At 46.5% G+C, this 60,948-nt stretch overlaps 1 protein-coding gene across 1 annotated transcript; it reads left to right on the top strand.

Annotated features, from left to right (window-relative positions):
* The first annotated feature begins 6,198 nt into the window (after nt 1-6,198).
* LOC147428173 (putative inactive ATP-dependent zinc metalloprotease FTSHI 3, chloroplastic) lies at nt 6,199-47,935 on the top strand. Its single transcript, XM_086496494.1, has 4 exons — nt 6,199-7,583; nt 46,511-46,834; nt 46,944-47,244; nt 47,336-47,935. Exons 1-4 carry the CDS (start codon nt 6,267-6,269, stop codon nt 47,506-47,508), a joined length of 2,115 nt encoding a protein of 704 aa, XP_086352620.1. The 5' UTR covers nt 6,199-6,266; the 3' UTR covers nt 47,509-47,935.
* The last annotated feature ends 13,013 nt before the right edge of the window (nt 47,936-60,948 follow it).

Here is a 60,948-nt window from a genome sequence, read left to right as displayed (position 1 = left end):
ATATACCATGCATTTAGAAACATACTCTTGTATGTTTACTTTTCATGGTAGACCAACAAAAATACATTTCTACTCCTCGAAGAGTAGAGAAGTATGGGATTCATACATGACTTTTGTATTGTATGGGTGATTAACACATAGCCTATTGCCGTTTGGAAGATAACCATCCTTCAAGGTGAATGGTTCTTGTTTCTTCCCTATTGCAAAGGCTGTAATTACATACTTAAAGTCTTGGTCAGTAGCATACTCATCTATCATAAAAGATAGATCATTGTGAGTTGCTATAGACACCACATTTACCCTTGGTCGTTGTGAAAGCGCATCGACCACTTGATTGTGCTTGCCAACAATGTGAGCGATATGAAATTTAAATTGCAAAAGAAAATTTTCCCACCTCATTTGTTTGTTGGAGAGCTTGGTTTGCGTCATGAAGTTCTTGAGGCTTTGTGATCCATTCGTAGGATGAAAGGAGTCCCCAAAAGACAGTGTTTCCACGTGTTTAGGGCATATAGTATAGCTAGTAGCTCTTTTTCGTATTTGCCCAATACTCACTTATCGAAGTTGAGTCTTTGACTCTCATATACTATGGCATGCCCTTCTTGAAGAAAAATAGCTCCAAGGCAATTACCACAAGCATTACATTGGACCTCAAATTGCTTTGAGAGATCTAATAGTGTGATCATACATTGAGAGATAAGATTCTCCTTAAGCTTCTTCATAGGCTTCTTGCACTTTTGCAGCATGAATACTTAACGTTCTTTTTTGTTAAGTCATGTAATGGGCACACATACCTACAAAGCTTCGTACCTCTTGTAGATTCCTTGGATTAGGCCATCTTTTTATTACCTCTAACTTTGTTGCATCCATACGGGTGCCATCTTTAGAGATAATGTGACCTAAGTATTGAATCTCTTGTAGAAAAAAATTCACTTTTCTTTGATTAAGGAAAAGCTTTATCTCTCTCACAACTTGAAAGGTTACGTGGAGATGTCGCTTGCACTCTTCAAGAGAATTTGGATGGCCTGAAGATTTTTGTCCATCATGAGTTTGAATGCGTCTGGAGCATTTGTCTGGCCAAAACTTGTAAATTTTCAAATAGATTTTCTACCCGAGGCACAGGAAATCTATTTTTGATTGTGATCTTATTTAGTGCTCTATAGTCGACACACATGTGATATGTGTCATCTTTCTTTTGCACTAAAAGCAATGGTGAACAAAATGGAGAGGAGCTAGACTTCACCATGCCCTTTTTTTTAACGAATTCATGCACTTGCCTCATGATCTCCTCTTGTTGAGCTTGTGAAACTCGATAAGGAGGCTTGTTAGGCGGTGAGTTTCTTGATAGGAGCTCAATTGCATGGTCATCATCCCTCATTTTAGAGATAGCTCACTAGGGATGTCATCAACGAAAACATCTTGGAATCCATTTAGAAAATTAGACAACTCTAATTCCTCTTGATTCCCTTTATTGCAGGGATATGGTGTTCCCCAACTCATTAGCATCTATGTACATGCTCTTTTCCCTGTAGGTGAAGTAGATTCTCCTTTCAAGAACTTCATGTTGGAAGCCATGTGGTTAAACCATGGTGCCCCAACAATAACATTCTCATGTTTGAGAGGGAAGATGAAGAAATCCTTTTTGTCCACATAGCTTTGGACATGAATCCTTAAGGGAGTAACTGAGACATCTTGTCCCTTGATCTAGCTCCATTGGCTTTCAATGTATCTCCCATCTCGTGGGCTTGTATACCTAGCTTAGTGGTCAACTCCATGGATATGAAGTTGTAAGTTGAACCAGGGTCAAACAAAATAAAGGAATCATACTCTTGCATCTTTCCCAAGCATAGAAAATGAGAAATCCTTGGCAATGAGCATCCTCTTTTTGGAGCTTCAAACATAGAGGCTCTAGGAGTCTTATTGCGGGCAATTCTCTTGGGGTAAGGACGATAACCATGGCCTTGCTCCCCACAATTAAAACATTTGTGGTCCTTACGAAAAGCTTCTAGCTCTTTAGGAGAGAGTTTATATTTACCTTTGTAAAATCCCTTCTCCTTGGACCGATTGTTTTTGTTGTTGTTGGAATGGCCTTGGGAAGAATTCTGGGCATTGGATTTCCCCTAGGCATCACTTTTGTCTTTATTTTCCGTGGGTTTGACATTCCATCTAGACCCTTGTTGGAAATTGATGCGTGAAGAAAACATGGTGTGGTAGATTACCTTGGTGATAGAACCAGGCCGTTGAGAGTTGACATACTCGGCCATCTCTTTGGGTAACCCCGCACATAATTATTGCTTTTGCACAACAAAGTCTATCTTTTGAGGGATAGTAGTCTTGAGATGTAAATCCCAAAAATTGTCCACATATTTGTGGATAGACTCATGAGAGAGAAGCTTTAAACTTCACTATTTGGTAAGCACTTTGTCCTTTGTACACTTGCAAGGAATTGCTTCACGATGGAAACTCGTAGAGTTTTCGATGTCTTTGGGGCTTCGTTGTTGCCACGAAGGCTAGCCCACCATTGATGAGCCGATTTTTGGAAGTGCATAGCTACATGGTGTAGCTTGGAGGACTCTGTAAAGCCCTCGTCTCCAAAGGCCTCATCAAATTGCTGGATGAAGGCCAATACTTTGTTGGTAGCACCATAGGTGCCATCATACGTGAGAAAAGAGATACTCTTTCCTCCCTCTTTGAACTTCTTAAACTTTTGTGACCTTCGCCATGCAGGGTAAGATTTGCAATGTCCTCCCCTCTTGTATTCTCTAGAAGAATAGCCATAGCTTTCATCGGTAGAGGAGGAAGGTGAAGAAGAAGGAGAAGAGGGTGACCTCTTTCTTGCCCTTTTCTTCCTTTGTTTCCTCTCTTTCCTGAGGAGAAGGACTATGGGTTAACCATTTCCTCTTGGGAGGAGTTGGCGATCGTCTAGACCGCCATCTTCATGGAGCCACATCTTTTGAGGAACCTAGGAAGTCATTACTTTCTCGTTTTTTGGATTCCTCCTCTCGTATGGGAGAGAGTCTTCTTTTAGGGGTCTCACCAAGAGGCCTCCTAAGCTCTCTCTCCTCTTTGAGAGGAAAGGAAATCCCATAAGCACGAAGTTTTTGAGTAACTTCGGCTTGCAAAGAGGGGTTGCCCATATAGCTTGTTGCAACCTAGTAACAAGATAATTAACAAACATGGAGGCATCATCATTAGCACCTTCATGTGCAAAATCAAAGTTATCAATGTTCATTCTACTCTCTTGGTTATTGTCATCCATGTTAATTGAACTTATGTGTTTACTTAGTGTATTCTTTGGCAATTCAAAAGCTTAGTTACTACTCCTCTTAGCCTTTGAAAATAGATACTTAAGTATCTACACTCACAACTCAAATTGGTTAATTATAGAGAGTAGTGGAGTGAGTCTAACATAGCGAAGTTGCCGAGGGATAGCTCCTTTCGGACTTCTTATGGATCAATAATGGTAAAGCCGTAGGCAAGTCTAAAAAGACTCCATTATTAAGACCAAATCTCCCAAGGTGTGTACCATATCCCACATAGTGGGTTCAACAAAACCGATAATAGATCCCAGACCCACTTACCCTAATATAATTAACAAAGACAACCATTAATAGGCTACTTAAGGACCTCTCTTCTTAAGCAAGAAAAGAGAAAATCAAATGCTCTGATACCAATGTAATGGAAATGGCCTATGAACTTTGAGAGTAGCGGAATGAGGAAATTATGTGAAGCACTTTTGAGAGATTACTTTGTGAGCATAGCAGGTGAACTTAATTGATGGTAGCAACATAAACATGGTACTTAGTTAACTTGGCATGAACAATACTTTTGCAAGAGAGAGAGTGAAAGCCTACACCAACACTCTTGGCTATGGAATGCAAATCCAACCAAGAGTCACGCTTCAATGCTTAAGCTTGTCATCTTCTCCATCTTCATTACTATGCTATTATGTATGCTAGTAAGAAGAGTAATGATAAGTGAGGACTATTTCTTTCTCCTATAAAATGTTTCTTCTTCCTCTTCCCTATCTTCATTCCCCGCTAGCTCTCTCCACCTTCGAAGGTGTTTGAGGCCTTGGGACTAAGGCTTGGGATAGTTAATTCTTTCTACAAGTTTGTGTTATGCTTGTGATGCATGAAGCTTTCCATCTTCATTGCATCACGTAGGTCACAAGGAACACAAAGATTGTATTGTACCAAGTCTCTCTTGATGGAAGAAACTATAATACAAATGCTTATTGGAGGGGGGACCGGCTCCATATGAATCTGGTCCTCAACTATTGTCATGTTCTCTAAACTCTCTCAAGCTTGGAGAAGGAGGTGGTGTTCCTCAACTTTCACCAAGTGAGAATGGCCTTGCAAATGAGTGTATGTGTGGAGTATATCCCCCTAGCACTCCACTTCCTTGCTTTGGGCCAAATTTCTACATGCTGCAAGCTCATTGGATCCCTCTCCCCTTAGCCAATCACATGCAACACACAATCAAGCACATGGGTAGTCTTTTGACAAGTGTCCTCCTTACCCCTTAGAGAGAGAGAGAGCTTGAAAATATCTAGATATTTGTTAGATGGAAGTAGAAAGCTCATTGGACCCCTCTTTAGCCCAACCAATAGCATTCAAGCACACCATGTGGTTAAGCTTAGTGAGATTCTGACATGTGTCCCATGTGCTCTTTTAGAATTCCCCTAACTTTGAGATTTTTATCCATAGTAAGTTTCTCAAGCAACTTCCTCATTAAGTGTGTAGGTTCTCTTTTTGACTCAAGCATCTTACCCCCCATGCATAGGAAGCTTTTCAAGCAACTTCCTTATTAAATGTGACAAGTACCTCAAGTACCTTAGTCATCAAGCATGACAAGCACCTTAGGTGGAGTTCCCACCTCAAGCACAACCATAGCTTGTTTAAGTTTAGATCGGGTTCTCACCTCAAGCACAGCCCTAGCTTGCTTAAGTTAGGTCGGGTTCCCACCTCAAGCTCAGCCCTAGCTTGCTTAAGTTTAGGTCGGGTTCCCACCTCAAGCTCAACCCTAGCTTGCTTAAGTTTAGGTCGGGTCAAAGGACTTTTAACACTAACCATTGGTGGTCTTTAATGAAGCTAACCGTAAGGTCTTTTAAGCTTCATCAGTTAACCTTGCACTTTGACAGACCATCTCTCATTTGGGCCCCTTTACCATTGGTCCGTGTTGAGATAGATCCGTAAGCACATGTCTATATTCTAACCCTTGTTCTCATTTATTATCCCATATTAAATGATCAGTTTAATATGAGAAAATAATTTGGGTTGGTTAGATATTAGATATTTAATGACAAATTGACACGAACCTTCCCGATGGGGATTAATGGTCCATGTCAAAAGGCGCGAGCGACATTTATCTATGCCATCAGATTCCAATTGTGCACTAATATGATCATGGTGTGCACTATATGGGATGTGATCACTGGGTGATCTTGTTGTGATCAAGTCGTAAACTCGATGTGAGCCACACAAGGTGGGTGAAGACCATGTGGACTATGCATGATCATGGTGTGAACCACATGTGAAATGTAGGGACGACGAAACTCAAAGTTCATTATATGGTTCATAATTGCTGTCTCACTTTTTAGTCACGAGCAATGGTGTAATGGTAAGGCATTGGCCTTGCACCTTGCATGTAGTGAGTTTAAACCCTAGCGATTTTTTTTCCCTTTCGAAGGAAATGAATGGTGCACGTGAATCATGCATCATGAGCGGTTGATTTCCTTTTGGGGGAGTGTCAATTAGGCGCATGTCACATTCGGCCAGACGAAGCTAAGCTTGACATGGTCCAATAGGAGAGGCTACTATGGCTGCTCCATGTCACACCCAACATTGGCCAAGCTTCTCAAGTCCATCATGGCTGCCACCTAATGACCAGTGGAGCCAATCCCGTGGCCGACCCCTCCCCCTCATCCCTCGCCCGCATTAGTGAGGATGCACTTGATTGATTCAAGGCGTAGTTAAGTACCTTTTCAATAGTTTTTTCATGCTATCCGTCCAATTTGATAGCGAAGACAAACAACCGACAAAAGTTGTAATAAGCGCCTATCCAAGAGGTGCCATGTCACGCATGACCGATGCCCGTGTGTGTGAGAGAGAGAGAGAGAGGAGACACAAAAAGAGAGAGAGAGAGAGAGTATACACACAATTCAATGCTCTCACGTTTGCAAACACTAAAGAAAAGGAATGCTATCACGTCTTCAGTGTCTCTCTCGTAATGAGTTGAGCTGGATATGTTTTGTGTGAGGACAGGCGATGGATGCGCTGCCATTGCACGCTTCCTGCTACTATGGACGCTATCAGGGCTTGGGTGGCACCGTGTACCCGAGCGTCTCGTTGAAGGTGAGCCACCATTGCGGGCAGGTTTGCCGAAGGAGATTCTCCTCGAATGTTGTGTACGCTTTCTCGGACCCGAGCAAGAGCAAAGGAGGCGAGCAGGGGCAGCATACACAACGTACACGCACTTCATCCCTAGGGGAGCAGAGAGAAGAGCGTAAGAAGCCCTTTCGTCTCAAAGGACGATGGCGCCTTGCTGCTCGCCGCTTGCGGCGGCTCTCTCCCTCCTCTGTCCTCCGCAGTATACTTGCGTATGCACGCACACACTCCAAGCAGGCAGCACTTTCCACCCTCCTTGGCTGTACGCTTGCCATGGGCTGCCTTTGCCTCAAGCTCACTACCGTGCCCACCCCACATTTTGTACCTTACTCCGAGCTTGTGAATCATCTCAGAGCTGGCTCTGTTATGTCAGCTCTATTCGAAGAAGGGTCCCGACGATTGTTTTTTGATTTGAAACCAATTGAAGGTGAGGCTGCTTCAGCCCGTGAAGTTCTTGCTGTGGCTAACTCAAATGATGCTGATCCGCAAGGAAAAAAGGTCGGAGAACTTGTTGGTACACATGCAGAGCAGCTAAAGGCTACATTTCCTTCTGATAAAGTTCTGCCAAAGCGATTGCAAACTGAATTGAGTGCACTGAAGTCGGTCATGGATGAGGATATGTTGAAACATTGGGTCACACAAGTGGGCACGAGGACAACACGACCTCAGCCTTCACCATTAACCATTGCCGAAACAGGGAAAGGTGTAGATGGTCTTTTCGAAGGTGACACCAGTTTGGGAACTGGAGAACCATCTCTTGTTTTGAGTTCACCCACTTCTGTACAAGTTTCTGTATCCAGTGATGGCCCCAAAACACCCTCAGCATCTGCTGCAGTGGCTGCATTTTCTTCTTCCTTGAAAGCTATAGCAGGTGCTCCTGAACAGTTGCTAAAGACACAGTCACATCCATGGAGGTATGCGACAAGGCGGATTGATAATGATGAGGCCTACCTTCTCAGTTTAATGAGGGAAAAGGGAGTTACTTACAGCTCCTCACCGCAACCCATGGGTGTAGCCTTGAGAACCACCTTGATAACAATCTTCTCATTGTGGATTCCTCTCACTCCATTATTCTGGTTGATGTATCGGCAATTTTCTGGCGGAAACTCATCAAGCCAGAAGAGGCGATCGAATAGCCCTTCTGTGAAGTTTGACGATGTTGCAGGCGTGGATGAAGCCAGAACTGAGCTTATGGAGGTACGGAACTTCTCGTGAAGCAAACTTGTTTCTCGCCTTCCAGGATGCTTAAAAACACCTCCTATCTTCCCACTAAAGTTCCATTCACATGCTCCCTTTTTGGTGATTCAAATGCTTAGGTTGGTCATTGTGTGTGTCACAGGTAACACATTTGATGTTGTGGTGGTGAACTATTGAGATTTCTATGAAGAACTGCTCCAAATGTTTTAGAGTATGCTGAATGATGGCGGTACAAGTGTTTGCATCACGTGCACATTTTGACCTTATTTGCAATCTGGACATAGTAGGGAAGGTATCAAGAATGCAGCGCTACCTTACATATAATGGGGTAGCTTAGAGAAGACTGCAAGCAACTTATATTGGGATGTTTATGTCCGCATGCTGCTAACAGTGACTAGTAGTAGTAAATCCCTTTAACAGAGAGGAGGGACTGGTCCATAGGTATGTTTAGATGATTCTTTTGTGAGAAATGGCAGTGCATGATGGATGGAAATTGTTTACAGCAGTGGCACATGTGCAAGTATGCCTCTTTAACCGGCAGAGTGCAGGCCAGACAAGGAATGAATGAAGTAGACCTTGTTAGAGTTTGCTAACTCTTTGGCCGTTCCTGGCGAAGCTCCTAATGCCCCAGTATCGTCTAGGGGCTGCTCATAGGGAGTAGGGTGAGGGCTGTTTTGTGGCTGTGCCCGGCCTATGTGAGGTAGTTTTTCTCATTTTCGGCCTGTTTCAGCCATTTTTTTGCCCACCCTATACTGCTGGTGTAACCGGCCTGTGGGGCGGTAGACTTTACTTCAAACCTTGATTTAGCTTTCACCCATTATTAGTCGTCTATTCTACCTGTGCTATAATGACACAAGAGAGGGGAATGGGATACAAATGCATTCTAGCATCTGTATGCGAGTCACACACCAGATTGGCCCCTAAATAGGCGCCCCTTTCGGTATTTTTTTATTCTTTAAAAGAGAGAATAAAAGCTGTGGTTCCCTACAAGCTGCCCCGCACAATCTGGGCTGAATTTCTTCTGTTCTGGCTCGATTTCGGCAGCATAACTCTACTAGGACCCTTCACAATCAGTATCCTCACGCATTAGATGACTTTCCCGACGCATACGGACACTTTGCAAAACCTGGCGAGAATCTGCAGCACGCTGAATTCTCTGTTTTCTGCCCTGAAAATGCGCCAAATCACCTGTGCAGCGGTCCCCTCACGTCCCCGAACCTCCCTGGGGGTATTAGGGTCCGTTTAGGGCCAAAACCCTAAACCTGCAAAAATACACAGCAGGCTGTAATTCCCTGTTTTGGGCTCCGTTTCGTGTGCCGGTCGCATTTGTAGAAAGACCTCGAGCTCCCGCACCTGCAGGGCTACTTGCCCTTTGAATCGGACGGGATTTCGCATGTGAAACCTCTCCGAATTCACCTGTACCTGCGGGGGATTAGCCGCTAGCTAATCCAGTACCTGTGCAAGAGGCTCTTGCCTCGGCAATCGCGCATGAACCCACATAACTGTACATTGGTCAAATGAAAAGCCCACTAGAGGGACAACCATAAAGAATAGGGGAGAGAGAGAGTAGTGAGAGGTCTGCAGGTCATGACATCCTGCACCTCACTGTACATAGAGGGTAAGCCAGCACTCCATTGAAGCTCTCCCACCTGTGACAGCACTCAAAAACGAGCTCACAGCTAAAAATCACGTTTCTGCCTTCTCTTTAAGTAGTAAACTGGCCTCAGAGTGCCTAGAGTCACTCATTTGTGCATTTTCCCGCTTTAGACCCTCGGGTCTAAAAATATCTCACCTGCAGCCTCTGTTGACTTGGCCACAGAGTAACAAAATGATCCCCATGTCAAACTGCACGCAATGTCGCGAAGACATTTTGTCGTCCAAAAATAGTAGTCCCTAAAATTTAGGAGTTTCTGCCATTACATTCTTCTAGGTCATCTGACCCTCTTTGTACAGTGCAGCCACACCCAAAACTGAAATGTAGCCTATGTAGCAAAGGATTCCGCTTTGGTTGGCCAATGAGCCCACTTTGGCTAACCATAGTCCTTGTCCAACGTTAGTGCTCTTTAGCCCTGAGGCCTGGACTCTCTCTGAACAGTTCCACATTGGCTATGCAATGCAGGGCAGTTAGATTTCCAGAGGGGTGTTTCCAAAAGGTAAAACAAACGAAATTCCCCAAAGAAAGAGAAAATAAGAAAAAATGGAATTGCCACTGGCTGGTGACATACCCCCCTCTTGAAATCTCAAACGTCCTCGTTTGCACCTATGTCGTACATGCTTACAGTCAACACTCCAATGTATTCAACACTTGTCGACACATGCACGACACATACATGCTCATTGTCGACCCTGGTGTATTCAACACCTCGTCGACACATGTGTTGCCTGCGTGTGAACCCTGTCCCAATGACATAGTGGAAGCGTCACACTCTGCCATTGCTTTGAGTCATTAACTTTCCAATGACAAAATGGTAGCGACGCATTTTGCCACTGTCTTTTAGTACACGTTGGATCCAGTAACACTTTCGAGCATACCCAAACCGACAGTTTAAGAATGCAGTTACACATGTACCCTTTAATAGAAGCAATTACTGTATCCTTGACAAACTGACAAGAAATACTCACTTCTATAGCACTAACCAAACTTTTGGACATTCCATAAGAGCAATTGCCAAACTGACAATCTGTACAGCTCTAATATTCATGTAACATGCACTTCATTTGAGCTCACTGTAAGTAACATGTACATCATTTCTTTCAGAAGCCATTGTCACACTGACAATCCATGTAGCTCTGAATCTCAAGGGGTCAAGGTAGGTTGCAAACCAAGGTTTTAAGTTCCCATACTTTTAGTGACTCTGCAAGTTCACTTTTTTCCATCCACTTGACATCTAGAGGTGAATAGCTTTTGAACTTTACCAAACAGCACCTTGCAACCTTGCCTTTTCTTTTCTTTCTTTATGTGCCAAAATCTGTTCCGAGACAAAGATCTCGTCAAGTTCCTCGACTTCCGGCTGATCTTCAATTGGCATATCTTCTGGCACATCACCCACATAGGGTCTGAGAAGACTCACGTGAAACGCATTGTGAATCTTCCAACTCTCAGGCAATTTCAGCCTTTATGCAATATCACTGATTTGCATACTGAGCATCGAAAACAATCTTTCTCTGCTCTTCATCTTGATCTTTGGAGATTAACCTGTGATCTATCCTTATGCTGTCACTTTTATTGGGCTGAGAATTCTCTTTTTGACCCAATTTTGGCAGCATAACTATAGTAGAAACCTTCACAACCAAAAATCCACATATCCAAGTGATTATTCACGCATAATAGAGCACTTTTGCAAACCTGTCCTGGAAATTCAGCACGCTGAATTCTCTGTTTTTAGCTCCTAAAATGCTCCAGATCACTTGTATTACTGTCCTCTAGCTTCCTCGAAGCTCTTGGGACAAAAAGGTATCAAATAGGATCAAAACCCTAAATCTGCAGAAAAATACAGCAAGCTGTATTTTCTTCTTTCGGGCTCTGTTTTGCGTGCCAATCGCACCAATTCGTAGCCTTTGATCTTCTGCATCAGTAGGACTACTTGCCCTTTGATTTACACGAGATTTCTCGCAAGAAATCTTGTTAAATCAGCCTGTACCTGTTTTGAATTAGCCTTTAGCTAATTCGGTACCTGTATGAAATCATTCCAAGTGGAAGGAGTCTGTCCTTGTAACAACAGTGTATTCCATGCTCCTTCCAACAAATGCTTTGTCAAACTGTTCAAGGAAAGAGAAAACCTTTGTCCTCTCATCAAAACCACTGAATGTGTCTATGGACTCATTGATCATCTTCTTTGTATGGATTTAGCTTATCCATTGACTCCAAATTGTCAAAAGAGACAGTTTGCATAATGGGTACACCTGTGGGAGCCATCTGCACTCCCTGGCCAGTAACATGTTGATGTCCAGATGTCATATTCACTGATGGGATTGAAAAACCAGCCATACCCAAATTGCCTTGTGACACCCCAAACTGACCTTGTGTGCCCTGAAATCCTGGGTGCAAACCAATGTTTGCATACATGGGGTTGGGCACCATGTCTTGCATACCCCTAAACACTGTTCCTGGCATGCCAAAACTGCCTTGAACTTGATGTGCTATTGATGAAGATTGTATGAACTCCATAAATCTTGGATTCTGCATCAATTGCTTGAACATGGTCACAGCAGTAACAACCTGCAAAGCTTTCTCTGCTTGTCTTGAACTCTCGTCAATTTCATGTGCAGTTGGAATAGGCTGTCTATCCTTTGAAGAGGAACCCTCTTCCTTGTTGCCATCCATCCTGTATCCAAAGAAAGACTCGTAGCCTTTCTCACTTGTATCCAAAGAAAGACGCTCGTAGCCTTTCTCACCTGTAAATCCAAAGAAAGACTCGTAGCCTTTCTCACCTGTATCCAAAGAAAGACTCTCGTAGCCTTTCTCACTTGTACATCCACTCGATCTACTTTCAAATTCTCTGTGTTTTCAAGGTCATCCCAAACTCTCTGTGTGTCTTTAACCCAAACTGACCAAGGCTCACTTTTTGAGGAAAAAGTGATTTAATCCCGTCGATGTAACCATGAAACCGGTCTGTTAACTTCAAAAAGGGCGGTTGACTTTACTTCAAACCTTGATTTAGCTTTCACCCATTATTAGTCGTCTATTCTACCTGTGCTATAATGACACAAGAGAGGGGAATGGGATACAGATGCTAGAATGCATCTGTATGCGAGTCACACACCAGATTGGCCCCTAAATAGGCGCCCCTTTCGGTATTTCTTTATTCTTTAAAAGAGGGAATAAAAGCTGTGGTTCCCTACAAGCTGCCCCGCACAATCTGGGCTGAATTTCTTCTGTTCTGGCTCGATTTCGGCAGCATAACTGTACTAGGACCCTTCACATTTAGTATCCCCACGCATTAGATGACTTTCCCGACGCATACGGACACTTTGCAAAACCTGGCGAGAATCTGCAGCACGCTGAATTCTCTGTTTTCTGCCCTGAAAATGCGCCAAATCACCTGTGCAGCGGTCCCCTCGCGTCCCCGAACTTCCTGGGGGTATTAGGGTCCGTTTAGGGCCAAAACCCTAAACCTGCAAAAATACACAGCAGGCTGTAATTCCCTGTTTTGGGCTCCGTTTCGCGTGCTGGTCGCATTTGTAGCAAGACCTCGAGCTCCCGCACTTGTAGGGCTACTTGCCCTTTGAATCGGACGGGATTTCGCATGTGAAACCTCTCCGAATTCACCTGTACCTGCGGGGGATTAGCCGCTAGCTAATCCAGTACCTGTGCAAGAGGCTCTTGCCTCGGCAATCGCGCATGAACCCACATAACTGTACATTGGTCAAATGAAAAGCCCACTAGAGGGGCATAACCATAAAGAATAGGGGAGAGAGAGAGTAGTGAGAGGTGTGCAGGTCATGACATCCTGCACCTCACTGTACATAGAGGGTAAGCCAGCACTCCATTGAAGCTCTCCCACCTGTGACAGCACTCAAAAACGAGCTCACAGCTGAAAATCACGTTTTTGCCTTCTCTTTAAGTAGTAAACTGGCCTCAGAGTGCCAAGTGTCACTCATTTGTGCATTTTCCCGCTTTAGACCCTCGGGTCTAAAAATATCTCACCTGCAGCCTCTGTTGACTTGGCCACAGAGTAACAAAATGATCCCCATGTCAAACTGCACGCAATGACGCGAAGACATTTTGCCGTCCAAAAATAGCAGTCCCTAAAATTTAGGAGTTTCTGCCATTACATTCTTCTAGGTCATCTGACCCTCTTTGTACACTGCAGCCACACCCAGAACTGAAATGTAGCCTATGTAGCAAAGGATTCCGCTTTGGTTGGCCAATGAGCCCACTTTGGCTAACCATAGTCCTTGTCCAACCTTAGTGCTCTTTAGCCCTGAGGCCTGGACTCTCTCTGAACAGTTCCACACTGGCTATGCAATGCAGGGCAATTAGATTTCCAGAGGGGTGTTTCCAAAAGGTAAAACAAACGAAATTCCCCAAAGAAAGAGAAAATAAGAAAAAAATGGAATTGCCACTGGCTGGTGACAACTGGAGGTGTTGTTTTGTTTTCCTCTTGGTAGCCCTAGGTCTAGGGCATTTATTCCTAGAGCCATTGCCACTATTTTTTCATCTACGGGCAGGTTCCATGTTCTTTCTAGATTGGCTGCTATTTTTTGGGTCGTGGATTTTTAGGGGGGTCTCTATAGGGAGGGGGGATGACCAATGTTTCTCTCGCTTGCAGTGTTTTCTCTCTATAGAGTTTTTACGAACTTGCTCTCCCTCTCCGTGCCTTTGTGTTTTTTGTACGTCCTCTCCTTTTGTGCCCTCTCCTCCTTGGGTGATTCTCCTTCTGCAGTGTCTTTGCAGATCTAGGAGATCACCGCAATGGGGTTCCTCTCGGGGGTTCCACATTTGAAGGTTGCTGTTGTCCACCATCCGAGATGAAAGGTCGTGCACGTGTTGTCGCTGTTTTCAGCAAGGTCGCATTCCAAATGCGTATTTATCAATCTTCCCTTACTGTACAATGAATATTGTACTTGTATTCAGTACTTTACATACTGGTTGTTATTTATACGCACACATGCACATTCATGCATGTATCTAGGGTTGTGTATATATGATGTATACATGCATGTGTGTATACAAGCATATATGGATGCATTTACATGTACGCAAACATGCATAAGTAGACATGCATGTCTGTTTGTATACGATATTAATATTTTTTCATATTGGTAGTGATTACCCACATTGTACAACGTTTTTTAACGTTTCGTACTGTATTAATCATACTTATCCACCTTGATTTTCAGCCATATCGGTCTATCTTCCACTACCACGTCTGACATGGTATTAGAGCTTTGGTGTTGGATCCGATCTTGAAGCATAATTTGCAGCGTGTTCCGATGCTTTTGGAGAAGTTTTGTAGGGGTGATAGCTTGCTGTTTTTCTGATTCAGATCTGGTATAATTGCATCTGGTGTGATCTTTCGAGGATCTAGCGCGAGCTTTGCAAGATTGGAGAGGTTGTCTATCGGCTGTAGTAAATCTTAGATTCGGAGCGATCATTTGGATCGCGTGTAGACCCGGATTTGGAGGTGCATAAGAGGACTGAAGGAGAGAGTTTTCGCTGGCCATCCATTTGTGTCTCATGTTTGGTGCTGATTTGAATTTGTACAGGCGTATTTGGAGCATCTCTTCCAAGTGCCCGAGCCTATCCTCCTCACACAACCATACTCTTCCTTCTACATTTCGGAAGGTGACTCAAAACAGTGGTGGTGCTGGATTATCATCAGGTGGTGGTATCGAATGGAGAGAGGCGACAAACGAATGAAGATACCTCCTCTTCCGACTGATCGTCAGTTAGATGGTACCAACTATAGTACTTAGAGGATGACGACGATGGCGGTGTGGCATAAAACCTTTTTGGCCGGCCTTGGCAGAGTTGCTAGTGCCCCAATATCTCCCAAGGGCTGATCATAGGGAGTGAGGGCTGTTTTGTGGCTTTGCCTTCCCTATGTGAGTAGTTTTCTCATTTCTAGCCTAGTCTTGCCATCGTTTTGCCCACCTTGTATTGTGGGTGGTGTCATTTTGTTTGCTTCTTAGTGCAAGATTGGAAAGGTTGTCTATCGGCTGTAGTAAATCTTAGATTCGGAGCGATCATTTGGATCGCGTGTAGACCCGGATTTGGAGGTGCATAAGAGGACTAAAGGAGAGAGTTTTGGCTGGCCATCCATTTGTGTCTCAGGTTTGGTGCTGATTTGAATTTGTGTAGGCGGATTTGGAGCATCTCTTCCAAGTGCCCGAGCCTATCCTCCTCACACAACCATACTCTTCCTTCCAAGGTTGTACCATACGTACTGTACGGGTCGTGACTGTACGTACTGTATGTCGTACCGTATGGATAAATTTTTTAGGTACGTAAAAATACGTACCTTTGTAAAAAAACAATAAATGAGAGGAAATTTAAGAAAATTTTATTTTCCTCGTTAGAGGGTTAACCAATCTATATCATGCAAAGTACTTGGGGACACATTACTACACACATTATCCACTAGAGATTCACTTAACTTCAATTACATTGGTGTGCTCTTTCCACAAAGGGTTCGTAGGTTTCGGCATAATGAAAACAGCCTGCTGAAAACATGCAAATAATAAGGTCACAGGTGAGAGTCGAGACTCAGAGAGCTCAGAGGAATCGAGGATTTAGTGGATGCTTTGACTGGTGTATTCTCTCGCAGAGAGAGACTCGAGAGAGAGAGAAGGGAGAGGGGGAGAGAGAGAGAGTTGGGGGGGGGGGGGTAGTAGGTACCTGGTTCTGCACAGTCTGCAAATGCCTTTCTCTGTAACGCTCGACAACGACATTGGGCAACGAAAAAGTCACGCAAATTGATATCCAGATAGCCTAAAAGGGCTTTAAATTTTTTTTATAAAAAAATCACCGTACTGTACGATCCATACGCGTACTGTACGGATCAATACGGATGTACCGTACAATACGGTTCCACACGTACGTATTGGTACAACCTTGCTTCCTTCTACATTTCGGAAGGTGACTCAAAACAGTGGTGGTGCTGGATTATCATCAGGTGGTGGTATCGAACGGAGAGAGGCGACAAACGAATGAAGATACCTCCTCTTCCGACTCATCGTCAGTTAGATGGTACCAACTATAGTACTTAGAGGATGACGACGATGGCGGTGTGGCAAAAAACCTTTTTGGCCGGCCTTGGCAGAGTTGCTAGTGCCCCAATATCTCCCAAGGGCTGATCATAGGGAGTGAGGGCTGTTTTGTGGCTTTGCCTTCCCTATGTGAGTAGTTTTGTCATTTCTAGCCTAGTCCTGCCATCGTTTTGCCCACCTTGTATTGTGGGTGGTGTCATTTTGTTTGCTTCTTAGTGGCGTATCCTTGTATCATCAGTTTTGAGTATCAGCAGTGTGAGCTGGCGTTTTGGGTCATTCTCTCCACTGTTTTTCTCCCTTGCAACGATTTCTCTCTCTAGGGTTTTTATCACATCGCCCCCTCTCTCTCTCTCTCTCTCTCTCTCTCTCTATGCCTTTGTGTTTTTTGCAGGTCCTCTCCTTGTGTGCCCTCTTTTGCCCTTGAGGACTCATCCCTCTATGGCATCTTTGTAGATCTAGGAAATCACCGCACTCGGTTTCTCTGGGAGGGTCTAGAGTTGGAGGTTGCTGCTCTTTACCCTCATAGAGGAGAGGTTGTGTAGCCATATTAATCCATCTTCCGCTACCACTTCCGACATAATTGGAACACGATCTCATAAGGTAGGCACTTGTGGTGTTATAGAAAATATCTACAAATGTCTCTTGTTTGGAGAAAGCACTCTCATGATGTGAGTTACAATTGGCACACTAGCCATGTTCTAGTTGTTCCTTCAAATAGATTAGAAAGATCCTTTTCCTTTACCTTTCTTCAGTCTTATAGCTATCTAGCCAAGTGTGTCGTCGCTTTGTGTCAACGTTTGGATCTGTTGTGATCTTGGATCTATCGGGATCGTTTTAACCGGCTTGGCATGTACAAAATGGTAATCTTACAACACCACACAAACAGAAAACGAGTTTCAACACTCGTAATTTCAATATTCAAAGTAGTCCAGACACAGAGCATTGGAGTTCCGTTTCGAGACTTTCTTGATAATTTCCTAGCTTCTCCGAAGCTCCATCAAGGTGTAATTCTTTGTTTTGTGCTCCAATTTGCGTGCCGATGGATCCTTGGGGTAGCTCTTGAGCTCTTGCACCTACAGGGTTACTTGCCTAAATCAGGTTACTTGCCCTTTGATTTAGGCAAGCGCGAGAAATCTCTCTAAATCGTCCTATTAGCGCATGTACCTGCTTTGAATCAATGATTAGCTGATTAGGTACCCGTGCAAGAGGCTCTTGCCTCGACATTCGAGGATAGAATCCCCACAACTGTACATAACAGATGAAAAGCCCTTGAGCTGAGCATCACGAATATGTATTCAAAAGGGGAGTCATCTTGCTACATAAGACAGAGAAGAAGGAAGCTTTCCATTAAAGCTGTGATCACCTGCACCCGCTACTCTCTCTCTCTTTCACACACACACACACACACACACACACACACACACACACACGCACAGAGTTTTCACAATGGCTTCAAAATCAGCCCTCTCTCTTCCCAATAGATTTTGGGGTGTCCTTTTGGAGCCTCCAGCTCTGCCAAGTGTCCACTTTGCCCATTTTGGCTCAATTCCTAACCCCCACCAACTTATGAAGTCCCCTCGAGGGGCCTAAAAGACTTCAACTGAGCCTAGCCGCTTCTCTACTAGTCAGCTTTCAGTGCCGATCCGCTTAACCATCTCATGGCTGCTTGGCCTTGACTACGTCGGGTGAAACTCTTGGCCAACGGTTGTTTCACACTACCCATACAATGTCCGGGCATTGTGATATAAAAAAGAGGGTCCCGAAAATTAAATAAAATCAAGGGAAGGAAACCAACAAATAAAGCTAGTGTTTGTCACAATCTGGTGATACCTCTCGAGATCGCAAACGTCCTCGATTACATGCATGCTATACAAATGACTTAATGAAATCTTCATATTTTGTCTATTATAGAAGTGAGCATTGTACTTTTAACATTTCTACGAGCAATGTACACTTCTATTGCACTGAATGCGTGTGCACATTAGAAGGCTTAGCTCCAGGATCACCCCGTCTAGCGCCAATCTTAGCTTAGGACCTAGCCTGCCACCCTTTTGAGCCTCTAGCAGGACGTGCATGTCTAGGCCAGTCATAGTTGCATACCCTCTCTTGCACAGTTAAGTCACTTAAGCATATAGGCATATGAATAGTCATTCAAGTCATTTATTAATAAGTGACTTTGACATGACATTTATTGAAAGTAGGTAGGGAAAATGGCAAAAAAACCTATAAATGAAGCCCCCTGGGCGCCAATAGAAGGCAAAGAAGCAGTGACAGAGCCTCTCCAGAAGCACCAATAGGACCAGCGTTTTGGCACTAGCAAGGCTAGCGTTTTTCCCATCAGCCTCAATGTTTTCAGCATCCAGCCCATAACCTCGTCGTGATTACAGTCCTCGTCACAGTATCCTCATTGTTTCAGCTTTCAGCCCATCGTCGTCCCTGGCGATAGCAGATCAGCCCACAGCCTCGTCGTCGTTGTCGTCGTAGTACCGAGCATCTCCAACAGTACCCATTAGAATTTAGCACCTCAGCAGTACTGCAATACCGCAACACAAGTACGTCATCATCGTTGTCGTCGACGCAATACCCCAGCATCTAGCGCCCCTTGCGTTTGGGCTTGGCTCTTGCCTAGCTTAGCGTAGGGATCATCAGGACTTGGGTGTCCTTAGCACCCCGGTACCTTCAGTATCCAACAGTACCTGCAGTGCCAAGTACCAAAGTACCCCGCAATACCAAGCACCAAGTACCTGCAGCACCCAGCACTTAGTCTCTCAAGTACGGGATCTCTAGCGTTTACTCAGATTCAGCCCAGCTTGGCGATTTTGCATCATGAAGACCTGAGTTTTCAGCCCATAAGACCAGCGTTTTTAGATCAGCCTTAGCCTCGACGTACCGCACCCTTCCCAGTTGTAGATCCTTGCCGCATCGACCATCAACACCCAGATCAGCCTAGTGTTTTTGGTTTCAGCCCTTGTGACAGAGCCTCTCCAAAAGCACCAGCAGGACCAGCGTTTTGGCACCAGCAAGGCCAGCGTTTTCCATCAGCCATCAGCGTTTTCAGAACCAGCCACCAGCATTTTGACTTCAGCACTCATCCCTTCCCCGCAGCAGATCCTCAAGATACAGCCCTAGGCCCCTAGCCTCGTCGTTGCAAACCTCAGCCAGCATCCTTGGCGTTTTCAGATTTCAGCCCTTTAGCTTCGCAGTACCTCAGAGTTCCAAGCATCATCGTCGTCGTCGCCATTGTTGTCATCAAGCATCTAGAACCATTGTACCAAACTTCGTGCAATCTAAAGCAAGTACCTCTCTAGCAATAGAGAGGGGGGGAGGCCCTTGGAGGGGGGTTTGGGACCCCATCTGATCTCTCTCTCTCTCTCTCTCTCTCTCTCTCTCTCTCTCTCTCTCAGCGCTTTCACTCATAGTTTGCATTCTCTCTTGTTTTGGTCTATTGCACGATCTCTCTTAAAGTAAACGGGGGCTCTCTCACCCCTTCAATAAAAGGAATCTTGGGCACGAAGTGAGCACTCATCCGGAGCATACACCATCATTCACTTCCGTTGCACATTACATTGGACTAGGGCTCCTTGTGTGCTTCGGCTTCGGAAGCTCAAGGGAAGAACCAAGAACCCAAAGAGGCGAGCAGAACCAAGGAACTTAAGCAGAACCAAGAACCCAAAGAACCTTGCTCAAATTTTTTTCCTTGAAGAATTTTCGTGTCCCGATCTCGGACTTATTAGCCACTCCCACCCTTAGTCCATCACGCACCGGGCGCGTTCCTCTCTTCATTGCTATGGCTTTGAACGAAGATGGACATTGGATCCACAAAAATCCAGATCTTGAGAACCAAGATCTACTTGCCTCTTGTGCGGATATGGAAGGAGTTGGTTCAAGGATCTTCAACCCTCTTCACATTCGCATGCAGCGTGCATCCACTTGCGTCGACAAGCAACCATTGGAAATACCTCCGAGCACCCTTATCTTTCATCTTCACCCGCAATGTTTTCATGACGGAACTATTCGAGTGGTAGTACTTGTTAGACTTACACCACTCTGCTGCTTCACAGGTCTAGGGCATACATGTACGGCTAGTATGTCTCCGGGCTGGCCACCCATAGTCTAGGTTGTACTTGGTCCGACCGCACGAGTTTGGGGCCAACCGCCCACCTTTGTCCGGGCGTCCTCATATATTTCATATATCATTTATTGCTTGTTGGGTCGTGGGGGATTTTTTCCAAACATTGCCCTACCTCCCCTTGGGCACCTATTTATGGGGCCAGCGGGGTATCCACTTCCACACTATCTGGTTATTGTGTATTGGGTCTTCTGCTCATGGTAGTCATGGGGGGCTGATCGCCCCCTCTTCACCATATCTTGCGTTTGTTGTCTACTCTCTCTCTCTCTCTCTCTCTCTCTCTCTCTCTCTCTCCCCCCCCCCCCCCCCCCCCCCCCCCCCCCCCCCCCCCCCCCCCCCCCACGCGCACTCACATGGTATCAGTCACCAACATTGATCCGCATCAGGTTCTCCTCCCAAGGGATCACATCAGCCAGCGTTTTTGGAAAGCATCAACGTTTTCTACAGATCTGCTAGCGATTTGCAAAAGCCAGGCACGCGACGGACGTTGGCGCTTTTCTGTTGCGAAGGACCCCCTTCACCCGTGTTTTTTCAGATTAGGCCAGCGTTTTTTGCTTCTGGCAGCCAGCGCTACACTTTTTGGGCAATTTCGTCGCTGGAAAACCCCTCCAATCCATCAACGTTTTGGCTGCCTCTTGAGTTTTTGGGGAGCACTTGTGTTTTTGCCTTGCTGCTGCGTTTTTAGCAAAACACTGGGCATTGGCATCAAAGGGAGTCTCCAGATCTTGCCTTCCACACCGGCTTGGCATCCAGTGCCTTGCTGGTCCCGCATCCTCTCCGTCTTCATCAGATTTCAGCCATTAACCCTTGCTGTTTTCTCTGTTTTCAGCCCATTTGGGGAAGTGACGGTGATTCACCACCCTTCCCATACTCCTCTACACTTCTCCGGACCCTGCCGGGAGCATACGAGCACGCTGAAAATCGCTGGACAGCATTCATATGGCTTTTGTTTTTCACAGAGGATGAAGTTACCTCCTGCCAGGAGCTGCTCGCTGCTGCTGTAATCCCTTCCCTACGCCTTCGCCCTCCCCCCCCCCCCCCCTAGTGCTGCCCGCCTGCCCCCCCGCTAGCCCTCGCTACCCCCCTCACTGCTCTGCTCGCCCACGCGCTGCCCTAACCCTGCTGTAGCAGCTCACGCTACTGCTGCTGCTGTAGCCCCGCCCACCTTTTCCGCCTCTGCCGCCAGCTGCCCTCCCCTTGGTGCAGTCGCTCCCGCCATTGCCGCCCCCGCCTTTTGCTGCCAGCGCTCCCGCATTCCCCCCCCCCGGCCCGCCTGTTTTTTTTTTCCTCCTAGTTGCATCCTGCAAATCGGTACCTACAGCATTGAGTCCATTTTAGGGCAGTGCTTTGCGTGCCAAGTTGCAGATTCCGCCCGCCGTCCTCTTCTTACGCCACAACAGTAGACACAGATGGAGGCTCCAGCTTCGCCACAGAGGGACTCGCCTGAAGTCCCCTCGCCCGACCCCGTTGAGCCCACCATTGGACCTGCTCTTTCGCCGATAGAGCAAGCGAACCTTGCCGCAGAGGTAGAGCGTTTGCAGGCGACTTCGGTCATCTGCAAGGTTCTCGGCACCCGACCTAGCAGAGGAGAGCTGCGAGACCTTCTCCAGGCCCGCCTTCTCGCAGAGGTGGGCAAGATCTTGGATGTCCAGATTCTCGGACGGGGGTACTACCAGATCGAGTTCGAGACCTTTGAGATGGCCTCCAAGGTCATAGCTATGAGTCCAATGGCCATCCGAGCATCGCGCGCCCACTTTCGACAGTGGCGACATGGTTTTGACCCGACTTCGGATGTGCTAGTAGAGGAGGCAGAGATCCCCATCTCAGTCTGCTTTCCGGGTTTACGGAGGGAGTACCTACCACTTCTCTCCAGGATTGGCTCCGCCATCGGGACTGTCCTAGAGACACCTCGTACGGCAGCATCAGTAGCTGCCAAGTCGGCTGGCATCCCCTCAGTTCGAGTTTTGGTCAAAGATACCCACTCCCGAAGGTCATCCTTCTGCCTCGGGTGAGTGGGGGTTGGTTTAGACAGAGTGTGGAGTACTCGGGTCTCCCGAACCAGTGCTTCATTTGTAGACAGATGAGCCACCTAGCGAAGGCCTGTCCACGGAGGAGGCCACGACCTGCACCTCAGCCTCAGCCTCAGCCTACCAAGGCTGGGCCGCAGCCTCAGCAGGGGCACAGTGCACAGATTCAGAGCCACCCTCCGAGCCTGGGGCTCCAGCGGAGGAGGGGTGGCAGCAGGCCCGTGGCCGTCGACGCCAGGGTCCACAGCGACAACCTGGCACTCGAGTGGCCCTCAGGTGCCTACTCAGCAGCATTGGGTTTCCACTGGGAACCGCTTTGGTCCTCTTGAGCAGGAGGAGCCCCCTACGCCAGCCTCCACCTCCGCTTCACCCTCGCTAGCCGCCCCACCTTCAGTGTTCCCCTCCTCCTCATCCTCCCCCCCGCCCTCTGCTCCCGTCCACTCCCCACCTCGCCTCTCTACCTCTGTTGCCCCACCCCACTTTTCTTCCCCCCCCCCCCCCCTCCCCCAGCTCCTTCTCCCCCCCCTCCTGCTCCAGTACCATAGTCGACTCAGGAGACTGGTCCCTCGCCGGCGGCTAGGAGATCTCTTGGCAGCGCCTTTGCCACGAGTCGCCTAGCAAGAGAGGGTCAGCCCTTCTTGCGGCCTCCTCTGCATATTCAGACATCTTCCCTTGCAGCTATACCTCGTGGTCTGTCGAGCATTGACCTCCGACGCCGCTGGGATTTCTTCGACTACGGGTTCACTCGCTTTCTCAGCGATTCTGCAGCAAACCACGAGACAGCCTGCTTCAAGGTCCATGCTTTGTTCCTTGCCGCTAGGGGGACAGAGGCCTTGGACTCAGCAGTTGGTTTCTCCTTCCCTCTCTGTGGTAGGACCGAGACAGAGTGGTCCCTCGACTCAGTGGTGGGATGGTTGCATACACAGGTTCTCGAGTTCTCTCACCACATGGGAGAACTTGGAGTTACAGATTTGTTGCAGACTTTGTGGCCACTGGCCAAGTTTGCGGTGACACTCCCAGACTCAGCAGGATGTAGGCACATTGTGGTGTACTTTTTTGCTGATACGCAGTGTTTGCCTTGCTATGTATACATTCATGAGGACTCCTGGACAGAGAAGGTTGCTTTACACACGGCTCGCTCTGCTTGGGCTTGGGCTAGGCACTCACTGCAGTCTCGCCTATCTAGAGGACGCTCGGATGCGGATTACTCCCCATCCAAGCCAGCCTCGAAGATAGCCCGTCTTGCTGTTGCGGCAGCATCTGTTCTCTCTGGCTCGCCATGAGGATCGTCTCGTGGAACGTGCAGGGATTAGGTGGGCCCCAGTTTCAGCGACAGCGGGGCCGATTGCGTCAGGAGCTTCAGCGTTGCCTTGTGGGAGGAGAGATTGATCTCCTTATGCTTCAGGAGCACCATCTGTCTGAGAGCCGCATTCGGCGATGTGGTCAGATTTTGCGTTGACGATATGATACCTTTTGGTCAGTTGCTTTTGGACCTGGAGGCATCCAGGGTGGGGTATGTATGACTATTGCGGACTCATTGCAGCATGCCATTGTGGGCAGAGGGATTATTGTGCCAGGCAGGGCTCAGTGGATTACTATGCAGGTTCAGGGTGGCCTTGTGGGCTTCCTGAACATCTATGCGACCAATGTGGCGAGTGCTCGTGCAGAGTTTTGGTCACAGATTGTTGAGTCTTTGCCACAGGCTGACCATTGGTGTGTAGGAGGGGACTTCAACATGTTGGAGGACCCTTCTGACAGGATCGGAGGCAGCCATGCTACTGTGCATGGAGTCGAGTTAGCAGCTTGGGAGAGGTTGTGTATGACTTTGAGGGTCTCGGATACATGGAAGCATTCTGGCTTTGTGAGGCCTCCAGAGAGTCTTGCCTTCTCTAGATCGGACTGCAGAGTGGGAGGAGTGAATCTATTGCGGATAGATCGCTTCTACACTAGAGACCACTTCAGTGACTCGGGGGGATCAGTGGGCATCCTGGCAGGGACATCCTTCTCGGATCATGCACCAGTGATCCTCACAGTGGCAGACAGGCAGAGGAGTGGGAGCACGATGCTTCGCATCCCAGAGCGGGTCTTGTTGGACTCAGCACTCAGAGAGAGGGTAGAGGCTCTCTGGACAGAGGGCATGGACAGCCAGGCTCTACCTGCAGACAGAGTGGCCTTAGGCCTAGCTCAGCTTAGCCACTTTTTTCTCCAGGAGTCTCTGGCTCGACGGGCTACAGCGAGAGAGGAGCAGCAGCGTCTCAGACGAGGCATTGCTTCACTACAGAGGATGCAGGAGCAGCATCCAGACAGTCCATGGTTGGAGGAGCAGTTACAACAGGCTCGATAGGAGCTTGCTTGCACAGAGGAGAGGCGTCATGAGTTGGCCTTTCACCGATAGGCATCTTAGTGGACTTAGGTGGGTGACAGAGTGACAGGTGCTTTCTTTGAGACAGTGGGACCTCGGCACTCGCATGCCAAGGTCAATCAGTTGAGGAGACCCGATGGGTCAGTTGTTTGTGAGCCCGAGGATATGCGTGCAGTTGCTACTGACTTTTACCGTGAGTTACTGTCGGCTGAGCCCCAGTCAGAGCGGCAGGATGCATGCAGGGAGCAGGTTTGAGCACAGATGGCTTGTCTTGTGACTGAGGAGATGCGCCAGAGGCTAGAGATGCCTCTTCAGCTTGAGGAGCTGCACACGGCTCTTAGGGCCCTCCCTCGTGGTAGCTGTCCAGGTGAGGATGGGCTGACTCCCAGCTCCTTCTTGGAGTACTGGGACCTGCTTGGCCCAGATCTTTGTAGTGCCTTTCAGTACATTATGCACACAGGAGTGATGCCGGATAGCATGAGTGAGGGCCTGATTTACCTCATTCCAAAGGAGGGTGGCTCCTTGGATGAGATTCGACAGTGGCGCCCCATCACCATCCTCAACTCAGCCTACAAAATTCTTGCCAAGGCTCTGAGTTTGAGGATTCAGCCACTTTTGGAGAGCCTTATACATGGGACTCAGACAGGTTTTGTCAAGGAACGCAGTATCCTTGACAACATCTTCACTTTTTAGGAGGCTTCTGCCCTGGCACGGCTCTGTGGGGAGGACCTTGTGATTCTTCTTCTCGATTTTGAGAAGGCATACGACAGAGTTGACTGGGACTTTCTAGAGGGCACTCTACGCAGGATGGGCTTCTCAGATGCTTGGATCAGAGGGGTGCCAGCTTTGTACAGACAGGCTCACAGTCAGGTGCTTTTGGCAGGAGGTAGAGGTGAGCGCTTCATGCTCACACGATCGGTCAGACAGGGTTGTCCTCTTGCCCCCTTTCTCTTTTTGTTCTATGCGGAGGCGATGAGCAGATTTTTGGTGTCACAGCAGGTTGGTTTGAGGGGCTTAGCACTCCCAATACGGGGGGATGAGCTTCTGGACGCTGAGTTTGCCGACGACTCAGCCTTGTACTTAGAGGGCTAGGAGGCCAATCTACACAGATGTGAGCAGGCTTTGGAGACCTTCTCTTGTGCATCGGGCGCACTGATCAACTGGAGAAAGACAATGGCTTTTTCGGTTGGCAGTGCTCCTGTGCCAGATTGGATGCCAGGAGAGGGTTTCAGGTGGATTCCCCCAGGGAGGGCAGTTCGGTACTTGGGTTGTCAGGTTGGTTTGGACTTGTCCCTCGAGCAGCAGATTGCTCCTCTTCTCCTGTCCATCAGGAGAAAGTTGCTACATTGGAGCTCAGCACGACTTTCGCTGGTTGGTAGAGTAGTAGTTGCCAACCAGGTGTTGTTGGCGACTATGTGGTACATCACTTCTTGTTGGATCTTCTCGAGTTCTTGTATCAATCAGGTCGAGAGGCTGATCAGGAACTTCCTTTGGTCAGGTCGTGACACTCAGATTGCCCGAGCCAAGGTGGCTTGGTCGGTCATCACACTTCCTTGTTCTCAGGGAGGGCTTGGGATCATTGATCCAGCACAGCAGAGCAGAGCCCTTCTTGGGAAGTTCGTCGTCAGAGGACTTCTTCCAGGCGAGGAGCCCTGGAAGGAGTTCTTGTTGCAGAGGCTTCGTGCCAGGGCGCCTCAGTCAGGAGGCCCTTGGCAACCTTCGACCAGATGGATCTTTACAGAGTTGCGCCGAGTTGGTTTGAGCAGGAGACTGGAGGACAGCTTCGTTGTGAGTTTGCTTCGATCTTGGGAGCTCTTATAGCGTGGCCTAGAGCAGAGACAGCCGACGTGCACGGAGGAGCGCCTACGGCAGCCCCTCGTCTGGAACCCCATGGTTAGCACTCAGAGAGGCCACTTGGTTGGGAGTTGGCCTCATGTTTCTTGGGGTCCCATGGCAGCAGGTCCAGCGCGCTCTCTAGGTGACTGGCTAGAGTTCACAGGTTTGTCAGAGGAGGTGCAGGGTTTACAGCTACAGGGCATGAGAGGGGTGCAGAGTATGTGTCGGGACATCTCAGAGTCAGTTCCAGCTGAGTGGCTCACGCCTCTCGAGCCAGTAGCACCCCGGTGGATGGGAGCCTTCACACGACTCGAGGTTCTCATTTCAGTCAGGGCCTGCTTAGAGATTGTCCCAGCCCTGTTCTTCGAGCTTCAGGGTGGCGGACGATTACAGCGAGTTGCAGTAGAGGCCCCGCAGGTAGCAGAGTGCTGTTTCCAGAGGATTCGAGTTGTGGGCATCTGTGGGAGGACTTGCGTCATAGACCCTGACCCAACAGCTCTTGAGACTAGACACTGGAGGCTATGGGCTTGGGAGTGTTGTCCACTGGCACGAGTACAGTGGGATCCTGGTGAGTGGCTATGGAGGGACCCCCTCTCTTCTGCAGATCGCCCAGGAGTCTCCTTCTTTCAGTACACTGTTCGGCTTGGACGTCATATACTTGCAGCACAGAGAGAGGCCCGCCCCGCTGCAGCACGTCATTGGCAGGAGGAGGGCCTCACAGTCGAGTTCTTGGCAGACTTTTGGCAGAGGCTGTGGGACTCCAGACAGCCGAGGCGCGTCACTTTGTTTCAGTGGTTGGTTGCACACAGAGCCACGGCAGTAGGGAGTTGGCTTGTGCATAGTGGTCTCTCGGCCGCATGTGCAGCTTGTGACCAGTTGGTGGAGAGTCAGCGTCATTGTCTTTGGGACTGTCCCTCGGCCCAGCAATTGTGGCTCCGAGTTCTTCGGCTGATGCCTGCTCTCTCCACGGCTCGACAATACACTTGGGGGGCAGCGGCCCGGTCCACACTCACCGGCCCAGCACTTCAGTTTGAGCTATCTTCCACCAGCAGGATGATAGTGATGCAGGGGGGCCGACCTACACTCCAGCCTGCTACAGAGCTTACTCCACAGGAGTGGTGCAGTGAGAGAGAGGAGTGCTCGGAGCTCATCAGTGGCCCGACACTTTGGTTCATCTGGCGGGCCCGCTGTTTCCGCATCTTTGAGGCTCGCCCTGTGCCACCAGCAGAGACTGTTCGTGACTTTTGGCTAGAGCTGATCCATACTCTCAGAGGACAGCTTGAGGGACTACAGGGTAGCTCCGACCGCATGTGCGAGCGTCGCGAGGCTTTCCTTCGACTTTGGCGCCCTGGGCCTTTCTACACCATAGTCCAGGGGGTGCTCAGATGGCACTACTGTCCACCTGTGTGGCTCTTCCCTCCTCCCATCTCTTGATTTAGCCTCATTGTATATATGCTGTTTTTTCATTGGGAGAGTCTCCCCATCATGCTTGTTGTAGCCCTCTCTTGTGGAGGTGGTTGTAGCCCTATGGGCAGTTTTCATTAAGTAATAGAAGGATCTCTTTCTCGGAAAAAAAAAAGTTACCTCCTGCCAAGACACCATCCGGTGGTGGTCCATGCGGTCTGCCAGTGAGTGTTGCAGTACACGGTATCTTCAACATCGGCTTGATCATCTATAGGCGTACGATCCTTGGGAGATCCATTCATTCCAACTATCATTCGACGGTTGCGCACTCCAGAGGGGGTGGTGACATGGTTTGCTATGGACACACCTATGCACTTATCAGAGGAGTTAACACGAGATATGGCCATGCTCATGGCATATGGGATTCTGACATTCCCAGAGAAGACACCACCATCTTTGGTGGACAGACACTTACCACTTGAGCTCCACACGTCAGATCACTTGCTTACACAGGAGCATCTACATTGACTTGGGGAGAGGATCTTGGATCTCTTGGACAGGTTCATTGCTTGGATCTACAGACTGGAGTGGGACTTTAGTGATTTAAACTCTCTTGGAGAGTTTACCCGCGAGATGCAGGAGATCAGGCATCCCGCGACTACAATCAGAGTAACCCGGAGCTTGGCTTGGATGGTAGTGCAGTTGCTCTTATACACTCCTGATCATTTGGATTGCTACCTTCAGAGTTGCTTACTCACCCTTGACTTTATAGTAGACTTATCCCCCAACCTGGGCAGTAGGCCACTCCCAGCTCATTCACATAGAGAGCCACACCGAGTTGCGGTTTGGTGGTGGCGTTGTTGGCGCGGATTATGATTTGGTTGACTTCGGAGGATTGGAGGCAGGAGATACAGGCAAGACTGCGCAGACAGATTGGTCTGGTCTTTCCTCTTCTTAGAGGTTATTGCGCAGACTTCTCAATCTGGGTTCCCTAATTCTACAAGATGATCACGATGCAGACAACTTGGCCTGACCACACCTCTTCTCAGAGGCCCTTCACAGCGCAGACTGTTGAGTCTGGCTTTCCTCTCATCTTGGATTACCCTACCTACTGACATGACACTATCCGGTGGTGCTCCGTGCTGTCTCCCGGTGCGAAAAACACAAGCCAAGAAAAAACGCAACTGCGAGGTGATAAAAACACTGCTGTCCAGCGATTTTCTGCGTGCTCGTACGCTTCCGGTAGGGTTCGGAGCGGTGCAGAGGGTTTGGGGAGGGTGGGGAATCAATGTCACAACCTTGAGAGGGCTGAAAACAGAGAAAACAACAGTGGAAGTATGGCTGAAAACTGTAGCAGATGTAGGGGAATCTCGATGGCAAGGCATTGGATGCCGTGTCGTGTAGGAAAGGAAGATCCATGTGGGCCAAGCTGAGCGTTGCCCCCCTCTGGTGAAAACGCCAGATCTGGCAAAAAACGCAGGTAGAGGGAGGGGTATTCCGGCGACGAATTGGTCCCAGAAGTGTAGCTGTGAGGATTAGTGGTGCTAATCCTATATTCAAGACTAAAACTTCAGACTTAAAGATCAAACTGAGACTTAATAGACACATGATTGAATGAATTAAAACTAGTACAGTAGGCTCCTTATATAGGAATTGAAGAGTCACTAGTGAAAAGGCATGTCTCATGGTGAAGAGACACGACTTTAGACGTAAAGACACATCCATTTGGCGAGGAGCTGCAACCATTGGGTGAAGAGTCGCACCCGTAGAGCAAAGGGGTGTGACCAGTCGTCGAAGGAGTGTGGCTTTTGGCGAAGAGCCATGTCTCTAGAGCGAAGAGTCGTGACCATCCAAGCGCAAGAGTTCTCCTTGGCATGTCACTTCTCGTATTTGATACTACAACATAGTCACAATCGTGACATTCCCTCCCTCTTTAAAATAAAACCCAAGGTAGTTGTAGAAACTTTGAGAGAAGGAAATGTATTGTTGTTGTGCGTCTGCATCCAAAGCTCGAACTGTTAAATCCCATGTCATGGCATTGTTATTGACCATGACTATTTTGCCAAACTGTAAATTGATCATATCTGCAACTTGTCTCATCTTTGTCAAAAGTATGAGTATCACATCTGCAACTTGAGTAGTGCCTTTGTCAAAGTCATTTGTAACTTCGAGCTTTGTATTGGCATGTCACTTCTCGTATCTGCAACTAGGACAAGATGTAATAGTGCAACATAGTCACAATCGTGACAGTAGCGCTAGCAGAAGAAACAACAGTTCTGATGGTTGCTTGCCAAAATGCAGATGGCAAAGCATTCCTTCGCGGTACCTAGGTTCTATGTCGATGACGATGATGTCGATGACAAGGTGCAGATGATCTATGTCAATGACGATGATGTCGACGACGGGTACTGCTGGTCTATGTCAAAGATGATGATGACGACGACGACGATCGTCACGGACACGACGATGTTGCCATGACGACGACGAGGACGACGACGCGAGGCTAGGGCTGAAATCTGAAAACACTAGGAATTTGCTGTGATCGGGTAGTGTGCCAACAACGACGACGATGACGACGATATTGACGACAACTGCTGTTCTAAGGGCTGAAAACCAAAAACTCTGGCTGATCTGCAAGGCAGAGGACTGGTGTTGATGTAAGGGCTGAAAATGCGGTACTGTGTCGTGGCGATGACGATGACAACGATGGGTCGTCGTCAAGTCTGGACCTACGATGACGATGATGATGTCGACGACGACGACGGTGTCAAGGCCGAAAAATGCTAAGGCTGAAAATTGAAATCTGTCGCGATGGATGGCTTTCCGACGAGGATCTGCTGCCGGGAGTGGAATCGGGGATGGTACTGTTGCAAAAACAACGATGGTTGAAATCTGCTCCAAAAACGCTAGTGTTGCTGGGGTATTGCTGAGAGAGAGACCACCTGCCGAATGCAACACTTGGTGCACCACCTTATGCTGCCTCGTCTGCTTCTACCGAGTGCCCAATGGGTTTCTTTTATAGTTTCTTAGCAATTTTCTCTACCTACTTTTCCCACAAGTCTCTTATTAATAAATAAGTGAAAATGTGTACTTTGGCAAAAAGGGTTCTATGCTCTGGAAAATGCTCATGCTGAAATGACTGTATTGCGCAAGAGAGGGTATGCAACTATGACTGGCATGGACATGCACGTCCTGCTAGAGGCTCCCAAAGGTGCCAGGCTCAGTCCTAAGCTAAGACTCATGCTAGACTATGGCAAAAGCATGTCCACGTGGCACAAGTGAAGTGCGCACGTGACACTCTCTCGTCTCACGCTTCCGCACACGTGCACTCTCATAGTACTTGCTCGCAAGGCAGAGTCAGCATCAAGGCTGGCATTCTGCGACAGTGGTAAGGCTATCTAGCCTCTGGGTGGGTTGATGTTTACATCGCAACAGTACCTACATCCGAAGTATTCACAAGTTTGGAGGAGTTGTCAACCGTTTATGTATCCACAATTATCAAAAGTATTCAGCCTCAGAAGTACAGAAAGCATCCAGAGGTAGAAGTTCGACAGTTGTGCCTCACCTTTAATAGGGGGGATGTCACGTGCGCACTTCACTTGTGCCACGTGGACAAGTTTTTGCTATAGTCTAGCCTCAATCGTAGTCTAGCTTAAGACCTAGCCTGGCACTTTGTGAGCCTCTAGCAAGACGTGCATGCCCAGGCAGGTCATAGTTGAACACCCTCACTTGCACAGTTAAGTCACTTAAGCATATAAGCATATGAACAATTACTTAAGTCATTTATCAATAAGTGATTTTGACATGACATTAAGTAAAAGTAGGTAGGGCAAATGGCTGAAAGACCTATAAATGAAGCCCCTTGGGTGCTAGAGAAGGCAGAAGAGGTAGGAAACTAGCAGTACCACAACGCCCCGCAATACCAAGCATCAAGTACCCAACGTTTTCAAGCCCTTTTCATCAGCGATTTCAGCCCTTTGGCACCAGCGTTTTTCAGCATGGAGCATCTCAGAATTCAGCCAGCAGCTCAGCATTTTCAGCATGCAGATTTCAGCCCCTTCATCGCCAGTTAGTTGCAGATTAGAGCCGTGAGTCCCTAGCATTTTCAGCATTCAGCCATAGCCTCATTGTCGTCATTGTCGTTGTCACAGTACCAAGCACCAACAGTACCAAAGTACCCCGCAGTACCAAGCACCAAGTACCCGCAGTACCCAACACTCTTACTCTCAAGTCACAAGCATCCACTGCAGTACTCGTTAGTATCCAGCAGTACCAAGCATTAGTAGCATCAAGTACCCATTAGCGTCTCAACATCTCAACATTTAGCATCATTGTATCAGCATTTGTGTAAGAAACAAAGTAAGGACTTGCTCTGGCAACAGAGCAAGGGGGCCCTTGAGGGTGGTTGGGACCCGATATACTGTGTCATCTCTCTCTCTCTCTCTCTCTGTGCGTTTCTCTTTCATTCAGTTCAGTTCAGTTCAGTTCTTTCAAGTGAAGTTAAGTAACCTTGTGTTTGTGCAGAGTAGTAGATCCGAGCTAAATCCTTAAGGCTTAAACCCTTCTGTTGCATGTGACACGCACCCTAGGAGGAGGATGCACTTGAATGTTCAAGGGCAAGAGCCCTAGCAATGTGAATACCAGGTGAGCACAAGGTGAGGGACCCAACGGGGGATTTGAACCCACAACCTGTAGCTTGAGAAGCCAAAGCCTTTATCCATGTGGCCAATGCTTGTCCTTGCATTGATAAAGTTGTCCACGATGAATGCGCATTTTCTTTGAAGAAATGGCAGCTTTCTGAACCTTCGAAGCCTTTGTAAAATTCCCCCCTATATATGCTGTATCAAATTGTTGCAGGAAGGAAAGAGCCCTCATCTTGGCATCAAAACCACTGAAAGCGTCTAACTTCATAACTACACCACCTTCTTTGTATGGTTTTGGCTTGTCAAGCACTGTCAAATTGTCATAAGGAAGTGTCTGCAACATGGGTACATTGGTTGGGATCATTTGTGCTCCTTGGCCATTAGCATTTTGGCCTCCTACTGCCATATTTGCTTGTTGATTGGAAAAACCAGCCATACCAAAATTGCATTGTGGCACCCCAAACTAAACACTGTTCCTGGCATATACTGTTGATCTCGAAGTGCATAACCAGCCATGCTTTGAAACACAGATCCACCTCCAAAATACCCAAGATGTATCGAAATACGTGATGCATAGCTTGGAAGGTAGTTCCCTGTCCATTCAGACCAGCATTTGGATGCTCAAGCTGGATGGCTGAACTGGTATAGCCTGAGGAATGCATCCTAGCCATCTATTCATGGATAGAAAGGGTTTGCCTTAAGAGCCTCCTGTGACTCCACAATAGGAGAATGCTCTCTCTCTCTCTCTCTCTCTCTCTCTTGCTGGAACACATTTGGGACTTGCCCATGTGTCTCAACAAGCTCTACTCGATGAGAATGTTGCCTTACTTGCTGTGACACTGGTGGAACTTGCAGAAACTCCGTAAACCTGGGATTCTGCATCAATCAGCTAAACGCATTCACAACAACTACCAATTGTGTCTTGAACACGTCCTTTCACAAACTGCTGACGTGTCAAGCCACTGAAGAACGGGGCCAACTTGCAGATCCCGACCGAGGGGCCTAAACCCTAGAAGCAGAAGAAGAAGTTGAAGTTGTCACCAACTTGCAAAGTCTTGCCGAGTGGCCTATTTCTAAAGAAGAGTTTCCACCAACTTATGGGACCCCGTTCGATGGAGCCCAAGTGACCTAAAGAGAATATAGAAAGTAGGACCCACACCCACACAGAAGGACTTGCGTATTCAGTTGATGACGTGGCAACAGACTGTATGGACGCCCGGACTTTGCACTGACTTGTTGACGTGGCAGCCTGTACAGATTTTTGCGTTTCATGCCGACTGTGCTGACGTGGCAGCTTGTATGGATTTTCCGTGATTTACGCTGGCTTTAGCGCCAGCTTTTGGGCCAGTTGCTTTTAAGTTTCAAGCTTTTCATGTAAACTGCTTTTCAAGCCCAAAGGCCTTTAAATTAAATAAGTGCAGAGGGCTTAGTCTTTGGCACGCTTTAGTGTGAAGGTGCAAAGCGAGAGTACTGACATTGTACAGAGTTCAAGTAATATAAAGAAACACCGAAAGGGGTGCCAAGGTTTGGGTCCAATACTCTCTGGGGTGGAACTTCGCCACTCTCCGTGTTGTCTCTCTTTCAGTTCAGTTGTTATTGAAGTGCTAAAATTCTGTTCACTCTGTTCTTTTCTATTGGCACGTGGTGCGTGTCTTGTGACAATGGTATTAGAGCATCAGGCGTGTGCTTTTTTGAAAGCATACCGGTCCTACAAAAGAGCAAACAGAGCAAACCAGAAGCTACTGGAATTTTATTTGAAGGATCTTCAGGTCCCGACCTCGGACTTATTAGCCACTCCCACCCTTACTTCATCTCGCATCGGGCGCGCTCCCGTCTTCACCGCTTTGTCTTGCAGGGCATAAGCCATAAAGAACCCAAGACATGGCGTTCATGAATTCAACATAATATTTGCAGTTTCTTGTCGGCAAGCTTCACGGCATTCTTTCGCGGCATCCTCAACAGAATCTTCCGATCCTGCAAAGTTTTCAACAATTTTTGAATTACATGTTATCCCCTCCGATGCCTCAGGTGGTACCTCCCCCTCTGACACTAGAAAGTACGAGAGCTTCCAATCGGCAACCTTCCGAACCGTCTGTTCCGATCGGGGGAGTCTTCAGGAATATGGTGCAGCCATCTGACCCTGATCCAGTGCAACCGCCTTTGTGGCCGCTGTTGCCCCCACCACCACCACTGCCACCAGGCTACAATGGTTGGAGCCCATATGGATACCCTTATTATCCGTACCCTGGATATGCGCCTAACCAACCGAAAGATTTCAAGGATGGCGGCACGACAGTCAAAGTTTTCACTTTTTATGGGGTGAAAGATCGGAAGAAAGCATTGCAGTTCCTACAACAATTCGACAACATCTATGCTTTGGGGAACTATACAGAAGAATCGAAGATTTCTCGAGCAACGGGATTTCTTAAAGATAATGCTATGCAGTGGTGGAGTTCAATCGCGACACAACCGCATGCTCCAAGGACCTGGCAAGCTTTCAAGACAGTCTTTGCACGCAGTTACATGACTTCTCTTTGAAGTCCGGATTTTGGCAAAGTGGCTAGGGCAACTTGAAAATGCTTGCCACCGAAACCATGGACGACTATAACCAGAGGTTTCTCGACGTGTACCTTCTGGTGTCCTTCTTTAGGTTCGTTCCCTTGGAGGCCCAATGCGAGTGATACACCATTGGACTACCATCACCATTGCAGGAATATTGTCTCTCCAAGCAAGTCTCCACCATGCAAGAGCTTATGGACCATGCCGCGGTCGGCTACAGATTGATGAAGGGAAAGCTAGAGTTTACCATAGAAGAACCTCTGGCCACCAACCGCAACTCTTGGTAACAACGAACAAATTCTCTAGAGTCTCGTGAAAATCAACCGCAAAGGCCTCGTTTGACGCCTCAACAATGAGACACCTTACTACAAGAAGGCCAATGCTTTGGATGTTTTCAAACAGGGCATAACCATTCTAGTTGTCCCCTCGCACTGATAGACCAGCGGAGTCGACGCCCGCACCAACTGTCGACAGAACCCCAGCACCACCTCTAGCTAAGAGAGCTAGACCCACCATTGGACTAGTCCCTGATATCTATGACATACGCCTTGAGAGTACAAATGAATTGTGCCGAGCATATGGCAAAGTCAATGACTTAAAAGGCCTTATTTTCTTTGACCCCGGAGCTAGAGAGAACTTCATCCATCCAATATTTTTGAAGAAAATGCACTTTGATTATGATGCAGAGGGCGGAGAAATTGAAGCCGAGCTAGCCACGAGGCAAACTCAAAAAGTGGTTCCGCTCATTGGTGCTCTTCCAGTGACTATCCAAGATTATCGTGGAAAAGCCGATTTCCACATTATGAAGTTGGGCAATTGTGACGTTCTCTTGGGCATGCCTTGGCATGACCACAACGATGCGACTCTCCAGGCTCGGACTCGAACCATCACTGTGATGCAGAAGGGCAAGCAAGTCATCCTCAAAGTTCGGTTGTCTGAACAAAACCCTAAATGAACTCTCTAGTTGTTTTATAGTTAGATACTTTTGCACTCTATTTGAGAAAGTGTTGTTTCAAAATTTGTTTGAAATGGATGGTATCTGTTTTGAACTTGTCTTGGTGCCGATTTGAATTATATGACTCTGGTTTTAAATATTGGTTGCAATGATTGGTGATTTTACTCTCGGGTGGAGTACTGAGAAATGATATTTGAGAATGCTTGCACATACTCATGGCCCGAACCCTTGTGGTTATTTGTGGGGCGAGTATTAAATGCTTGAAAAATATTTTTGTTGTTACTCCCAGCCCGGACCTGGATGGTTATGCGTGAGGAGTATTAAAAAGTCTGAGCAGTGGTTACTCTTAGCACCTCAAAACGATGCAAGTTGTGGTCTGGGGGGCGTTTGGTTGTAAAAGGCCTCTTTATCTCCTGGCCTGGACCTTTTTAGGTTATGCGAGAAGAATGATGAGGGGGTCGTTGAATATCTCCCGGCTTGGACCTTGTTAGGTTATGCGGGAGGAGTGTTCATCGGCGACTTTATGTTTCTATGTCTTGTAACATGCATGTGTGAGCATTTGTGTTGCATTGTGATGTGCCAACCATTGAATACTCCTTATTGGATGAGATTTTTCTGGGAAGTCAACGACCTAGGAGATCAAGAGCTCCATCAAGACAAAAGGAGAAGCCAACTCCTTGACAAAAAGAGCCGAAAGAAGAAGCCAACTCCTTAACAAAAGAGCCGAAAGGAGAAGCCAACTCCTTAACAAAAAAAGAGCAAACTGATTGTCCCTCGGAATGTCCTCAGAAATTTTTGAGCTAACTTGAGCTGTTTTGCAAATATGCTGTAATCGCGGACGATTACTTTCTTTCAAGAAGGGGGGATGTCACAAACTGCTGATGTGTCAAGCCACTGAAGAACGGAGCCAACTTGCAGATCCCGGCTGAGGGGCCTAAACCCTAGAAGCAGCAGAAGAAGTTGAAGTTCTCACCGACTCGCAAAGTCTTGCCAAGTGGCCTATTTTTAAAGAAGAGTTCCCACCAACTTATGGGACCCTGTTCGATGGGGCCCAAGTGACCTAAAGAGGAGAAATAAGTAGGACCCACACACACACAGAAGGACTTGCGTATTCAGTTGATGATGTGGCAGCAGGCTGTATGGACGCCCAATTTTGCGCTGACTTGCCGACGTGGCAACATGTACGGATTTCCACGTTTCACGCTGACTGTGCTAACGTGGTAGCCTGTATGGATTTTCGTGATTTACGCTGGCTGATTTTCAGTGCCAGCTTTTGAGTTTCAAGCTTTTCATGTAAACCGCTTTTCAAGGCCAAGGGCCTTTAAATAAGTGCAAAGGGCTCAGTCTCTGGCACGCTTCAGTGTGAAGGTGCAGAGCGCGAGTACCGGCATTGTACTGAGTTCAAGTAATATATAGAAATACTGAAAGGGGCGCCAAGGTTTGAGGCCAATACTCTTTGGGGTGGAATTTCGCCACTCCCCGTGTCATTATTTCTGTTCAATTGTTATTGAAGTGCTAAAAGTCTGTTCAGTCTGTTCTTTTTTATTAGCACGCGGTGCCTGTCTTATGACACGTTGTCATCTAGTTGCCCATTCATTATCCCTTGAACTTGTGGCACATTCACATCAATAAAAGGTACAGACAAGGGTGGCCGTGAACCTAACGAACCTCATGCACTCTAGGAATAGCTTGTCCTGTGAAGAAGAACCCTCTTCTCTACTGTCATCCATCTTGTCAGCCATAGTGGAATTCCAAGTACCTGTAGTTTGTGTCTTCACCCAAAACAGACCAAGGCTCACTTCTTGAGGAAAAAGTGACGCTGTCCCGACAACGGACCATGAAACCGGCTTGTATCCTCACTAAAGGATAGTAAACTTTAGCTTTCACCCGTAAATATAACGTCTAACTTCCCCTGTACTGGATGACACAAAGTAACTTCACAAATGAACCTGCAATTGGAATTCACCACTTCGAAACAATTCACGACCTGGTAGCTAGAGTGCTCCCAAGTAGACAAAGACACCCTGTTGGCCCCAAAGATTGGCGCCCCTTCGGAATTTCTTTTTTCTTAATGGAGTGGAGAATACTTGTAAGCTTCTACAAGCTGTCCCACTTTTATTGGGCTGAAATTTCCCTACTATAGCCCAATTTTGGCAGCATAACAACAACACAAGTCATCACGGTCAAGAACCCAAGTAAATGATGATTTCCCACGCACTTTAGAGCACTTTTATAAACTTGGCGAGAAATCACAACACACTAAATTCTCTGTTTTCGGCTTCTAAATTGCACCAAAACACCTGCTTGACGATTCCCTAGCTTCCCCGAAGCTCCTGGGACATTTAGGCATCAAAAGTGACCAAACCCTAAACCTGCAAAAATTTACAGCAAGTTGTAATTCGTTGTTTTTGTTCTCCGATCCGCGTGCCGATCGCTCCTTGTAATAGCTCTCAAGCTCCTGCACCTAGGGTTACTTGCCCTTTGCTTTAGGCGAGATTTGTAACGGGAGGGCACCACATGCCAACGGAAAAGAACAGACCGAGCAGACTTATAAGCACTTCAAACAACTGAATTGAAAGAGATGCACGACACACGAGTCGAGGAGTGACGGAGTTCCACCTTGAGAGAGCACGGGCCCCAAACCTTGGTGCCCCTTTCGGTATTTCTTTATATTGTTTCAACTCCATACAACGCTGGAACCACCTTCATGTAGAAGATTGTGAGAGAGTGGGCCCTAGGCAATTATTTAAAGGCCCTTGGCCTTGGAAAAGTAGTACATGGAAAAGCATATGTTCTAAAAGCACCTGGACTCCCAAAAGCTTGGCATTGTAAATTCCGGAAATCTGTACAGTATGCCACATCAACAACCATCAGCGTGAAACGTGGAATCCCGTACATCTGCCATGTCAGCAGCCTGCAGCGCGATTCGTGAGCATCCGTACAGCTGCCACGTCATGAGTCCAACAACGCAAATTCCTTTGGGTGTGTATTGCTTTATTTTAATCCTAGAGACTAGGGCCCCATCGTACGGGTTCCCATAAGTTGGTGGGAACACATTAGGCCACTCGACAAGACTCGTAAGTTGGTAAAACTTCTTTCGTTGCTTTTGCTTCTTCTTCTGCTACTTCTCTTAGGGTTTAGGCCCCTTGGCCGGCATCTGCAAGTTGACTCAGTTCTTCAATGACTTGACACATCAACAGTTTGTGACAAGATTTCTTGCGAGAAATCTCTCTAAATCGTCCTACTAGTGCACGTACTTGCTTTGGATCAGTGATTAACTGATTCGGTACCTCTGCAATAGGCTCTTGCCTCAACAATCGAGCAGAGAATCCTAGGTTGCATCCGTACATATGTAATGTACCTTTCCATACGGTACCGTACGGTGGCATCGGAAAATTTTGGGCAAAATTCAGCGTGCATCGTGGTGGACAATTAACGCGAGCCCTTTGGGCCTTTTGTGTGGTCTGGAGAGCAAATTGAAAGGTGTGCCAAGGGTTAGTTCACCTTACGATTTCCACAGAGCAACTTTTTGCAGAGAACTTCACAGACAGTAACAGAGAGACTTCTACCTGAGACTTTCCCGCGTAGAAAGGTAAGCTCCACTCTCTCGTATGCTCCTTCCACTCTTTCTTCCTACGTTGGGCGTACTCTTCGTGAACCCCCTCCCTCTATTCCTTATGGGTTTTTTACCAATGGTACGTACCTATCATGTACCTGAAAGGTGGTTCAGTACGGAAGTACGCTCCATATGTACCTAAAACATACCGTACACTACGTACCTTTCCACCTTGATAGAATCCCACAAGTGTACATAACACAAGAAAATGCCTTGAGCTGGGCATCATGAATACATATTGAAAAGGGGAGAGAGATGCACGAGCGGAATCATCGTGCTACATAAGACAAAGAAAAGGCAAGCTTTCCATTAAAGCTGTGATCACTTGCACCCACTACTCTCACACACAATATTCACAATGGCTTCAAAATCAGCCTCTCTCTCTCTCTTCCCAATCCATTTTGGGCGCCTCTCTTGCTGAGGTGTCCTGGAAATTCTAGATTTGCCAAGTGTCCACTTTGCCCATTTTGGATTAATTCCTAACCCCCACCAACTTATGAAGTCCACTTTACCCACTTTGCCTTGCTACTTCTCTACTAGTTAGATTTCAGTGCCGATCGGCCCAACCATCTTGTGACTGCCTGGCCTTGACTATGGTGGGTGAAACTCTCGGCCAACGGCTGTTTCACATGCAATGTCCGGGCATTTGTGATTTCAAGAAGAGGGTCCCAAAAATTAAATAAAAATCAAGAGAAGGAAACCAACAAATAAAGTTAGTGTTTGTCACAGTCTTGTGACAGTACTACTCGGATATCGGTAAATTTCCCATCTGGGACATTGCACCGGAAAAAATTACGTGTCTTTTATGGGTGGCCCTAAACTGCCACTATCGGTGCTCCCGTTTGGTTTCTTTTTATTACTCAATCTCTTCTAAAACAAGAACTCAGATGGCTGAAATCCACAAGCATATGCTGAAGCAATCACAGGATGAGAGAGAGAGAGAGAGAGAGAGAGAGAGAGAGAGAGAGAGAGAGAGAGAGAGAGAGAGAGAGAGAGAAATGAAATGTTATATTAACGTCTTCAAAAAGGCCAGAATGACCTATGAGACCAAACTGATACAAAAGTGGTGAATCTGTTACAAAGTCTGGGTACCTTAGTACTAAAGTACTAAGTGTGAAAAGTGTGAAAGTGTGAAAATAAATGTGAAAAACTAAATACAAAGTATTGAATAAACTTCTTAGGAGCATTCTGGGTGTCTGGCTAGAATGCTTCTAATCCTTTGTTGTAGTCTCCTCCGGTGAAGTGTGCTTCTGCATCTCGGTTGTGGTCGTCTCGATTTCCTAAGCTCAATCGCCCTGTCAATGAGGGTGCCTTTGGTATGGATGTGGGTACTCCTTTGTGCTGGTTGCTGGTCTCTTGCTTCTCCTTCCCCTCCTGCTTCTCTCGATCCGAAGAAATCTGTGATCTGCCTCTGAGGCTGTAGTGCTCTTTGTCTTCTCATTAGATTATCCCTGTGCCGATGTATTTCCAGTAGGTACAAGCCTAAGCATCTTTGATCTTGGTATTGCATGACTTTATCTAGAGGTCGAAAGCCTTCTTTAAATAGGCAATGGAAACGCCCACGTATCTCATAGTATACGGTGCAATGGCATATGTAGTGTAATTCTGTCTCCGGCTCCATTCCGCATAACTTGCAAATTCTGCTCTCAGGTGGGATTCCCCTAAATCTGCCAAATTCAATTTCCAGCTGGTGTGAGGATGTACGAATCTGACCAATAGCACATCTCAAACCATGAGACAGGTGGGTATCCATGTAGCTCGGGCGAGTCACAAATCCATCTTCAGATAGCTGTAGGAAGTTTTCTTTGTAGTCGGCCATCTTCGTGCCCATTTCTTGTGTAGGGTCTACCCATGTCCTCTTAGTATCCAACTGTATAAGATCTTGACGGATGATTTTATTAATCTCCGTTCGTGTAATTGCCAGTGATGGAGCCTCAAGAGAGTATTGGTAGGGGGGTAATCTTTCCATACTGAACCCGTGTCTCTGAAACCACGAAGACAGTTGCGCATACCAGCATGATGTATCCCCTTTCATTGCTAACTGTCGAGAGGATTTGAGGGCCAATCTAGTATAGCGGCAATTATTTGTATCCCACAAACCATGTATAAAGGACACTGATCTGGTAAGAGCTTCAATTTCTATCGGAGGGGCAGCTAGTTCCGCTCGGATAATCGCGTGTGGTACGGAGGCCTTAGCTCTAATCATTCGGGAAATCATAGATACCAAAGGTCTCTCCATTGGCTTCCAATTATCCTGATCCACAGATGGTCCCCAAATCTGGACCCCATAGAGCATAGCCGAAGCCACCACAATATCAAAGAGCCAAAGTTTTGTTCGTGGTTCCTGAAATTGCACTTGTGAACACATCCTCTCCAACACTCCCAAGGCCGCAGAGGCTCTGGACAATCTAGCCTCTGCTTCTTTCTTAAGAGTAAACTTCGGTCCTGCAAATACCACACCAAGGTATGTGTATGCATCTGTGTACTCTACTGTATCCTGGCCATATGCAAATGTAGGTGCTGATCTCCTAACCCACTGCGGTGTGGTGTTAAACACCATAACTTTGGTTTTACCCAAATTCACCGACAGTCCGCTGTCCTCCGCGAATTTATGTAATGCATCTAATTGCCTCTGCATTCCATCTGGTGATTCTGCTATCAATACAATATCATCTGCATACAACAACAAAGGGATCCATGACCCTGCAAGTTGAGCACCTCTGTCACCCTCTCTATCAATGTAATCTGATACCTCATCTATATACATACCAAATAAAGTAGGGGACAATGGGCATCCCTGCTTTACTCCAACGGTGGAATGAACAATGTCGGAATCCCCTTCTGGAGTACGTACATAACCAGTTCTGACCCATATCAGGCCATGATCCCCTAGATAATCTCTTTGGGGACCCCTAACTCTTGCATCCTGCGCATCAATCTGGCCCTTGGTACTGTATCAAAAGCTTTCCGAAAATCCACAAAGCAACAATACATCCTTCTCCCGCTTGCTCTTCCTTCCTCAATAATGGCTCTGAGCGTAAGAATCCAGCTTGTCCTGTTGCCCTTATGCCCTCATTCTCTGCCCATCTACTCAGTTTTTGTTCCAGAATGGATGCGTACAGTCGGGTCAATGTGTGACCCACCATAATGGTACGGTAGTTCCCGGGTATCATAGGATCCCCCAATAGGTACGATAGTAGATAATTTCCAAGATTCAGGTAATCCTTCACACATGACCCGATTAAACAGACGAGCAAGGACTTCTGAAAGTAGATCCCTTGCATGAATCAAATGTTCTGCTACTAGACCCTCATGATCATATGCTCTTCTTGTCTTCATCTTATCAATGGCTTTTTCCACCATTTCCGTAGTAAAGAAAGTACTAGTAGCAAGGCATGTCTCTAGCGGATCTGGTAGTGGAGGCTGTCCAGATACCATATATAATGATGTTACATATTGACCCCAAATCTCAGGAGAAGTAATCGTCGGAGGCGGTGAGTGCTCGTGAAATAAGCGCCAGGCCTCATGTGAGTCCTGACTCAAGAAAAGCTGATATAAATCCTTCTCCAGTTTGGCTAAAAATGCCCTTTTCTTGCGACGTACTATACGCCGAAGAGCAATCCGAGACTGCTTATATGTGATGATCCCAAGTGTAAGCTCTTTTTTGTACCTGGGTTCTCGTCTCTCTGCATTCCTTGTCATACCAACTGTTCTGAGGCATGTTCCCAGATCCTCTCTTTGGATCAGGTTGAGTATGTGGGTATGCCTCTTGTGCTGCTCCATGTAGTATCTCTGTTAACTGAGAAGTAATCTCCTCTACAGTATATACTGGCTCGGCTGCCCACATCCTATTATAGATCTTTGCCACATAGACTGAATCAGTCTCTGGTGTGAAAGTATATCTTGTGTGTGTCTTCTTCCTTGGTACTTGAGAGGCATTGTATTGGAAGGAGATTGATAAGGTCAAGAGAGCATGATCCACTGCAATTCCAACTGGTCTGGGTCCCACCTTAAAGTCCTCGATACTAGAAAGAAAGCTTGGTGAAGTCATGACATAATCCACTGTGCTGGCCCCATGCCTGTGCGGGAAGCATGTGAATCCCCCAGATAAAGGGAAATTCTCTAGACCATTAAGTATGGCTAAACCATGTGTAGTTGCCATCTCCATGAGATGTCTACCATATTCAGTGTGTTCTTTATCCTGTGAGTTTCTAGTAAGCCCCCTCTGTGATAAATCCACTTCTCTGAGCATTTCCTCAGAGGTATCATAGAATACTGCTTGAGAGTTGGCCGTTCTAGCATTAAAGTCTCCTAAGAGAACGATGTCTCCATCTCTAGAAAACTCCCATATGTCATTACTCAATATGGAGAAAGGGGACTGTCCTTTAGGTTAGGAGTGGACTGATGTACTTGGAGGGAAGTAGCATATAGCGATATATAGAAATCTACCTGTCTCGGCTCTCATTCTCACCCACATATACCTTGCTTGTTCATCTTTCCTGATGATCTGTAGTAGTGGTTTCAGCTCTTCTTTAAATAAGACTGCTACTCCTCCTGAACCCCGGCTACCCCGTAGAGATCTTTTGTCTGGTCGACCAACTGTTTCCCATAAATAACCCTTCACATGTGGCATACGCTGTCCCGGTATCTGGTGTGTCTCTGAGTAGAAAACTATGTCTCTGTCCCTAAAGCTGTCTTACGAGAGAGAGAGAGAGAGAGAGAGAGAGAGAGAGAGAGAGAGAGAGAGAGAGAGAGAGAGAGAGAGAGAGAGAGAGAGAGAGAGATTTTTACGTCTATTGGAGGCCGAAGTAGGCGTATGAGAAATCAAATATACATGTGTGTGTCTTCCATCTATTAGGAAAGGACAAAATTACAAAGTAACAAAATGTGGTCCTGGTATGGGGCGAGGGGTGATCCATAGGAGACTAGGATACAAGGTACATGGTATATGAGGGCGGGGGGAGGTGGAGCTCTATCTCTAAGGGGTATAGGTGCACATCTATATGCTCAGGGAAGAAGAATCATGAAGTGTATCAAGCTAACTAGCTCCATTTTATGTCAAACTGGGGGTGTAAAATCTGGTACATGGGTGGGTGTGGTGTATGAGCTGGTCGTGTGATTGCAGCTGTGCTTGCCAGCGTCTTAGCAAATATGTCCTGGGCTGCCTGGTGTTGGCGAGTCTGGATCTCCAGGGTGTGTATGTGATGGAGTCTCAATGCTCTATATCCTGGAGCTCGGGGGCGTCTCCTAGCCCGCACCGTCTCAGCTTGCTGTAGGGTGACTGCCCCTCTCTGTGTCTGCGAAGCTGTTTGTGTCTGTATCTCTAGCTGGTGTGATGATAGCCGGAGCTAACCGATTGCCACTTGTGAGCTACGTGGCATGTATGTGTCCATGTTATGTGGTCTCTGGATGAACCCCTCGTCTAGCATGGTGAAGAAGTGCCCACTGTGATATTGCATCTTCGTGGAAAGAGGTTGTCTAGGTGCAATTTATGTCTCTTTGATGTAGAGTTGCCATAGATCCTGTCTGAGTATTGTGTTCCTCTCACTTTGTGGAGCTGGATGAAGGGTGAGTCAAAGGGTGAGTCCCGTTCATATTGGAAGGGTGTTAATCTATCCATGTCTAATCCATGTGTGCCAAACCACTCGCTCACCTACGAGTCTTGGTACTCCTGCTTGTTTGACTATGAAAGCTGTCTGGAGGCCTTGAAGGCTGTGTGTGTGAGTCTATCTGATGGCATCTCTCTCATCCTCTGAATGAGGCAAGCTGTCTGGAATATAGCCTCAATTAGCATGGGTGAGGTAGCTAAGTGTGCTCTAATAATGTCGTGTGGTCGAGGTAGGTTGAACACTTTTTTTTTCTCCTCTTCTTTGTGTCTAAGTCATTCTCAAGTAGTAGTTGTCTACCGACACCTAACACTTCCCTAATATGCCTATTATTAACCACCTAGCAAACAAATACAAGCGCTTTTCCCTTTTTCTTTGTTCGATGGAAAGTCTCCAACTTGATACATTTGCCACACATTGGGAATGGGGAATGTATACATGTGTATATATAGATGTATGTAAATACATATATATTATATACATGTGTGTGCGTGTGTATACATACACAAACACTTTGTACTAGCTCTCAGAATGGGCATATTATTATATTATATACATGTGTGTGTGTGTGTGTATACATACACAAACACAAGAGATACATACAAACATTTATACAGCTTTGTACTAGCGCTCAGAATGGGCATCATTTGGGCATTCTGAGGCATTTTCTAAGTAATAGAGATTAGCTCCTCTCGTTGCAGTATGTGTGTGCACGTGCGCACCCACACACTTTGGAAACTCTTCCTGACTATGCAAATGTAAACCCACAAGGAAATTCGATATTCTAGGGAAAAAATAAACAATCTTAGTGCACCATTATGTACATATATACTCAAGCTAGAAAGAACCTACTAAATTGCCTATTGACTGTCAATCTCCAAACGGTTGTTCAGGGCCCCGGCTCCCTGCTTTTCCTGTGGCCATGACACATTGTGCTCACCAAGCCTTCTGAATTTCTTAGTTGTGTTGTTCCTTTCCAAGTTCTATTTAAGTCTATCAAGGGTGAAGTCTGTTATGCTCGGTGTTACTTTTTTGTATGCTTGTGTCAGGTTGATGATAGCTGTGGTTCTATTCACAGATTGTCTCTTATCTTCGTGGAGCCCTGAATTTCAGAAGGTTAGGGGCAAAGCTTCCAAAGGGCATACTTCTTGTGGGCCCTCCTGGTACAGGCAAGACACTTCTTGCACGTGCTGTGTCTGGGGAGGCAGGCGTGCCCTTTTTTGCGGCTTCTGCAAGTGAATTCGTGGAAATGTTTGTTGGCCGTGGAGCAGCACGAATTCGTGATTTGTTTAATGCAGCTCGCAAATGTTCTCCCTCCATCATATTCATCGATGAGCTTGATGCTGTCGGGGGTCGCCGCGGCAGGAGCTTCAATGATGAAAGAGATCAGACTCTGAATCAGGTATTCTAACCTTCCAAATGTCTCTGTAATTTTCTCATGTTCCGTCCTTGTTAAGATGGTTCTCACTCCTTTTAAGTCAACCTGTAATGTTCTTGTCTGCATATCACAGCTTCTTACAGAGATGGATGGATTTGAGTCAGATACGGGTGTTTTGGTAATAGCTGCTACTAACAGACCAGAAGCCTTGGATCCTGCTCTCTGCAGGCCTGGGCGTTTCTCACGCAAGGTCTTTGTAAAAGAACCTGACGTCAAGGGCAGAGAACAGATTTTGGCTGTTCATATGCGTGGTGTCCCTATTGAAGGGGATGTGGAATTTGTGAAAAGCATGCTGGCATCCATCACAGGCGGTTTTGTGGGTGCAGACCTTGCCAATGTTGTAAACGAGGCTGCCTTGCTAGCCGTTCGAGAAGGTAAAGTCAGGGGATGAGCTCTTGGAAAAAGCAGGTTTATGGGCTTATCTCCATGTTTGTGTTTAACGTTACCGTGTTGATGGACTAGCAGGTAGATCGGTGGTAACACTCGAAGATCTAAAGACAGCAGTCATGAGGGTGAAGTTTGGGGTGGGCAACAAGCCAGCTTTATATGGTGCCCTGGATCGTGTCGCGGATTGGCTGCAACCGAAGGCATCCAAGCCCCCCCCAGCAGGGTATGAAGCCCCATCTTGGAGTGGCTAGCCAGGTTCCGATTTCAGTGACACAATCACATGATTTGATTCTATTCCTTATCACTGGGCTGTGAGCCAATATTAGCTCCCTTCTGATATTTTTAGCTTCTGCTCCAGTGGTTGACCTCATTATTCATGGGCTGTGAAGGGTTTGGCAGCAAGAATATGACATGCAAGAAATTACATGGGGAAACTATTGGAATAATCTTCCAAGGAAGCTCTTGAAATTGTCATCTTCAACATTTGAAAGATAGATGGATATTCTTTTCAGGTGCCGTTCTCCACAACATCTGATTGGGTATTACACACTACTAGACAATAGGTGAGGAGGTTTAAAAAACCCCCCCACATCTGTAGATCAGTGAATGCTTGTGTTTTGTAAACTCATTTTTGGGGAAAAAGTTTAGTTTTATCATTGTAAAAGGAGTTTGAACTTCTTTGTACTGATGTGCCTACACATTTTTGTTATTAAGTTATTTTCTTTTTTTGGCAATCTCTGTGCCATGCATTTTCCGAATTTTCAATATATGAACACTTGGTGTGTCTTTATTGAAAATTAACAAGAGCTGGCTTGCCATGTCAGGCTGGTCATGTTGTCTTTTACCATCCTTTTTGGGGTAGGGAATGGTCACTTGGTGACCTTTCCCTGTAGTGCATGTGACTCCTTGGCAACTGGCGGAGGCCGGGAGCCATGGGGGAGCATGCATTTCAAGGGAAAGGGCACCAGGTGACCATTCCCGACCTTCAATGTCGGGGGCGAGGGGGGCCAATGCCTATCATCTACCTGGAGTGACAAGCACAACATTCCGTCTGCTGAGTTGTCAAGAAGAGAGAACATTCCGTCTGCTGAGTTGTCAAGAGCAGAGGACATTCCATCTGCTGCGGTTGGATTCAGGTGGTTTGCTGCTGGTGTTTGACAACGGTTGACAGTACAGTCAATTCCCACTGCTGAGGTGGCGAGAGCTCCATGCATTCCGTGCGTTGACCTGGCAGGTTGGTACTGGAGGTGTTGCAGACGTTCTGACTGCTGAGGTGTCGAGCATCGGTGGACAGCATCCGAGTATTATGCAGATTAATGTAGAGGGGATGGAGGGCTGAGATCTGCAGCCCCCCTTCCCGAATTTGACAATTTTTCATCTCTAAACTGGCTCCCTTACCCTACCGGGTTCCAAACAAAAGGAGATGTGTGTGAGAGAGAGAGAGAGGGGAGAGAAAGAGAAGGGGGGAGAGAGGACGAGTTTTCTTAAATATTGTTACCGAGGTATATGGTAGTGATGTGTGTGAACACACTTAAGACCGTTGGAGAGGGGGAATGGGAAACACACCCAACGCACAAACAGAAATGTCTCCTATAGCTCAGAGTATACACAGAACTTAACAAAACCCTCACCCATAGAAAATGCACTAACGGTCGCTGCCCTTCACACACAACACCGCTCCAACTCTCTCCCTCCTTGCACTCACATTGTTGTTGGGGGGGGGGCAACACTACCGACACACACCCGAACCCACTTGCAATAGATCAGAGAAGAAGGGAGAAGGAGAACCCGGCACGACGTGACCGCACGTTTCAAAATGGAGGGACTTTTTTCATTCAACAACAAAAAACAAATACAACCATGGTTGCATACCAAAGCATACAAAATACACACGTGGAGGCGAGCTCTCTCGAGCTCCCCGCACCAAGCTTTCCATGGCCGCTTTCTCCACACAGAGCTTTCCCTCTGTCTTCGCTCGACGTGCAAGAGAAAAGCCCCTCCTTGGGCTTGCTTCACCCTCCACAAAGCGGAAAAAGAAGAAGATAAAGAAGCCTTCCTCTTGGCTCCTCCCTCAGAAAAACCCCCACCCTTCTTTTTCTTTTTTTCCACATGCACTCTCCTTCCCTTTTTTGAACTCCCAAGGGGCACATTTTCGCTTACAAACGCATCACTAGGAAGCAATCAGCATGCTCCTCAATGGGGGCACTAGAAGATGGAGAGGGGGAATGGGAAACACGCCCAACGCACAAATAGAAATGTCTCCTATAGCTCAGGGCATACACAACACCCCTATTGACTAGAAAACCGTCTCCAAACAACACAATCACCAAGACCACACACACAAACACGCTCACACAAACTCACCCGAACCCACACAGAACATAACAAAACCCTCACCCATAGAAAATGTACTAACGGTCGTCGCCCTTCACACACAACACCACTCACACTCTCTCCCTCTTTGCACTTACAATGTTGGGCGTGCAACATTGTCGACACACACCCAAACCCACTTGCAACAGAGCAGAGAAGGGGGAAGGAGAACTTGGCACGACGCCATCGCACGCTTCAAAATGGGGGGACTTTCTTCAAGACACACGTGGAGGCGAGCTCTCTCCAGCTCCCCGCACCAAGCTTTCCATGGCCGCTTTCTCCACACAGAGCGCTCTCTCTCTCTCTCTCTCTCTCTCTCTCTCTCTCTCTCTCTCTCTGCGTCCGCTCGACGTGCAAGAGAAAAGCCCCTCCTTGGACTCGCTTCATCCTCCACAAGCAAAAAAAGAAGATGAAGAAGCATTCCACTTGGCTCCTCCCTCGAAAAAACCCTCACCCTTCTTTTTCTTTTTTCCACATGCACTCTCCTTCCCTTTTTTTAACTCCCATGGGGGCAATGACGACGTTGTCATTGCTCCCCTCCTCCTCTTTTTTTTTTTTTTTTTTCAAACTTTCCTAAAAAAGGAACCTCTCGGAGGAGTAGCGCCCTTTTGGGTCTCCATCACCCAACTTCTTTTTTCTTTTCCCTCTTAACTTTAAAACTCACCTCTAACCCCCAAAGTGTAGCCATTTCTCCATTGAATTCATAGAATTAAGAACTTGAATATACAATTCCCATGCTGTTGGTGCTCACATGGTGTGCGGACTTGTGATGAACACATGTTCGACCATTCCACCTGGGAACCTTACTTGCTATCACCAAACCCCAAGAACTCCACCGCATCTCGAGCGCCCCATGGCCTCAAACACTTTTGAAAAATGGTAAAAAAACCCCGATTCCTTTTTGTCGTGATTGCCCGTCAACTCGAATTGGGCATATCTTAGTGCACATGACTCCGATCAGTGAGCCACAAATTTTGGCCGATTTGCAACATCACATGTTCTAGCGAGCTATTTTTTTTCTCCTGTCCAACGCAGCCCAGTGAGCACGCAACTTGCCCTCTTGAAAACTTGGTCGGTTGCCCGTCTGAGCTTCGAATAGCGATTTGAAAAGACTGACATGCTCTATGACTCAAGCTTTACACACCTCCTTGCTTGTTGCAACTCGGGCTACCTGTCCGCGTTTGCCCTGTTTGTCTAAGCTCTGCAAGACCTTCCAACTTCAGACTAGCATATCTTTCACATCGTGGCCCCGTTTGATAAGCCGTCTAGACGGGCTTCTAGAGTACTTTGAACACTACATTCTAGGGCACAATTCCCACATTTTGTACATTTGTTGACCGCTGGGTCAACAACACAACATAACTCAAGTTTCGTACCAAAGTCTTATCTTTTGCGAGTTATGAAATGCTGCGGATTATGGCTATAAACGTCATTTGTAATGAGTAGTTATTCTAGTTTCAGAAGCCGGGGTGCAATGGCACTTCCAGATTGTAAATACAAAGCCATTTGACCCTTTCAACCCCATTTTTGGTTAAACCTAAGGTAGCCTTAGTATATAAGGTACCTAGGCCATTTTGTAAAAGGGGGAGACTTTAATCATAATCAAAACTTTAGCACTGCCGTCTACTGTGTGTGAGAGAGAAAGAGAGTGAGCGTGAGCTTCATCCTCTAGCTACGCCCGGCTCGCTCAACACATTGGAGATCCGACTGCACCATTGCTGTAGGCTCGAGGAGAGCTGCGCGACAACGCCAAGCATTCCACGCGAGACGAAGCGCACACGCCGACGCATCTACGAGCTATTTGTGGCCGTAAGTGTATCAAACGATGTCTGTTTTCTGCATGCTAGTAGTCTATAGAATCGTGCCGACATAAGCTACGCATAGGTACTAATAAATTTCAGTTTCGGGCACTTTCAAAATTTTGCTCTGTCATCCTACGCGTTTTCCGCAGATGGGTTTAGAGTGAGGGTTTTGAGTGTAGAAGCTTAGGGACACGTGTATCCTAGTGAGGGGATGGTGTTCCTTAAGTTTCGTATGAATCTGGCATGATTAGGTGAGTTACCTTCCGTATGTGTGTATGTGGCTAGGTGGTGTAGTTGAGAGCAGTGAGGTTCTTGATTGTGGTATAGTTGGCCTTCCAGAGTGTTATATGTGTAGGATGGTCTCAGCCTGACAAGCTAAAGAGATTTCCTCCGTGTGCCTATCGTGTCATCTGTGTCCTCGATTGACATTATGTTGATCTAGATAGTGTTTGCATGCACTTCATGGGTGTGTGAGTCGCTCCCGCAACATTGGCGCCGCTGCCGGGGACACAAGGACCTAAGTAGGTTTCCTACTAACACTCGTGTGATGGTTGCTTGATTTAGCTTCGGCTAAAGAAAGCGTTTTTCTTAAGTGGATCCGGAAGAGGATATTCCGCGATCAAGTGGATAGCCAGGAAGCGTGTGTCTTGCCGAGGGTCTGCGATTAGATAGGTTTAGTTAGGATCTGTGGATTAGAGTAGTTGTTGGTGGTCGAGTGATTTGTGAGGTGATAAAAACGTTTACTAGTCCGTGTGTGGCAGTGAAGCGTTTTTCTACTCATAGATGCAAAACCCCATATGATTTGTAGGAGTAGCTTTAGGTAAGTGATCCGATTCTGATCTAGAGCTATTCAACACATAATTATTTGCTAAAGTGCTTGATTGCATTTGAAATCACGGAAAAGTGTGCTTTTGAGGATAAAAATGCATTAAACAAGCTTTTGTGGATATTTTTGTATTGATTGATTGATGCTGTGTAAAGATTTTTGTATGAAGAAAACCTGCAATTCTGTAAACATAGACATCCTACGTGTAGGATGTCTCAAGGGGGTTCTGGAGACCAAATTTGAAAATTCTGACTGCACCAGTGTGTTCAGAAGGGGGGGTTTACCCTAAGTATACATTGAAACTAGAGTTTTTACCAACTCTTGACGCCCAAAAGACCAAAGACGGAGTGTCAAAAATGCGAAAACAAGAAACTTAAGATTTTGAGCACAATTTTGCATAAAAACTGGTATGAATGCTTGAAAAGTAGTGCTCAAGACTTGGGGATGCCCGTGGATGAATTCTGCCAAAAATTTCATCAGTAGATATCCTACGCGTAGGATGTCTAGATGGAAATTTTTGGCCAGATTTGCACTGTGAGTACATGCACAGCTTCACAAGTTCCTTTTAAGCTATATTTTCAATTTTTAAGTCATTTGGATAAGTAAAACTCAGTTTCGCAGCTAATATGGAAAAAACGCTAACTTCGGACTACTTCGGACTATGGCAGCCTCGAAGTCACCGGCAAAGAGGAAAAGAATGACCATCAAGGATTATCTGGACGAAGTGGAACCCTTTGTCATTCCAGAAGGAACACTAAAGCCCACCAGCACCTGGATACAAGAGGATCTGTTAGAGTCAAACGACCTAAAGATCTACTAGGGAGTATTCAAAGACATTGAAGGCAATGTTGTAGAGCTGCCAATGCTGCCGAGAGAACCAATGAGTTTGTACGAAGCAAGATGGCCAGCTACTTGGAGAAGATTGATCTCCACAACTACTTCGAAGCAATACCGGTAGGGGTGGACATCAAAAGAGTCTGGGAGTTAGTAACAAGCATCAAAGAGGATGGAGTGGCCAAGGTAACAGATTTACAAGGCAGACCAGAAACAGAGATAATAATCACTAAGCGGGTTGTAGCCAATGCACTAAACCTCTCCAACGAGGGGGACAATGTAACAAAAAGAAGGGATGAGGTCAAGGTATACAAAGAGAAAAAGGCAAATTACACCTTTGAAGACATTGCCAACCCAAAAGTGGCAATTATGAGCCAGTTATACAACCAGTACTTCCACATGTGCACGAAGAGGCCACAGAAGTACAGGATGCCGCCAGGTGCAATTGCCACAACGTTCACTTGGGCAATGACAAAAGGCACCCCAAAGATAATCAACTATGCGACATATATACATGACAGCTTAGTGAAGATGAGCAACAAGAAGCCAACCTATATAGTGCCAGGAGAACTGATCACCAAGGTGGTTTATGGGGCACTACACGCAAAAGGAAGGTGGCCTGACCCCCCATCTCAGAATGATTGACTGAGAGTAAAAGAAGACAAGGAAGATGAGCCACAAAGGGCACCAAAGGTGGCAACAAGATTGAAAAGACGGCTAGAGCCAGTCCAAGAGGAGCAGCCCGAGCAGAAGAAAGGGAAGAAGGAGTTTGCTCAAGTGCCGGCCAAAGAAACAAGGTCACAGAAAGCGGCAAGACTCGAGAGGCTGATGGAGAGTTTTCGAGCGGAGAGAGCCCTCAAGGGTGATTTAAGAGAACTCTGGAAGCCATCTCTAGAGTCTATGTCCGGATCGTCCAGAAGAGTGCAAAGGGACCGATTTGAAGATTATATCAAGAATTTTGAGATTCTTGATGTTGCAACAGAAAACATTCCTCATGTCCCTTTCAAAGAGGAGGAAGTACAACAAATAAGGCAGAAATTGCTAGATGAACAAGAAAGCCAAGAAAGAGAAAGAAAAACAAAAGCAGACAGGGACTTAAAGGGCAAACCTGCCTCTTTACCAGATAGCCCTAAACCCAGCCCACAGCCATCACCACCACCCTCACCACCTCCTAGCAGCCCTTCACAGGAAGATAAGGAGGCCGAGGACAGACAAGAAGAAAGGCAAGCAGAAGATCAAGAGCAAAGACAAGAACCTGAGCCAAAAGAAGAGGCCAAGCCTGAAACTGAGCAAAAAGGATTAGATGATGCTTACTATGCATTTTTGGACCTGCCAGCTGCAGGCTATACTAAGGAAGAAGCCGCCACAGTCACATTTGACTTGGCGAGAACAGGGCCTAAAGAACAGATGCAAGGCATCAGGCTAGTGGAGCTAAAAGAAATTGCTACAGACACGGTAGACCTGCACCCGCCCTCCAATGACTGGGACGTGGTGATGACAAAGCTAGCCGGCTTGAGGGCACAATTCATGGCTTCAGAGAAAGAAGTGACAACTCTCAAAGCCACTGAAGAAAAGATCAAAATGGAAGTACATTCTCTGCAGGCACAAAGCCAAGGGCAAAAGGAGAGAGAAGCCGACCTATAGGCCAGCTTGGCAAGGGCTCTGCAAAACTGCCAAGCAATGGAAGAAGCAAATCAGGAAGCAGCAAAAAGAATACAAGCAGCTCAAGAAGAGTGTCAGCAGCTCAGCAAGTCATTGTGAGATGCCGGAAAAGAAAGAGATAATATGACACTACAGTTGGCAGAAGAATCGAAAGAAGTTGAAGCCATGAGGAATGCCAAGGAAAGAGTAGAGATAGAACAAGAAGCTAGCCTGGATGAAGTCCTTGAGCTCAAGGACCAACTAAAAGTCAAAGATCAAACCATCCAGAGGCTACGAGCATCACCTGCTAGAGTCAGAGCTACAAGCTCGATTCAAATCATGTCTGAGAGCCAACTCTATGAAGAGCAAATGCAGGAACTTCAGAAGGAGCCGACTCTCGAGAAAAAGCAGAGATTGATGATGGCTGAAGGTTCTATAGTAATGCAAACTAGAATGGAAGAGGGCCAAAAAGCCCTGCAAGAAGAAGTGGAAAGCATGAAGATAAAGCCCGAGGAGGCGGAAAGAGTAAACGCCGAACTTAATGACCTCCTCGTGAATATGGGCGGAGAAGCTGAAGCGGAAAAGCAAACACTCCTCAGGCAAATTGAGGAGGTGAAAGGCCAGCAAGGAGGAGAGGCAGAGAGCTTAGGGCCAGCCGCCAATGAGGGCATTGACCTAGAAAATGTGGCAGATCCTGTGGACACGCCTATGCAAGAGGAAATCATAGCAGGATCCTCTCAAGAGCCACAGGATCTAACACAAGAAGAGGAGGAAAAATTGCGTAAAGCAATAGAGGTAGAGCTCAGAGAAACTACGAAGGAAGCCTTGTAGTGGGAGCAGAGGGTCTTCAAATCTATGACCATTCAGAAGATCGACGCCAGCAATCTCAGGCGCGAGTGGCTTCAACCCTCTCTTCCATATCCATTGCTGAAATATGAAGCAGCTACAATAAACAAGCGGATCAGAGAAGAGCCAGCTGTATGTCACAAATGCGGGCACCACGTGCCAATAGAAAAGAACAGACTGAACAGACTTTTAGCACTTCAATAACAACTGTTCAATAACAACTGAACTTAGAGAGAGAGAGAGAGAGAGAGAGAGAGAGAGAGAGAGAGAGAGAGAGAGAGAGAGAGAGAGAGAGAGAGAGAGAGAGAGAGAGAGAGAGAGAGACGACACGCGACACGGAGTGGCGAAATTCCACCCCAGAGAGTATTGGCCCCAAACCTTGGCGCCCCTTTCGGTATTTCTTTATATTACTGCTGATTCGCAAAGTACAACAGCCGGGGAGCACCTCCTCTGCAATCTGCGCGCTGAAGAGTGCCAGAGAGGGCTCCAAGGCTCATATTTAAAGGCCCAAAGCCTAAAAGCATCAAATATGAAAAGCTGACCCCAAAAAATCACTTTCCTAAAATTTCGGGATTTCCCTAAAAATCCGCCGCGAATTTCGGGACGTCCGTACAGGTGCCACATCATCATATTTTGATGTGCAAAGTCTTTTGAGTGTGTTCTGCTTTATTTTTAATGCCTTTATGCCACTTGGGACCCCATCGGACGGGATCCCCATAAGTTGGTAGGACTTCTTCTTCTGTTGCTTGTTCTTCTTAGGGTTTCTAGAATTAGGGTTTGCAGGTTTTAGGGTTAGGGTTTCCAGAATTAGGGTTCAGCAGTTAGGGTTTCTGGCAGAAATTAGGGTTTGCAGGTTTTAGGGTTAGGGTTTCCAGAATTAGGGTTTCAGCAATTAGGGTTACCACGTCCTCACTCTGTGACACTTCTTCTACTGCTTCTTAGGGTTTAGGCCCCTCGGCCGGCATCTGTAAGTTGGCAACATTCTTTAGGCTTTGACACGTCAGCAGTTTGTTACATGTACCTCTCTACAATGCAGATACCTCAAAACCAGAAGGGGTCAAGCTTATTGTGGACTCTCAGCCAAAGTGGAGGAAGGCCTGGCTTACAAAGTACCCACAATACCTAATCCACTTGGTAGAGGCACCTAAAAATATCAGAGACAACCTCAGTTTCTGTCCTCTACCAAGAATTAGGACGTGGAAGGCACATGAAATTTTGCAAAGAAGCCAATCCACTTGGCTGAACTATCCAAAGATGCCGGGCTTGAAGGCAGGTGAGAGAATAAGTGTCCAATACATGGTGAAAACCCTAACGGGCGCCATAAAGTTGTTCACTGGCTCACTTGACCTTACATGCATTATGATGAGAAAAATCTGCAGAACCATCTTAGCAGTGTTCGAGACCTTCAAGCCAGGCCAGGTGACCGACAGCATCTTCTTCTTCCAGGATACATACAGATGCGCCTATGATCTGTCAGGTCAGCCTTCCAAGGAGGTGATACATGCGCTGTATCAAAGGATCATGTTTCTACCATCCTATCACCTCCAGGATTTTGAAGAAGCATTCTATACAGGGTTCTTCACCATAAATACAAACATTTTTGGCCCAACAATGCTGAACCTACATACTAGGTACGAATCACTGCTAAAATACGGGAAACAATATGATGAAGCAGCAGATCAAGGCCATGTCGGGGATGACATGAGCAAGGAGGAGGGGAGTGTTAGAAGCTGGACACACCCCACGGCATCTAACTATTCGGAAGATTATTCTTTTTGTAATTATTCATTCATTGAGGAAAACCTAATTTTTCACCTTGTAATTATTGGGACTTACAGAAGTTTCCAGATTGTATCCCAGTTTTGATAGTTAGATTGAGTAGATTGTTGATTTTGAAACTTTAGGGTTTGAGAAATTGTAAGGTATATATACCACTTTTTGACCTTAATGAAAAACCTTTTGTCATTTTAAAACAAGTTTTGAAGTCTGTGAGTGAGCGTACTGTGTACGAGAGAGAGAGTGTGAGCTTCATCTTGACGCTACGTGTGCTCCAGTGGTCGGAATCGAGTGCGGAGAAGTGCAGCGTGTTGCCCCCGACGAGAGCTATGCGCGGATACCTCATTGCGCGTGTACGGTCCGGTTTTGCGAGCTCCTTCTACGAGCTTCATCGGGTGTTTGGGTGACCATACGTTGTCCGATTTTGCATTGCAGCATATCCACGCGTTCACATTGAGTAGAACTACACATTAGGCACTTTAGATTTCGGAAACGAAGACCTGCAAATTTCGGCCAGACATCCTACGTGTTTCTGAACCAAGCGTTTTGGGTCGTGATTTTGGTTCATAGACCTTAGGGAGAGCGATCTATTGGTATTAGTAGGGTCTCCTTCAAGTTCTATGGTGTTTCGAGATTGTTTGATGGGTGTTCGGCTCTAGAAGGCGTTGTAGGAAGTTCCCTCTTATGCACTCTTGAAGGCTGTGACTTAGACAATTGGTAGAGACCTCTGTAGGAATTAGTTAGGAGTCGGTCGAGTGTAGGTTGACACCTTATGCTTGCTTCCACGCGCCTGTGGATCGAGCTTCATCCTTAGCTGACATTACATGTTAGGTGAGTTCTCGCTGTGCTGACGTCCGTCGCGACGTATCCGTACAACATTGGCGTCGCTGCCGGGGACATATAGACTGAGAGTTAAGGGGATATTACTCTTTCAGAGAAATATTTTCCCAAAAGTGATGATTCTGAGCAATTTTGACATCCAAAATTTGCTGTGATCACATATTCTTGTTATATGCATCAAGAAGCACCTTGGGTAGAAACAAAAGTCCATCCTGAGAAAAAACACATCCTACGCGTAGGATGTCTCCAAGGCACTTTTGGTAGGGAATTTGGAAAAACTGAGGTTACCAGTGGGTTCAGAGGGTAGGTTTTACCCTAGTAACATATTGACTTGGGTGTTTTTTCCTATTTTTGTTGACCAAAAGCCAAAAGGCGGTGTCAAAAAACGTAAAATTTCAGAAAAGGCTTAAATTGAGTGATTTTTGCATGTTTTTGCAATTGTGAAGCATACTTGCACCTATTGAGAGCATAAGGAAGCATCAGGGACACTTCAGTCTGAAAAAATAAGCAGTAGACATACTACGCGTAGGATGTCTACAGGGTGATCTGGGCACTTTTTGGAAAATCTGAGGTTACCAGTGTGTTTAGAAGGTAGGTTCTACCCTATTTTCACATGAAAAATGGAAATTTGACCAAATTTTGACAGATCAAAGCCAAAAGACAAGAATTGCCAAACATCCTACCCAAATTGTGTCCAAGGCCTAATTTTGAGACCAAACCATAGCATGACTCCAAAGGCATGTTCTAAATGTTGTATTGAGTGCATGTGATAAATTTCATCTCATTTGGGTCAGTGAAAGTGAAGATTGAACAGACTTTAGCGTTTTTTTACAGACAAAAGGCAAGAATAGCTAGTTTTGGGGTCTTTTGAGATCCAAACTCAAATCTAAGCATAGCATTGGGTTACTGACATCAAGGGGAAGCTGTGGGACAAGTCTGGGGTCAAACAGGCCAAAAAGACATCCTACGCATAGAAGACACTACGCGTAGGATGTCTTCTGTGTGATTTTGGACTCTAAACAAAATTCTGAGCATACCACAGTGATCAGCACCTTAAGGAGAGTCTATGGTTCAAATTTGGGTTCATTCTGAGCAAAAAGACATCCTACGCGTAGGATGTCTACTGCATGATTCTGAGACCAAAATTCTCCTGTGGACATAGCATGCTGTCATATAGCCTTAGATAAGCCTCCTAGGCAAATTTGGTCCAATTTGGAGTTGATTTGATTGGTCAATTCATCAGAACGAACATCAGGCTTTTGGAACAGATTCTTGATCATTTGACCAACCTATAGGTGTCAGAATCAAAAAGTAAAAATAACTGTGAGTTTAGCACATCAAGGGGAAGCTACAGTGCAAGTTTGAGCTGAAACAGAGCAAAAAGACATCCTACGCGTAGGATGTCTCCAGGGTCATAAAGTGGTCAAAATTCTAATGTAGCCATATAGGGAGGTTCTAAGTGTCTGAAGGATTCCAGATCTTTTTTCAAAAGTGAATTTGGACCTTGTTTGACCTATTTACCAAGCAAAGACAAGAATTGTTAGACATCCTACTCGTGGAGTGCACTAGAAGCTTATGCAGCCCAAATCTTGACCTATTGGCATCCAAATTCAAATTTGAGCATATCATTGTGTTGCTGGACTTAAGGGGAGTCTCTGGACCAAATTTTGTTAAATTCTGAGCATATAGACATCCTACGCGTAGGATGTCTCTAGGCCAGTTTTAGGGTCCAACTGTACTTTTGACCATACAGGAGTGTTCACAGTGTCACAGAGATCCCAAATCTTCTTCTAAAATTGAATTTGGACTCATTTTGACCATGCTAAACTGCATTTCACTGTTTTGGCCATAACTTTCACAAACGGTATCGGATCGAAAAAGTTTTTATATCAAAATGTAGCCTGAGAGCGGCTCTACAGATCTTAGAGGAAAACTTTAACTAAATGTATGCCGGTGGCAACCATAAAGGTCAACTTTGAAAAAAACGTCGTTTGAGGCCTCAAAATACATCCGCAAGTTAGGGGTGTCTAAAAGCGATAATTTGTGAGAATTGTGACGAAACGGTTGCGGTTTTGGACATAGTTTCGACTTTTCCCTAACCAAAGCACTTGAACACAATGGACTAAGTCTACTTGAACCAAGCAAAAGCTCTTAAGCCCAGAAATCATGTCTACCCTAGATTCAAACGCAGCTTACACAAGCTTGGAGATCCCGACGATAGAGGAATATCCTCCCACAATGGATCTTCAAAACTTGCAATTGATAAAGATCCATCTTGTTGAGAGAGTTTGGATGATTGGTCATGAGAGTGAAGGACTATATAGATACATTGACGACAATGAGGTCAATCTTTATAGGTGCTCAGATCCATACCTAGAAGAGATAACGGATTACAAACTCTTATATGTCTACACATACGGAGTCGACTGTCAATGGAGATCTATAGTTGTCGACAAGTATGGACGAGAATACAGAGTTGTAGAAAGCACAAATCCACAGGCTGTACTAGAAAGAGGTGGATATTTGGTCAATGAAGGACCACAAATGCCTCCACCAAACACGAGAATTCCTATAGGAATTCCAAGAAGAGAGCCACCAGGATTCCCTTCAAGAGCGATAATGAGAGAAGGATTGGGAGAGTCTCTGGTTAGACTTGTAGACAATCGACGAGTTAGACCATCCCAAGTCCAGAAATGGGTAAACATAAAATACTCCGGAGATAAAGATCCGAGAGATCATGTAACGGCTTTTAG

The sequence above is a fragment of the Adiantum capillus-veneris genome, chromosome 23 (assembly GCF_014529385.1).
Source record: "Adiantum capillus-veneris isolate H3 chromosome 23, ASM1452938v2, whole genome shotgun sequence".
Lineage (NCBI taxonomy): Eukaryota > Viridiplantae > Streptophyta > Polypodiopsida > Polypodiales > Pteridaceae > Adiantum > Adiantum capillus-veneris.
Note: the sequence above shows the minus strand (reverse complement) of the source record. Positions and strands in the feature narration are given on the sequence as shown.

Bases quoted from the DNA above. Each gene is read 5' to 3' on its own strand.
- LOC147428173 (XM_086496494.1), top strand. From the start codon at position 6,267: ATGGATGCGCTGCCATTGCACGCTTCCTGCTACTATGGACGCTATCAG. The intron at 7,584-46,510 runs GTACGGAACTTC...TTCTATTCACAG, and splicing joins CCAGAACTGAGCTTATGGAG to ATTGTCTCTTATCTTCGTGG. The intron at 46,835-46,943 runs GTATTCTAACCT...TGCATATCACAG, and splicing joins GAGATCAGACTCTGAATCAG to CTTCTTACAGAGATGGATGG.